Here is a 72089-nt window from a genome sequence, read left to right as displayed (position 1 = left end):
CTTAGAACCCTAAAATCTCCCTCGTTATATTGCCGCACTCTCATTCAAGAATACGTACATATATTCTACCGGGAAGAAAATAGAGAAGGAAAAAGGAAAAGAAACACAAAAAATATATAATTTTCATTCAAAATACATAAAACTGGATTTTTAGGAGAGTAAGTTTTCAAAAATTTTGGGAGCAGGACTCTTGGACCCCCTGCTAAGGCTGATCGGTATTCGATATCCAGAGATCCTCCGGTCGTGAACTGTGAGAGCACCCCTACGGATTTCAAAACCAGTGTTCTTGGGCACAGACATAGAAACATCGAGTCAGTTAAAAGCGCCAGAGTTGGCGTGGGTCAATGAAAACGTGACCCATCGACCCACTGACCCACCACCCATCGTGATCCACGACCCTCTGACCCATGATCCACCACCCACCGTGACCCACTCTGACCCACCACTCACTGTGACCCACTCTGGCCCACCATGACCCACCACCCACCGTGACCCACCACCTACCATGAACCATTATCATCCACTGTGACCTACTCTGACTCACCAAAATCCATCGTCATCAACTCTGAGACATGATCCCGGCCTCTTCTCTACTGAGAGTTTACACTTGTAATAAAACAAGACTGTGAAATTGTCACTAATCTGAGTTTGAATTTCTACGGTCAATCGCTCAAGCACCACTCTGTTACAATAACGGTGGATCTGACCTTTACAATATAAAATGGTAAAGTGTTTGTGAGTGTAAAAATCGAAGCACTTCGAGGTGGGGGGAGGAATTAGTGTGTGCTTAAAGCATATTTGTACTAGGAGAGTGCAGTAAAAGCTCTTTATTCGCGGGGTATATGTTCCATAAATATGCCGCGAATACAGAAACCGTGAATACGGAATGGTAATTTGTATGGGATTATAAGGGATACGTTCATAGGTGACCAAATAAAAAAAAGCAAATACATATATTTAAAAAAATCAATTTACTGTAATTGAAGTTTTTGACCATATTGATTAATTATTATCTTCAGGCTTAGGCAATGGTTTGAAGAATTTTGTAATTTTTTCTTGCTTGCCAGTTTTTAAAAGCTCTTTCAATTCAGACTGATATTCAGCAGTGGCATTAGCAATTTGCCTCTTAAAAATAAGACTTCGTTCCATAGACGGATCAATTTTCATAAAGAAATCACAAAGCTCATTTGCCATTCTTTAACCTTCACTAAGATTTTTCAAATTAAATGTCACGTTTCCAGTGCTTGTTGAAGCCTCTTCTTCAATGGGCTGTGAATTTAACATTTCCTCCAAGTCGGTTTCAGTCAAATCTTCATCTTGCGATTCAAGCAATTCCTGAATGTCACTTAATTCTATCTGTTCGAACCCATCTCGTCCTATTCCATTCGCAATTTCGGCTATGTTTGCAGTCAAAGTTTGAATTTGCACACATTCTTCATCATTTTCCGCAGTCAGAGCAGGCCACAGTTTTTTTCCAGCATGACTTCAATGTGTGTGGCTTCAGTTCTTCCAATGATTCTTTTATGTTTACGATGCATTTTGCTATGTCAAATTTCTTCCAGCATTCCATAACATTCATATCAGGATTACATTCCATATTATCCAATACGATTTTGAAGATTCGTCTAATGTAATAGAGCTTAAAGGCCTGGATTATTCCTTGGTTCATAGGTTGAAGCAAAGCCGTCGTGTTGGGAGGTAAAGCTGTCACTTTTATATTTGGATGCATAGTTTCAAGTTCGCGAGGATGGGCTGGTGCATTGTCAAAAACAAGATCTGCTTTAAAGTCTAAATTCTGTTTTTTTAAATAAGTTTCAACTTCAGAAACAAAACAATTCCGGAACCAGTCACAAAAAATAGCGCTTGTAACCCACGGTTTCTTATTAGCACGCCAAAACACTGTCAGGTCGTCCTTGTTTTGATTTTTTAAAGCCCGAGGATTTAACGATCTGTAAAGCATCTGTAGTTTAATGACACAATCTCCAGATGCATTAGAACATAGCAGCAGTGTAACTCTATCCTTTGCTGCCTTAAATCCAGGAGCAGACTTTTCGCTTTTAGAAATGAATGTTTTGTTTGGCATTATCTTCCAAAACAGTGCAGTTTCGTCTGCATTAAATACTTACTCAGGTTTGTATCCTCCATCAGCTACTAAGTTTGAAAATTATTCCGGATATCATTCTGCTGCAGCAGTGTCTGTAGATGCAGCTTCTCCAACGATTTTAATGTTATGTAATGATCGTCTCACCTAAAATTTATTGAACCAACCTTCCGATGCTTGAAATATTTCATCTGTACATTCACCACTACAACTACCATCAGGTTCTTTAAAATGAGCGTAAAGACACTTTTCCTTCTCCCGGACCATTGGACCACTCATGGGGACCCTTTTTTGATTGCGGTCTTCGATCCATAATGACAACGCCACTTCCATTTTTTCTATTGCTGAATCACGAACAATTTTCGCTGACAGTGAAGTTGAAGGTACAGACGACCTTATTTTATCTTCGAATTTTTTTATCGATCGTACAGTTGATTTGTTGGCATTGAATGAGCGTGATATGGATGCAAACGACTCTCCGTAAACGATCAAGCATTTCTATTTTCACATTAAGCGGTAACATAGATTTTTTTCGTGTCGAAACTCGTTTCTCATTTTTTTTACTTGACATTACTGTATAAATTACGAAGACAGCGGTAGAGACGTGTCACTCGATCACAATTTTTGTAACGAATAGAAAGACGAAACAATAAAACACGCAAAGCGGCTCTTACCAAAGGACGGAACGTCTAATAATGTGGCGGCATTTAAAAATATAATTTATTCATTGAGTAACAAGGTTGCTTTCATTCTGTTTGTTTACATTCTCAAAAACACCGATCGCAGCGAAGATGGCTTATGTCAAAGTCCGAACCAATACAGCGGCGATATCATTTAACAACATATTTAGGCAAAGTTGCAATAAGGTCTATTTTACATTTTATTAGTCCATTTGACGGCGTTTACAAAGGATATTGGGTTGGATACCTATTGGGATCCTTTTTATTATTACGTATGTATGTACGTACTGATTAGATCCGCGAATTAGGAAATCTTTAGACGCGAATATAGGAATTGGGTCGCATTTTTCTAATCCGCGAATAGTGAAAACGCGAATGAAGGAAGCGCAAATAAGGAGCTTTTACTGTATTCTTGCAAGTGTTAATTTCTCAACGCATTCTAAAAGAAACTTCTATTCGCAGGAAAATACCCCTGTACAATATGAAAAAGGTTATGATTTCTTAGTTCACAGTATTTTTCTAACAAAGATATGAAAAATCAGTTTTTCATGGCGTGTAAAGGTGCTCGGGTACCCTATGTGAGAGCATCTCCACAAAGTATGCTCATAATTGTAATTTGTGTAATCACTAAAACACCACGTTAAATTTAAGTTACAAATATGCATAATTGTAATTATTATGGATATTTCTTCAAAGTAGTTTACCTTTAGTTTATAAAAGGCAAAGAAGAGACTTATTAAAAATTAGGTACAAGTTGAATAACACAAATAAGCCATTAGTAATACAGGTATACATTTTCCATAACTCGTAATTTGCCAACTTAAAACAAATCTGAAATCGGGTTTCTTTCCTGTTGGCCTCCAGAACTTTTCCGTGGTAAATCATCCGCAGCGGAATGATGTCCATCCTTCAGCCAAGAAATAACTAGCTTGAGGTTGTCTAGCGGTGGTCCATTAATATTGATGAACAACAAATTAATGTTTGAGCACTTAGTCTGTTTCTAATATCAGTCATCTGTAAATTCATAAGAGGAAATCCCCTTTCGCACTCTGTCGTGGAAATTGATAATACTACTACCCGACGTAGAAATTTCTTCAACTCCTCATCGACAATCTGCTTGTTAGAGTCTGATAACGTTTTTTCTCGGTCAGTTTTGAAATACTCAGCAAGAAGTATTACCTCTCTATCACCATACATCTTTTACATATCGGCCATGTCAGTTGGCAATGTCGACTCATAGAGAACAGAAACTTCATCTACCACACGAATATCGGTAGGGAATCTTGTGCATAAATATATCAATTAAAGCCTGATAAAGTGATGATTTCTTATTTGTTTACAAATTTAATTTTTGTAATTACACATGCAGGTTTGATGGCATTACCAAGTTCCCCCGCCCCCACAAAACAAAAGGGAACGAGGTTCCGGAGAAGTGTTCAATGGTGAATGGGAATTTTCCTCCTTGTTCCCTTTCAATTACCACACTGCTGTTTGTCATGGGCCAAATTACGATGAATTTCAATTAAATTATCATAGTATAATTATTTTTCTTGTTTAAATATCGATACTTTTCAGTGGAAGAAAGGATGAAATTTGAGTCCCAAATCAAGGTAAGCAGACCAACGTAAAGAAAAAAAGTATAAAGTTTTCCATCTAGTTATGCGTACAATCCAAACTTAAAATTTCCGTGTAATTAAGCTTACAGTACAAATTTTATGTCTATTTTTCTCACAACTTTATGGGTTGATTGCCCTGTGATGTAAGCGCTCCACATAATAAACATAACCTTCTTCAATTATTATAGTAGAAAGCAATGGATATATGAAGCGAAGCACTGTAATTTTTGTTTCTGCATTTTTTCTGAACTAATATCGATCGTTTTCGATCATTTGTACAAACCAACTCACTACCAATTTTCCATATATAGAAAGTTGCCCCCCTCCCCATAAACGAGAATTTTACAAAATGCTGGGACACATTCTGTTTATTTTCAATAAAGAGTTAATATACTGAATTTCAGCTCAGTAAATTTAACGGCTTGCGAGATACTAATTTTTTTCCGCAAAAATTCGGAACCTCACTACCTCCTTAGGATATGTATTATAATGAAAGCAATATAACATCCCGGCCTAATTATATACCAAAAATCATTTCATTTGACTTTGCAATTTGGCCGTGATGATCAGGCACACATAGTTACATTCAATTCTTTATATAATAATTTATATATTACAGTGATTCAAAAATGTATTTTTCCAGTAGTTAGCTTCTCTAAAAACTCAGAGCTCGAAAGCCTAATAGTAGTATAAGCCGTATTGTTATTATTACAATTACAAATATTAATATCCAAAAGTGCCTGAAGTTCTTTTTTTTTCACTTAGATATACTCACCTCAGGTAAGTAGACAGAAACAAATGGAAAACGAAGGGAAATGTAGGTCTTAAAAGTGAAACGCAGACAAATTTACCAGTCTTCAGAAGATGCTGTCTACAATGCAGTGAACAGAGTCGGTAGGTCAGACTGAGTCGGTGGGTCGCAGTGGGTCATGGTGGGTGGTGGGTCGCAGTGGGTCACGGTGGGTGGTGGGTGACAGTGGGTCACATCCTGTTGACCCACGACCCACTGACCCACTCAGAAAACTTGACCCACCGACCCACTGACCCACTCCATCTCTAAAAAGCGCCCATGCCATTTAAAGAGACTCGAACCCTCGATGGCTTTGTCAACACCCTAATATCTAAGACCGGTCGACTACATCAGTGGCTTTCAACTTTTGCGAACCTAGACTCCTTAAATAAATGTGATTGTCCTGACGGCCTCCTGTCATGATAGCCTATCCACCTATGCACATTCCACTCACTTGGATGGCTTTTTATTTCTAAATCATTGCTCAGATAAAGAGTGGATAATAATAATAATAATAATAATAATAATAATAATAATAATAATAATAATAATAATAATAATAATAATAATAATAACTTGATTTATAACAAATACAATGAATCGACATAACAATTGCAGATGTAGTGCAAATACGGAAGATTATAGAAGACGATTTGCATGATGTGATCAAGATAAAGAGAAAAAGAAGAAATTTACCAGCAGATACAACAAACATGATTATTATTATTGTGGTTATTTGTTAAAAAGAGACCAAACTTTTGATAATTTGTAAAATGCATAAGTGCCTTCGTCTAAAGAAAAAAGTCTAAGAGATCATGAAATCTCAACACATCCTAAGTAGTCTATCACCCCTTTTTTGTTCCAGCGTCCCTTTTCGAAACAAGAACGCTCTCTGGAGGAGGAAATTAACACCCAAGTTGAGAACCGCTGAACTATATCACACCGACATTACTCAGATACCGTATACTCTGGTCTTCAGAGCATACCTCTCTGACGTGATATTCTACATTCTAATTTTGATTCCATGAATTATATAATAAAGATTTAAAAAAAAAAAGAATGTGTATGTGGAATAATTAGTAATTTCTGTGTTGTGATTGTAAGCCTTTGATGCTTTGTCAACTTCAGATTATAATTTCTTTTTTTATCATGAAAAGAAAAAGAAATGAGATGTCAAGGATAAAGAAAAGACCTTTTGTAAGAGCTACTCTTGCTGTATGAAAGCTAGAGAAAGATTAGATATAAAAGAAACAGGGAGTAGTGGTGGTGGTAGTAGTAGTAGTAGTAGTAGTAGTAGTAGTAGTAGTAGTAGGCTGTGCTAAATGAAGATCTTCTAATGGATTTACCTACAAACACAAGTGAAAGCATGAACAAAAGAGGATGTCGAAAATAGAGCTACCTGAAAACGTCCCTTTCAAAGGCAGCAACGAAAGCGAGAAGGGATATCTTCGTTTTTCAGTAAATGGAATAAGGAGAAACCAAGTGCCTCATGAAAAGGAAAACTCCAAGTCTATTTTATTTTTTGTTTTCAGTTTTTAAGAAGGAACAAGAGGTACTCACAAAGAAAGAATATATATGTGTATTTTCTTATTTTCTCTTTTGAACTTAGACTAGCTGTTCTTAAATTTTGTAACGCGAGCTATTTTCTCGTTGAAAACAGTTTATAGCGGGGAGATTTGAAGAACCAAATATGTAAGGTTAAAAATTGTTCAAAATAATATAGGATTCAAAATAATATAAGTACAATCAATTCCTTACTTTTGTCTATGAAACAAGTACAGAAACGTTAAAAAGGAAAATGTAAAATTGCATCTAAAATACGCCAAATTAAACTAAACTGTAAACTTGACATTTCTGACGTAGGCAGAAACACAAGCCACTCAATAGTGTTTCCTTTTTCATTTTCTAAATTGAAACTGTTACCCACTTCTTATTTCAATCTGATTTACTTATTTCCTCTTGGTTCAGATTAGAGATGTCCAATTCCGGAATTTTTACTTTCTGGAATCCGAAAAGTAAAATCGTAACAATTCCGGATTCCGGAAAAATCCGATTTCGGAAAAAATCCGGATTTTTTCGAGTACCGGACTTTTTCCGAATTCCGGAATTTTTCCGAAATCCGGAAAGTGAAATTTCCGATTCTGGAAATGTTTTGGCATCCCTAGTTCAGATGATTTGACGAAAAAATTACACATAAAAGTAGGAAAAAGAATACAAAGATTACGCCGCAACTAACTCTGGAAAAGGAAAGTTTTTTTTTTTAAAAATAAAGTTAGAGAGGATGCAAGATGGCAGATAGTTATCGAATCTGAGATTCATTGACAAATCTGATTGGTAATTAGGAATGTATCAGAGCCAGGGTATAGCGTCTACTTACCAACTGAGTGTCCTGAGTTGGATTCCCCGTAGGAGCGGAAATTATTTATTTATTCCTTATCGAGTATATTCTTTTCAATTTATCATAACAGTATCCTAAGAATATATTAAAGAAAGAAATGTGAATATATGATTTTTATTTATTAAGAAGTAGGTACAGGTCCTTCTTTAATCGGTGCACGTTTGAAAATTATATCAATGCTTTTATTGATCAGATAGATTGGAATACAGTATCAAGAAAGAAGAGAGAGAGAGAGAGAAAAGAAATCTTGTCATCTATATTGTTTCTTGTTCTCGCTCTTTTCAATTGAGACCTTCACAAAGTAAAAGGACGAAGGAACCGAGCTATACAAGAAAACTGCATTCGGTAAGTGAATTACATCGCCACTTTAAGCTTCTCGTACCTGCAACAGCTAATCTTGTTTCTAGTTGGAAATTGGTTTCTTGGGGAAGGAGAAGATATAGTATTTGGGGGAGAGAAGAAGAGAAGAAGGGAGTGAGAGTTGAAAGTGAAAAAGAGAGAGAGATCGCATCAAAGAAGCTTTTCTTAAGTTTTGTAACTTTCGAAATAAGGTCACAAAGTCTTTCAGAGAAAAGCGACCCGCCCAGAATGCGGAACGCCGCAGTGGCAAAGGCTAAAACTTCTTGTACTGTCGCGAACGTGGTGAAGATAAAAACGAAGAAGCATGCTCTGAGGGCTATAAAATGTAGAGGGAGAGACAGAGAGACCGAGAAACACAAAACTTATCAAGCTCAAAATAGAGATAAAGTGTCTATGAAACGTGTGAAAGAAGAAGAACTATTAACTTAATAGCTATTCAGTTTTATATAATGAATTTTTGTTTTATGACAAGAATAGATTGCTTAATTGTTTAATTTTAACCGTACTTACTTTACCTTCATGTTCAAAAGAGATGTATTTTTAACTGTAGTCCACGATCCTTTCAGAAAGTTCAAAGTCTTGCTACTAAGATCTTTATGACATTATAGCGGAAGAAACATTGAGAATAAAGATTTCTTGATCTTTTTTAATATTACTTTAGATTTGTATTCATACGCCGGAAGCTTGAAATGAACATATACTTACAGTTCAGGAAATTATAACTACTTCCCTATGTTAGCTGCGCAGCCCCTGTCTTTGTCACCCATACAGCAACTATTCGACGTGGCGTACGATTAAGATGCACGTATGTCAGAAGGTATGATCAACCAGGCAATGTGTAGTACGACCTTCAATGCAGGCAATGCAATGACATGGCGAGTCTTTCCAGCTGTGGGTACCTTCCCATTAAATTCCACAAATACTCTGTGGAGTCTGAATCAGATTGGTTTGGAGATTATTCAATATAATAAAAGCCAAGAATACGTTTTACTAACCACTACTGACCAAGAATTGCTCTGTTGCAGTTAGAACAAAGAGCATGAATACTCTGTCTATAAGTACATTATAATGATAAGACTCAGTTTTCGTGCATCTACTGTAGCATTTCGAACAGAGCTTCATAAAACTTTTTCCTTTAAGTATGTAATAATAATAATAATAATAATAATAATAATAATAATAATAATAATAATAATAATAATAATAATAATAATAATAATAATAATAATAATAATAATAATAATATAATGGAAATGAAAATCGAGATCGGCAATACGGAATTTACGAAACACAAATATCCATAGAAATTTACACAGACAGAGATAGAACAACAAACTAGTTATCTTGAGTAAAATAATGTTCAGACTATTATATACTAGTTCCAGAAGAAAGATTCATCTTCAATCTAAGCTAGCTACTAAACATTACAAATAAATGTAATCACACAAAAATATTAGCGTAGAATAGATGATTTTCGCATTCAAATTACTTCTATTATGTTAAGCACATACGGACAAAGGTAACATTTTAACATTAATAATTATTATATTTCATTCACTGTGAGATTCACAATAGTGCAAAAAAAATTAGTTTCCCAGTCTTAATATATTACCTATCTTAAAGGTTAATAATAATTTTATTTGTTAACAAATTTATAATAAGAAGATAAATAATTATAGATATTAATATTCTACCTTAAATGGTTTAAGCATATTTAATGTTCCGTCTTCCAACGGCTTTACAAAACTATAACTATTTTATTTATTTCCGCTTTTGTTCGAGTTCAAAAATGTACTTATTTAATTATTTAAAGTATTAGCGAATATTATACACGTTACGTGAATAAATAATATTTGATTAGAATTTAAATGTGTACGTTGACAAAATAAATAATAGAAATGTAGATAAGTAGATTATACCTTACACATTTGCTCAAAATAGAAAATAGTCTATTATAGTTAAGTTGTTGCCCAGAGAAACATTACAACTACATAAAACTTTGCTTATATATTTTAATTCATTCATTCACTACAATTTGCTACAGTGCAAACATGTGCTTATAATTACACAATTTGAACCCATCTTGGTTCCTATTTCTTTTACTTTCCGACTTCATTTTGGTGCTGCTCAAGATTAGACACAACACATTTTGCAAAATTTAAAGTAAAACTCAATACTGTGCATTGAAAAACATATTTATAGGGAACAAGTTTGTGCTGGCAGCAAAGTGAAATAATAAGTTATATAGCTGTATTTTATGCTTACAAATTTAGGGTTTCTAATGTAAAATCATTGCAAGTGCTATACGATGGTTAAAATAGGTGAATACACATGGAAAAATAACTGTATTAGATACTATTTTTCGCCTGTAGAGTGTTTCTGCACAGTGTAAGAATATGGCACTTTATGCTTACAAGTATAACATTACTCATATGTGATAGGATTCGTGCATTTTATTGTCACTAGCACATGTTGGTTTGTGGTATTTGTACTATATGTTTACGATTTATGTCAGAACGCTGTGTTCTACCCAAATTGTGGAAAAAATTGTGATTTTATAACTACTCCTGGTGGCCCCGTTAAATTTCAACTAGCTAATTAGGTATTTGCGTGTCAGCGCAAATCTTCTAGAGGACAATAAGAAGGAAATTAGTGAAAGAATTACAATTTTTGGATAATTGTTTCAAGCGGTCTCTCAACTTGACCTATACGGTCATTTCATTATGTAAAATTTCACGAGATCTGAAATTATACATACATACGTCTCAAAATTCTTGTAATTGATCATGAAAATATATACTATATATGTATGATTATGCCGGGTTACCTTTGTACAGGCACTTTACGAACATGAAAATTGTTTTTGTGAAGACAGCAGCATTGTCATTTCTTTTCCCATAACAAAATAAGAAGTATTAAAATGAGATGAATAAATTAATGTAAGTAAAATTAAAGATAAAATAAAAAAGTTAGTATAAATAAAATAACTAATGAAATGAAGAAAATGATAAACGAAGGATTACATATAAGTATACATATTACATGTGAAATGAATATTATGAATATATACAACCGAATACGAACTGCAATTCTGTCTGTCTATAACCTAACTTGACCTATAATAACCTATTCCAACAGATCTAATAAGCAACCTACATAAGACGATACTTGATGTTCAGTAGCTAAGACTTTCTAGGACGAAAGGGATTACTAAGCTGATATGCTGAAGAATCCTACTGGAACTATCTTAGAGAGGCCGTGGACTTTCTGAATGTACTCTTTGGACCTGCATAGAAAGGAAGAAATTAATGTAAATTTTTGAAATATTATTGTTATTATGTTTATAATCTGCCTTAGTTACGTTTACTTACCTCCTTGTTCACCTCTGGTGCATGGGGTCCTGGGTTCAAACTCTGCTCCCGCCAAGTGAACTTTGTGGTGGACAAACACCATGTGCGTGGGTTTTCTCGGGGATCTCCCGTTTCCTCCCACCTTCTTCATTCCACCATTTCATTCATATCTCATAATTACCGTCTCCTTTAGCCTAACCGGCATAACCGTGGGATGTAAAACTCAAAGATTTCATTTCATTTTTACCTCCTTGTACTTTAACCCTAATTACTAATAGTTTGATTTATTTTAGTGAATACTTAAATATGTAATGTAAATTATGCCAGTTTTGTTTCAATGTTAACTCGAGACCGAGAACTATCTCTTTACAAAACATAGTTTTTCTGTTACCCGTTGAATTATTTTATTTCTTTTGTAAAGCTGGTGCGCTGGTACGGCGACCACTATATAAATAGTTGCTTTGTATAGCTTATTTCCAGACGATGTTTCGCGAGATATTGAGAAAGTTAGTAAATTATTTTTCAGATCATACCCTCTTTACATGGACAGCCGACAGGATTCAACGGTGGATGGCTGACTTCGTTGGATAAATGGACGGCATCATGTGGAATGTGAGAGAATTGGGCACATAGACAAGGCTATTCAGTCCATACAAAATACGAACAGCAACAACTAATTCATATAAATATTCCACCTCATTTCTAGTATAACAGGACTTCTGCACAATACTCTCTTTAGAATCTCCAAACTTTATGTTCATGATTAAGTTTTAATTATGATTGTTTTCACACGTATAAGCGTTTAAATACTAAATATGTTATATAACAATTCAACTGAATAAACTCTACTAAATTTTGTTGTAGATAATGATGCTCGTTCGACATGAGATAGATCATGAAAGATACTTCCGTAAAATATGTTTTATCAAAATGAAGACTTGCAAAAGAGCCTAAAACTCGTTCGTTAGTCATTTTTCCTTGAATAAAGAAGTATAAATGAGATTTTAGAGTTGCCCGCCAATACTTATTCTTTTTTCAAAACTTTACACCTAATAACTTAATATAATTATTGTACAAGAGCTCAAAACAGCAGATATACTTCATCCGATGAAAATTCGCTTCAAAACGATTTTTCTATACGTATCCATAAATATTTTCAGAGCCGAGATCTTTCTAAATCTTTGGTTTGCACTTGAGGACATTTTTACTACTTTTTTTTTTTTTTTTTTTTTTTAATAGCATCATAGTCATTTTCAAGATGAAGTTTAGGTTTCCCAAAAAGATTTCTTATACATAATCCTTAAATAAGATTTTCTAACGTAAAGAGTATTTTTTAATAGCAAACATGTCTCAAAAAATTTAATAAAATTATTGTAACCTTTCTCGAGTTAAAAATTACAGTCAAGTAATCTTGGTTCTAGGTTGAGGCAACATAGAAATGTTGTCCTTGTAAATCTGCAAATGAGATTGTAGTGCGTTCCTATTCTCTCATTGTACCGGCGCATCACATACCATTAGTATGTGCTGTTAGTTTATTTTATTGTAATATATTTCGAGGAAACGGTGGCTCAGTGGTAGTGCATACCTCTGGTGCGTGGGGTCCCTAGTTCGATCACCGGTCAAGTAAGTTTGTGGTGAACAACACTGTGTCCGTGGGTTTTCTCGGGGTATATCCATTTTCTCCTACTTTCTCATTTCACCCATTTTTGCACTATCATTCTCTAGCTTTAATCATCGTCTTCCTTGGCCTAAAGGCCATAATCGTGGGACGTTCAACTGAAATATTTCAAAGATTTTATAATATTTTTCATTATGCATAAAATAAAACCTTAAACCTGCAAAAGCCTATGGAACTATGCGACAATGTTTTGCACTGCATCTTATTTTAGAAGCGAAAGAAGAAAATGTTTTAAAAAATATAAAAATAAATCTAGAAGTTCGTATTTGAAAGTACATTTTTGTTTAGTTTTATGACTTCAGAGAGGTATTCCACCTCCTTAAACTGATTGGAAAATATTTTTGCAGCAGGTAAAGCCTTACTATAAGGAGAATATATAATAAGTTAGTTTTGCGGCAATAGCAATTAAAAAAATATGTAGTTCTAAAGTTAAACTTACACCACGAGAGAGAGAGAGAGAGACTTTCTCTCTCTCTTCAATATTTTGCCACGGTAATAATTTACAACGCTGGTGTGCCTATTGTAGCATATATGGAGATCCCATATTGTTGTGGTATATGTATTATCGGTACCTTATTATGAAAAAGTGGTAACAAGGCATGTTGGCAATCAGCAATATACCAAGTTAATCCTTCCACAAACTAAGGAACCAACAATACAAATAACACAAGGTTATGGGTTCATACATACAAAAATTATCTTTTGAAGTAAATCTTCGTACACGTACATACCCACCGTCACTAACGCGACTTCTCCCTACGCACGTACCCTTTCGCTACCGCTCGGACCCCCCTTCTGCGCTCCTGCCCTGTCTCGGTTAGATAACATTTGTCCTTTTGGTGCAGTTTTACTATATGGATCCACACATTGTAAAATATACAGAAAAATTTGGCAAGTCCTTAATTTGCCCATTTTGTGTCGAGAACAGAACCCAACCAACCCCTTCGGGGTTTCTAACCTGTTCCAACTACTACTACTAAAACGTAGGTCGAGAACAGAACCCAAACAACATCTGCGGGGCTTCTAACCCATTCATACTACTACTACCACTACTACTACTATGCTTATGTCGGGAACAGAACCCAACGAACCCCTGCAGGGCTTCTAACCGTTTCGTACTACTACTACTTATACTTATGTTTAGAACAGATCCCAACCAACCTTGCTGAGCTTTTAACCCGTTTCTGCTACTACTACTACTTACACTTATATCGAGAACTGAACCCAACCAACGTCTGTGTGGCATCTAACCCGTTACTACTACTACTACTACTACTACTACTAAGATTAGGAAACTAAAAGATATCCTCACTCTACTCTATCATACCCTTAAGCAACCTTATCCTGGCAACGAAACTCATTCATTTTTTTAAAAAAGAAAACAGCTTCCTTAGAACAAGATTTACACAATTTCCCCAGTGGAAGCACTCCATGATTTTGTAGTAATTTCAAAGTACCACTTCCTTCTCTGTCTATTTTCACAAGCCTATACTGGCTAGTTTCGCACCCATCACAAACTGGAATACGCATAAGAATCCCAGCTGCCATTTTCGATTTCAATTTATCACTTAATAGTTCTGGAATTTTCTTTTCTACTTAACACGCTTTGGATTAATACACTGATAAGCTCGATCAGTGGCCATATATACATACGATAAGGCCACTCCAAGTACTGAATGCAATTACAGTTTAAAAATCATTTAATGAAATAAGGATCACATACTTCACAACATGAACTACCATTTAATATTTAAAAATTAAACAAAAAATAATCAATGCGTTATAATTTTCTGCATGAAGCAACGAAGAACTTACCAGTTTAAATGTTCCGCCACACTTGAGAAATACAACTTCCGTTACATGCGCGCGTACACATCCACTACAATATAAACAATCAACATGACATCCGTTAGTCGCATATTATTACTCAAGATTTCTAATGACATTTGAATAAAATTTATAGTTACTTATATCTAAGTTACAGACTCCGTTATCAGCAATATTGAATCGATAATATATGCTAATGAAAACCAAGCAAAGAATGCACCTCTAATTGTTTGGCAAGTACCACAGTAGACATGTAATATATTTCCTTTGCCACCATAAATTCATGAAAATTGAGATGTCTAGGATAGAGTAACTAGAAAATTCAATTATAAAACTAACCGGCATATTTTTTGAATGGGGGCCAGATTTATTTGAGGTAAAATTTCTTACTTTCTTGGTATATTTTCTGTATTTTTTATTGGTTCAGGTTAGGTTATATCCAAAACTATCCCGATTAACCAAATCCTAGTTGACAATCAAGTTATTGTAAAGCTTTTTATTGTATTAACATCATGTTAGATTCACTTCTCTTATGTGGTATTATATGAAATCTTGTATTTTGTATACTGTAATCAAATCACTGTTACAATCAATTGAATATACCAAACATATTAACTATTGGAGCATCATTTCACCTCATATTTTCATAAGCTTGAAAGTTGGCTTCCCTGTAATTAGAAACAAATTTTGTTTTAATAATGCAAGAAAAGATAATAAATGGATAATATATAAAGATAGTAAAAACATAACATTTACGAAATGTAATTAAAAAGTAACTTTTATAATAAATATTAGTAGAAAAGTCGTACACTTACTGCTATCTAACATCTTCAAGGAACACATCGTGAATAATTATGTTGATCTGCAAACGAAATGAAAACTTAAAAAATAACGAAATATATGTAATATGATGTTACTCCAAAATATTTCTAAAGTTTACAATAATAATATTCAATTACTAGTCGATATATAAATATAACAAAAGTACCTCACAAACAAACTGGGTTGATTCTAACTTCATTTGTGATTCTTGATGGTTCATACCGGAGGATAAATTGCATGATTGGTTATAGTAACAAAATTATTTAACATACTGACTGTATGGCAAAATTGTTTCATTAGTCCGTGAAGAGGAATGAACCAAAATACGAACAAATTGGAACTTTTGCTGTACAAATGTTATTACACTTTGTTTTGTTATACGTTGTATTATATTTTCGAAGAATATCCAAATTCACCATTCAGCAGATGTAAAATGTTTCGCATTTACTTACATCAGTAGCGTGATTAAGTTGAAAACTTTATTTAAAATTTACGTTAAGGTTACAAAGCTCTACCTTGCGTTGTGATTGTGTGTCCCTCATATCCAACCTCATATCTTACGTACAAATCTTGATTTCCCTTGTGCAGTCGCATACAGGAAGAACGACTCCGTTTGCTGATACAATTGGTTCAGTTTCTCCGCGGAAATTACATCCATTTGGGAGGAATTCGCCATCTTTAATTCAAGCGTTTGTTAATTACCATCTTCTGCATTCATGTATATTGTGTGGTTGATGGATGGATAACTACGGTATACAGAAGAAGAATCCGGCTATCATCATCTAATAGTAAGAGATTGTATTTCATTTTTCGTTACACTTCACATAAAGTCATTAGAGCATTAACATACTCCTATGTTAATATTTAGCTATGTGAGCATGATATCATGTAGATATACAGGGTGCGGCACGTAAAACCGGCCCGTAAAGTGAACGCATAAAATGAAATGTATTAAATATGATTAACTACAACACATAAATGAAATGTAATGTATTGAATATGACTACTCACCTTCACAGCAGCCTTCACAGCAGGTGCTGAAAGTGTCCTCCGCCCACTTCAACGGTGACCGAGGAGGCCACAATCCTTTGCTGATTGTCCTCTCTGGTGTAAACATCTCATGCATAAGGGACAATGATGCAGCTGATGTGTGGCATGTTGCACCGTCCTGCTGAAAGTAACATAACTGACGCTCCTCTTCGGCCAAGTGTGTATAAAACTCCTCCAGGATTCCCATATACACGTCACTGTTCACTGTCGTCTCAAAGAATATAGGCCCAATAACGCGTGTGGCGGAAATGGCACACCAAACACCAATCTTCTCATCATGCAAGGGTACCTGGTGGATTGCGTGTGGATTTTCTGTCGACCAATACCGGTTGTTTTGGGAATTTACGTACCCAGACAGGTGGAACCACGCCTCGTCACTCATGATGAGCATTAGTGGATCCAAGAAGCCACTGGCAACATTGCTCAACTGTCATGAACAGAAATGCACCCTCTTCTGCAGGTCAGGCTCCTTCAGTTCTTGCACAACACTTATCCGGTACGATTTTAACTTCAGTCCCCTTAAAACACGTCTGTAACTTCTCTCACTCGCATGAACCTGTTGACTCAATCTCCTGGTTGACTTTCGAGGACTTCTTGTCATTATCTCCTCCACCTGCATCTTTAATTCAGGTGTGCAGACAGATGGTCGTCTGTTCCTGGGAGCATTTTGAACCGATCCTGTACGCCGCCATTTTTCAATCAATTCCTGAATGTTGTTTTTTGCTGGCACAGAACGTCCTGGAAATTTCTCCCGAAACAAATTCTTTGTTTTCACAAAAGATCCAGTGAGAATGAACCCTTCAACAATGGCAACACGCTCGGGTATCGAATACGGCATTATCACACACTGACACTCACCCGGCTTAACACAACGAGGCCTTTTTCTCAACTGGTTTCGACAAGTTTCACTGGCTGCGGCTGCACGTGACTGCTGCAGGTCACGTAAGTCGACCCGACCTCGACACGCCATCTCTTGGTAGGAAGGTAGATTATTTAAGTGTTGCCAAAAACACAATATACCAGAATATTACGACGGGCCGGTTTTGCGTGCCGCACCCTGTACAAGTACATAGCTTCCAAGAATGATGTACGAGTAACATTCATGGTAGGGAGAAGAAAGGTTATTATAATAAGATTTTAGAAAGTGGGGACCCAGCTAAATATTTTTCTTCTGCCGAAAAGGATTTTCTGCAATTTTAATAAAAAATAATATAGTCGTTCTCAGGATATATATAGTGTAGACGTTCTCAGGATATATATATATATATATATATATATATATATATATATATATATATATATATATATATATATATATATATATATATATATATAGTGTGGAAAATAGTGTAGACCGAGCTGAATTACTTTTTGTACTAAGAAACAAGTTTTCCACAATTTTCATGAACATTATTGCGATTGTTTTCAAGAATTACTTCAAATGCCCCCGAAATAATTTTTTGGGTAATTGCAGACTCCACTAATGATTTTCTCCAAGCCAAGAACGAACTTACCCACTTTGCCGTAACTGAAAATGGGTTTTTATTAAAATTTGTAAAAAAAATTTTAGAAGTCATCCCAAACTTTGGCACCCCTAAATGGATGTTCTTTACAAGAAAAAATACTTTATCTTATTGGAAATAGTGTTTTACCAATTTCAAGGAAATCGTTCGAAGTATTTCCAAGATAAACTTTATAACCGAGAACTGATCATTTTAGAGTATAGTAGGATTTATATACAATTCTAAAAAAAAGTGTTTATTTTTTCTAAACTATCACAATCATTAAACACAAGACAACTGGGACGAAATGCATACTTCTTAAAAACAAAAAATACTAATTATTATGTTGTATAAAGAATTTTGGGTTATGGTGCTGCATGTGTCAAGTCAGAGTTCCTATTAGTTAAGCATACCTTACACCAAGGGTAAAAGTGGATCTGAAAAGATAGGGGGACGGTAGGTAGTGACATGACGCCACGCCGTTCCCCTGCCTATCTTTGCCCATTGTATTTTTTAGGAACTGGGGGAAGGCCGTACATATTTTTTCAAGGTGGGGACTCCGTCCCCCCGCTTTCCTCTCACTTTTATCCCTGCCTTACACTATATATCAACCTCCACCAGCAAGAAAGTATTGGAGCGAGGCATGGTTGACGTGAAATTCGAATACACTTATCCATAGAACCAAGAAAAGCAACAACTCATTATATCAGCAAACTTAAAACATTTTTAAAACTGTCTTCTATTTCTTCTTCTTCTAAATTGGTGGATAATATTAACTACGGTCACGACTTTAAAACTGTATCGACCACAACATTAAAAATTGTTTTATATTAGAATAATTATTTTATATGTTGATTAATTTCAAAATTTTGGTTTGTACTGCAAACACAATGCTGCAGACAGAGCCAAAATCGCTTTTTACACTAATTTTTCCACCAGTGAATAGGTAGTTGCTAAAATACTAGAATTTTAACACTGGATACTATGACCTGAAATTATATATATCAAATAAGCCACTTCAAATATAAATTTCTCAAAAATATACTTCTAAGAGTCGAATTAAAACTTAACGGGTAGAAAGATTCTTTCCTGCGTTAATTAGCTATCATTCAACTTGCATTGCAGGATAGAAAGCGTTAGTTGACTACTTAAATTGAAGATATCCAAAGCTCAACATCTTTGCGTGTCACAAACACAGGGAGGTAATGAGGTGTATACAGTGAGTAACCAGCCTAATATTTTATAGTCCAGCGCATACTCACGTCAAGTTTACGAAAGAACAAGCGTATACAAGATTGGCCATACGCTATATATATATATATATATATATATATATATATATATATATATATATATATATATATATATATATATATATATATATATATATATATATATATATATATATATATATATTTTAAATGGACTAGCATATACCCAACAAAATTTCTGGCATAACCACCTCTAAATTCTAGCAGCCTGAAAACGCATTCCGTCCTGTGAGGTACTTAAAGTGAATTGAGAAAATAACTGGAATACTTACTACATTAAAATTTTCAAAAAGTAGTCAATGATGCGAGTCAATAAATATAAGAATTTCCAGATTTGTTTTAATATCGCATATTAATATTGGCTTGATAGATATCCAAAACATGATAATAATATAGTAAAAGAAATGTCCAAATGTTCGTAAGAGACAAATGTAACTGAGTTTTGAAAGAACACTGCTATGCAGAAAAGAAGTCCAGTGCGTCCCAGCCCACTTTCATTCTTCCTTTTGTAGCTTAAGTTTAATACTAAAGTGAATTGTCAATAATTGCTATACGTTCTTAACTACCTATCATTCAGTTGGGAACTTTCAGAAATATTTCCCGATTTAGCGTACTAAAAAGATGGTACTACAGTGAAACCTGTCTATGTTGGCCACCATCGGTTCCATTGAAAAGTGTTCAACTTAGACAGGTGGCCAACTTACAGAAAATAAGTGTGATTGGTGTATTTTTAGAATAGAATTTCTAGTATTACTTGATTGTAAAATTTTAATAAGCAATGGCACGACAGCTAGTTTTAAATAATGTATATACAATAATCATAACAATATACAGTACTAGAAAAAATTACTACAGTATGTTTAATATATGTACTTTTACCTTCCTAAAAACTAATCTGGTACACTTAGTTATTCAGATTGAAAACACAATAACACAAACAACCATAAAATAGAAACATATGTAGGCAGTTTATTGAAATTGATATTGTAGCACACTAAGGTATTCAGTTTGAAAACAGAAAAGCAAAATTATGAACTGAACAATTTATGTGCAGTTTATATGACTTTTTTCGACAGTAACAAGTATTTTCTGTAGATACCTTTAGAAAAAATAGCAAATCAGCTATTATACAAATTTATTCATGGTGGTTCATTCTAAACGTACTTCTTTTATTCCTTTTGGCACATATGCATATTCTAATTTTGTAGTTAACTACCTCTTGTTAATGAGCTACAAGCGTTTTCCTCAGAGCAAAGTATGGTTTGAGGGAATTCATATCTCAAAACCCCCGCTACCTTTCGACAAGCCGTCAGGTGCCAATAGTTGACAATTGACATGGTTAGCTTTAACCTTGAAAATTTTCCGAAATTACTAAAGCTTCTCATTGAGGAAAGGAGCTGATATAGCTAATGGTTTTACCAAAACAGACAGGGTAAACAAATACGTACCACCATTTCCTGAATTCCTGTACGTGCTTTTTCATATTCACATCTTCCTTCACTACCTCTTCATGAGGGTAGTGTTCTGGTCATTAACCTCCAAGAACAAATCATGCGAATCTATGCTTCTTTGTGTCCAGTCACAAATACGGAACATCTGCCTCTCATATGGGAATACGAAAAAGTTCAGAAAAATAACAAAACGGTATTTTGCGTGGCCAAGAGACGCAGGTAAATTTATCATTATCATCATAGGGTCAACATTGCTTCAATGTAGCCAACTTCCAAGGTAGACAGGTGGCCAACTTACAGAGTAATAAGTAACGAATGTGTTATGGGAAAATGCAGGTTCAAGACGAACTAGGCCAAGGTAAGCACGTGGCCAACTTAGAGAGGTGGCCAAGTTCTCAGGTTTTACTGTATTATATATGTCCTTGTCTGTTATAATCACAAGTGCTTTATAGCTTCATGACAATACTCGTTGGTGTTCCTTCTCCGGGTTTATATGATATTAAGAAATTATGACTGCGATGAAGTCAATGATTGGTGTCGAAGAAAATAGAAGTGTCCTGAAACACTGCGTAGTGAAAGACTATTCATTCTAACACTACCACACGGAAAAACATATTATATTAAACTTTTACGCCCATACCATGGTAGATCCCCCTGGCAGCTTTGGTATTCTTTTGCTCTCCAGAAGTTTACAATACTAGCCTCACTGCTTTTCTTAGTGTCCCTAAACTTTGTCGTCATAGCAACGGAGGAGAATCTTTGTCTTCTGTTGTGTATATTCAATATACGTGTACCTGTTTCTGCGAATGTATATATGAGTGCTTTGTCGAACATCCCTTTATATCCTGTTGATGCGAGGATGTATTTTCTTGTGGCAGAGTGGATATTTATCAACATGGGCTGCACTTCCCATTGGAGTTGAAGAGATCAAATGTTTGACATGTATGGGGATTTCAATTAAGATATCCTGGATATAATGCGATGTCGTTGATAACAATTTGCAGTGAGGATATCATATATTTTATTTCGGATCTCCACCATACCAGAGAAAGAATAAGCCATTTTATTGTTTATCTAATTAAGGAGATTTCACACGACAAAGCTATGTAGCCAGGGAATTCTTCACTCATGGTATTCTGTTTGAAGTGTATTCCTGTTAATTGACCAAATAAGCTAGTGTACACTGAACATGTTTACTCATACGACTAAACAATATTAGTGCTAGACATCCTCATTAAAACACAGATAATGTTTTTCACTCAGTTTTCTTTTTCCTTTTTGTTCTTTAAGAAGGGCTATGCAAAAAGTAATATATTCGGACGAGAGAATGCAGTAGGTATACAGGTACAACATTCTCCGTACTAAAGTGAGCGCGAGGAAGGGCACGTATGAAATAAACAGCGGAGGAAACTGGGTAGAATAATATGTATCTTTCTGTTTATGATGATGATGCTGGTGATTACACGAGCATTCGCCAGCGTTTTAGTGTAGAATGAGGCATTGATAGAGCACATACAAAAAACACCAACAAGCGGTAGTTTTGTTCCTGACGTTTTAATTAAACACGCGTGTTAATTTTCCTTCCTAGAGGGAGTTATTGTTTGCCCTTATGGAATATATATCTGTTAATATGAGTACGGATGTTTGTATGGAAAACGAGAGAAAAGAGTTTCTGGTTATGTTACAAAAGCTACTTAACATTTTTGGTTTTCCCCTTTCTCTCTCTCTCTCTCGCTGTATTACACTCCTCTGGAAAACGTTCATATAGCTACTCTTATCCACTCAGCCGTATGTACTTTCATGTTGTAATTATCTTCAAGTTCAAAGAGATGATGATTTGTTAGCTAGGAAGCTTTCCACCTTGTTTTTTAATGTCTTTTTTTAAAATACAAAATCAAGTGTCACTTTTATTGCAATTAATATGACTCTACAGAGTATTGTACCGTATTTTCTCATTTGTAAGTTGCTTTTCCTCGATGTCATTCAGTAAAGTTGGTATTTGTGTTTTAATATAAAAGAAACTAATGCACACGAGAAATGAATATGTCATCTGAAAAAACAAGTATTTTGGATGAGTACTCTAATTTTTAGGGGTTAACCAGGAAACACTTGCTCTCTCTAACCCTTTGAAGCAATTTACGCAGAACACATGACAAAATCTATACATTTTTCCTGTAGACCTTATTATATATTACATGCATATTTGTCTGTAGTTTCTTACGTTGTGTCCTCATAACTCATTGTTTTGTAGTTTAGAGGTGCCTTCCAAGGGCGCTCATCAGGGGGGGCAAGGTGGGCGCTCGCCCCTAAGAGGAAATTGTACTTGGGAATATCGAAAACCCAATAGAATTTTTACATTAGTTACAGCAAAATTTGAAACTATATTTGAAACGTCGCTTATACTTTCCCCCCTTGTAAACCACAACATGGGCACCCTTGGTGCCTTCTCTAATATAAAATAACAGTAGTTTTATCAGATAGGTTATTTAAAGTCTTGTTATTTATTTATTGAAGTATAAAGCCACTTTTCACTCAAAGGAGACGTGATATGGTGGAATCAGAGCTATGGAACTCTTAGCAGGAATCACACTCGTTACCCCTAATACCAAAGATACTCGCGGTAATTACTTGATTAGCGCACAAAGCCAAGTTCAGTTATAACTCCATTAACTGTTATAATCCCATACGATCGGGCTGAACATGGAATTCACCAACGTCGGGAGTATTAGTTAAAAAAAATCACCATCCCCAAAAACTATGGATTGAATACTAATATCGATCGTTTCTATTATTGTTACATGCCATCCCTTTACACTTTCTTCTTCCCTCGCCGAAAATGTAGAAAACCTAAGATAGGCCAAGTATACTCATGTACCAAAAATAATCAAAATCGACGCAGCTAGATGAAGTTCATGGACAAATATCGTTATATTAATTTTATATAAGATACTCCCTTACCACACCGTAAAACGGGAATTTCAAATATTATAAAACGCTTGTAATATTATTTTAAATAAAGAATTAATATAACAAGTTTCATCTTTCTAAGTTGATAGAATCGTGAGATACTCAACTTTTCAAATAAATTTGGAATACTCCCGCATCCCTTTAGATTACACGTTTTATCAAAGTAACATGATAGAAACCTAACCTAGGCAAGGGTCAAACTAAGTACCAAAAATCATCAAAATTGATCCAGGTCGGTCTAGGCACAGTTGAGCTACAAACATTATTACACTTGTTTTTACTTGCGAGCGACGAAAGGAGAGATGGAAAAATTCAAGATTCCAAAAACCAAATTCTATTTACAAGTTTGATGATCCACACATAGCAAAAAAGTGATTCTTAATATCTATTTGTCTGTTCGCCCGTTCGTCAGTTCTTTCTGATGTATACTTGCCTCGAGGCCTATAATGATGCATTTGTTCAATATATCGAGACCAATTTTTAAACTTTCCCTCATTCACATCAGGCAAATGCCGGGGTGGTACCTAACTTATAGGTTCCAGGCCGTTTCCTCCCTTCCCCAATCCTTTCTTTCTTCCCTTTCCCTGGATCTTTTGCTCGCCGAGGGACGTCATCCCTCAAATCGTGAAGGACTAAATGGCCTTAGATGCCGAAAGCCCAGAAATCTAAATCACCCAAATTTTAAACTTACACGATATGTATATGGTTCTGAACATAAAATCTGGGGTTATGCTATATATGTTCAGAAAGAATCCGCTTGCAAAAGTTCTGTCGGGTCTATTAGTGCATCGGGAAATTTGGATGGTCCTGCCATGCTTCTATTCAACTAGGATGTCAAAGCCAGGTCTGGGTCTCGTCTTGATCAGCTTGTTACTGATCCAAAAGGTGCCCGCGTCACATCGAAACTCCCGAAGGTCCAGATGTCATTCTACATGAAAACACTTCTGGCATGATGACCAAGGCATATTATAAAAATTGGCTGGAACCTTTGGTGACAGAGAGTGGACCAAATATGCTCCTCATGAAAGATAGTGCACGACTCATATCGGATCCAGAGCTCTATGAAATCTATGAGGGGATTGATGTTGAAACTATCACCGAAGGGATGACAGCAAAATTTCAGTTCTACGACTTTTTTATTCATCATCAGGTTAAGTGTACCTCGAAGAGGGTCCACGAGTATATCCGAGACCATGGATTGAGTGAGAGGCTCTACATGACTAATCGTTTCTTTGCTGCTCACATGATTGGCTTGGTACGCTATCAGTTGCAGTCATCAAGATTCAGAAACATGATCACGTACGCGTTCGGAAAGATTGGTTATATCGACTTACCGGATGGATTCATTTTCCAGACAGTGAAAGACTTGTGCTTCTGTTTTGCCAAACCAGTGAGAATATGACGTCTCACAAATCCAGTGACGAGTATTATATGCAGGAAACATTCGTCATGTGCAGCTGTTGTTTTCTACCTCACTGCCTGTATCACTTCTTGTGCAATAATGATTAACCTGGAGCAAACATAGAGCACATCCTGGAGCCTTATTATCATGACGTAGACTGAGTGACTCGGGACGTGTAAGTTACGTGGCCCTCACACTATCCACCAAAGCCACACCCTGGTAAAGACCATCCAGCCAGGTCATTTTCCCTCTTGTGACCCAAGGCTTGTCGTGCCAAGAGAACTTAACCCCTTTTAAGGGTAACAAATAGGGGTGGGATAGATGTCTGGGTTAGGCCCGACGGAACTTCTGCAAGCGGATTCTTTCATCATATGACACGTACTTTCTGTACATACATAGATTGACACCAGATTCCATGTTCAGAACCTTGTACATCACTTGTTAAGCTTTTTGTGTGATTCTCCAAGGGGGCCGAATTTTCTTTCTACCCAAAAATAAGGGTATTTACTGAAGGTTGGAAATCAAAATTTTTGATTTTCTCAAAAAGAGACTAACGATTTTTTTTATAAATGAATTTTCCAATAACAATCTCACACTCTGGTGTAAGTTACAACAGGTACTTTACTCTTGAGGTGAGTTTTTCACGGGCGAATTTCTCAAAAAATAACTCAGTCGATTCTGCTCATATTTTATGAATAAATATTTCATTAAAGACCTGATGATATGGCATAGCTCATTTATACTGAAAAATGTACGAAGAGGTGTTTATTCTTGGGGTAAGATTTATCGAACGATTTTCTTAAAACTGATGACTCAGACGATATTGTTCATATTTATAAATAAATATTTCATTCCTAGCCTGAGAATGTGACATAGCTCATTTATCCTGAAACATGTACGAAGGGTAGCTTATTCTTGAAGTGAACTTTTTTTAGATGACTTTCTCAAAAACAACTAAGACGATTCTTTTAATATTTTATAAATAAATATTTAATTTATTACTTTATAATATTTCGTAGATTACTTCTTACCAATAAATTCACAAAAGGTAGTTTACTCTTGGGGTGAATTTCTTTTCAAACTACTTTTTCAAACACGACTCAGCCTATTTTGTTCATATTTCAAAAATAAATATTTCAGTGATATTTTATTAATAATTCATTATTTTTTAATATTTCATTAATGTTCTTGTATTGTTTCATAAATAAACTCCATTAGAATATCCACAAAGGATAGTTTATTCTTGGGATGATTTTATTTCTCAGTTTTGTGAAATACTTCAGTGATTTCTTTAAAATTTTATATACAAATATTTCATTAATAATTCTAACATACGGCATAAGTCACTTCTTAAGAAAAAATCTTCAAGGAGTATATATGTACGTATATAAATGAATGTAATCTCGTTTGTTATTGTATCACAGTGAAAACTGTCAACAGATTGACATTTTAAACGCAATATCTACCTCGAACTTGACTTTTCTAATGACACTTTCATTAAAATTCGTATAGTAAGTGATATAGTGGGAGTATATAATTTATGTCAGAAACAGAATATTTCACGGCCCAATAATGTATTTATTAATTATTACGAATACATTCAAATATTGTTCGTTTTCATTGTTACACGTCATAAGATATTTCCCACTCTTTCTAACATTAAATTTTAACATAAACCATACAATACAATTGAGATAAGGAACAAATATTAGAAGGAAAACTTATGCAGAGTCGTTTCGACATATGATTATCGTCATACTAAAGGCCTGACTACTGCAGGAAACATATGTTAGTCGAATTCTTTACTGTGGCACTAATCACGCGTCAGAATGACTCTGCAGAAGGCCCAATATGTCTAATAACAGACTAAAAACAACAGAGAAAAAGGAAATCGCGAGAAAGTTGTTAGTTAACGAGAGAAACAAATAAACATTTTTAAAGGTTTAACGACTTACTATTATGCTGAGAGCCTGAGAGAGATGGCTTTGATATCATAATAATGAATGAAATGCTGGAATGAAGAAATGGGAAGAAATGAGAGAACCCGATATAAATCCCACACATTGTGTTTGTCCATCACAAAGCGTGAACATCATTTAGCACTTGGATCCAGTTGAATTCTTACAATTCCATTTGGTTTGAAATATGCGTTCCAAGAAAAGGGAATAAAAGTTCGTATACACCTTTCAAATATTTCCCGGTGGCTCAGTGGTAGAGCGTTCACCTCCGGTGCTTGGGGTCCTTGGTTCGATCCCAGCTCGCGCCGTGTGGACTTTGTGGTGAACAAACACCGTGCTCGTAGGTTTTCTCGGGGTTCTCCCCTTTCCTCCCACTTTCTTCATTCCACCATTTCACTCATTTCTCATTATCACCGTCTCCTTTAGCCTAACCGGCATAACCGTGGGACGTTAAACTTACAGATTTCATTTCATTTCAAATATTTCCCATTAACCTATTTCCAACGTGTTGATGTTAACTATCTCCATAACTTATATGATAGCAAGATCTGTTTAGAAAATGTTGCACAGGTATTTTCGAGAATGTACTTTAATTTGGAGAACATAACATGTTGCATAGATATTTTTGAGAATATACTTTAATTTGGAGAATATAACACAAAAGGTTTTCTACTAAATTAGTTACTAATCAAGTGCTTTTCTGTAAAGACAAAAGAAATAGTAAAGTTAGAATTCGAAGACTTTTGCCATAAAATTACTAAATCGAAGATAGGTTCACTTTTATTTTCTTTCCTTTCCATTCCTTATTTTCTTTTGTCTTTTGGTTCCTCAATTTTGTGTCCTTGTCTTGTCCTTTGAACCAAACAAACATGATCAACATGGCGCTTTGACCATTTTCTTGTATTTTGCTACCTGAACGGAAATAAAACTTAAATGAGAGGAAAACAGTCAGTTCTTGTAGTACAAAGCATGGCAAGGAGAAAAAAAAGTGGAATATTGTGAAAGAAAGGAAGAACTTGCTCAGTTAGTTTACAGTGGTAACTTGAAAGATGTGGCAGAAGAGGTAATGTAATAAAAATGCTCGGGTGACTACCGAAAGAGGAAATAGCAAATTTCCGTTCTTTGACAATATTCTTTCTAAATTGAGGATGATAGACTCCTTTGTCCTCCATGCTACATAGTTTCTCCTGGTCCTTATATATATATATATAAGATCCTATATTTTACTCATCCTGTACCACTTTTGTAAGATTCTTTCTTGTTTTAAACAAGAAAATGGCGAATTCGTTTATTATTTTTTCTTTCCTTCCTTTATCCTTCTTCTTTTTCTTTCTTTACTCTTCATTAATCGGATCCCAATTTTTTTTTTTTTAAAGTATTTAACTGCCTTTTACTTTGATGCTGAACAAACAAATGAATTGGAAACATGTTAACAGAACTTTCTTATGTTGGTACGTTTACTTCAACTTTCAGAACACGATGTTTATTTTATTATTTATTTTAATTTTTCCTCTACAGATAAAGGTGGTGCAAATATTTGTTCCACAGTTTAGTGATTTTATTTTGAGTTTCAACACAGTTTCTGCGTTTTAACACGAGTCAAGCTCCCTGCAACTGAGTTTTGTTTCGAGGGAGACAGCAGATGTTTATCACCTAACCATTTCCCAAACTCAGAATTTTTAAAACTTTTGATCGTTTGATTTTATATATCATAATTCATTCCCCACTCATTTCATATCTTCAATATGTTTTTTTTTTTAATTCTGGGAATCGACTTCTATTCAGAAACATTATAAACAGTATAGTAGTAGCTAAGGCGAATGTGGAATTTATTTACTTCTCTATGATCTGTATTTGAAGCTAAAATAGAGTTGAATTTGGTTATAGCAACATCGGTTTCTGCTACATTTCGCCTATTGCATCTGATATTCAGGGGAACAAACTAATTTCTCCATAAGGCAAGTAATTTTATACCATGCTTAGTACAATATTCACAAAAATGCATCAAACTCGTGTATAACGTATCCCAAACGTCTGTAATATAGGCTTGATCGAATGATCAGATACTTTCAAACCTTCCATGCTTGAAGCTGATATTAAACATTTCTGTTATAATAATATTAATTTATAATGACAGTATTTTTAGGTTCTTTTAGTGTCATTATAACCGTGCTCAGCTGTACTAAATTGTCTTTATTCATAAAATCATAGTCAGCCATTGTCAATCCATTGCTGGATGAAGCCCTATCCAACTCTTCTCCAAAACCATCTATCTTGCTCAATTAACTTGCACATTACTCTGCAGTGTTTCTTAATTTCGTCACACCACTCTGTATGGGGATCTCTTCTTATCTGTTAATATCCAGTCAAGAATTGCTTTGTCCGTTGTCATTTCGTTTTGCAATATGTCCAGCTCATCGCCATTTGAATGCCTTTATTCATAGTGGCATTCACGATAACATTAGCAGTGCTATCATCCTTCTCATCCATGTTATGTTTTTTCTATCTCTGAGTGATACCTAGAGCTAAGACATTGCACCTCTCCATACTTCATTGTGTAGTCTTCAGAGGAAGAACGTCTGATTTTGTTAGTTTGAATGCCTCTGCTCCATATTTCAAAACAGGCAGAATAATTCATTGAAAGTTTTAGGATTTAAACATTGACATTTTTCTTTTCAGTATAAACCTGTCCTTCCGAAGGCACTCTAGAGACTAGTTTGGAACAGCTGATAATTTATTTTTACTTGTGTCATCTATAAACGTATTTTGTCTCAGATAAACGTATTCACTTATTCTAATTGCATATTTCAAATTCAATCTTTGATTTGCTTTCGCAATTGTTGTGCATCATTTCGTTTCCCCCATATTTATTCTTAACCCGAATTCCTTGTTATACAAACTAACGTCTTCTATCATATCTTGCAGTTCTGTTGTTTGCGAAGAAAACGATGTCGTCAGTGGTACGAAGATGGGTGATGCGTTCTTCTTTTCCCATTTACTTCTTTGTTCCCCCAGTTCAGAGATCGAAACACATGTTCAAGTATGTTTGTGAAACGCCTTTGCGAAAGAATAAACTAGTGCTAAATGTGTCTAAACGTAAATCTATATCATTCACAAGGAAGGAAAACTATATTAGCTTTGTCTACACAATAAATGAAACTGCATTGTCTAAATCGAATACTATCAAAGACTTATAAGTTATTTTTGACAGCATAATAACCTTCACTCAACACGTTGACGCAATCAATAATGAGTAGTGCATATAGAAATCTAGGTTTCGTTTAAAGGATAGGAGAAGATTTCTTCAAAGAAGTAATATTCAAAAGACTATATTTCTCGTATGCGAGATAAAAATTAGAATGCTATTTTACTGTTTGTATACTAAACGTCACTGAATTCTTTAAAGAAATAGAAAAGATCCAGTTTGGTAACTTGTGTTATTAATAGACGTTTCATTTGCAAACTCGCATGGAATTTGATACACCAATAGCACATGGCTCTCCATTTTTTCAATTTCTGGTATGTTTTATGCAAGTATTTTTTTGGTAATCAGTATAACTCACTTTTAAAACAGGAAAGATTCAATGGAAAAAACTTACAATATGGTTGACAGGTTCCGGCTTCAACCTCTGACATTATTGATCTGGATTAAATAGAACAAAATTTCCATTCGTGATTAAAGGCAATTGAAAATATTTTCTGTGAGAACAAAGTTGGCATTAGTTTAGTAGATTTTGGTGCCTGAGGAGAAACAATCATTTTTCTTTTAACTAATACAATTTACGTGTATAAGCAGAAGAGAAGCATCTACACACTAGCACTCTCATAGTGAATGACTGAATTATTTTGAAACCCTTGTTTCATCTTAGTATTGCCAAATTGTTTGGTTTTATATTCACCTTTTCCGTAAGTCTATTGTTCACCTATTTACTCAAGGAAAATTGGATTGGATTTCCAGTGTGAGTGCATGTACGTAATTTGTGTGAAGAAGAGTTACAGTTCATGCTTGTAAAGGATGTTAAACATCAATCAACAGTTGATGAATCAAGTTTGAACAAGATTCAGCAATCATAAATACAATTACCAATTATAAATACTGCTTCCAAAGGATGTTAAACATCAATTAACAGTTGATCAATCAAGTTTGAACAAGATTCAGCAACCATAAATACAATTATCAATCACAAAGCTGCTTGTAAAGGATGTCCAACATCAATCAACAGTTAGTCAATCAAGTTTGAACAAGATTCAGCAATAATAAATACGATTATCAATCATAAATACTGCTAACTCCTCGTAGTAAGTTACAAATCTTGTTGACAAGATATGTTGGATTAGTTCAGGTCTCTCCATCAATTTTTTTCTGTTACGAGATGTTTGAAGTCTATTTGCTTATTTTGACACGTAATTAACTTTTACTTAGACTAAAGACAATATACAGAGTATGCAGAGGGCAAAATAGATTTGAGAGCCTCTCCCTGGATATTCGTCGTACACTTGAGAAAGTGCATTTTAAGTAATTTTAAGTCTTTCTAACAAATTACTCTGCGATTTTTTCCTGGGTAAAGTCCTTATGACATTACGTTTTATCTTTTCTTGTATACTGAATGGATCATTTATCTACAAATACATTTGTAACTGTCGTGCCTCTTCTGATTAATAACATGTTTGAGGTGTATTTACAATAGACCCACATTTCCTAAGATGTCCAAAACACACTTACCTTTGAAATTCCAGCAGATATCTTCTGTAATGATCCTTTCGTCATTATTTTAATCACAAAACAAACAAATCCGGTTGCACTACCCGGTCCGAATTACCCCAGGTAAGAGGATCGTCAGCCGTACTCGGCAATGAAGTAACATAGTGTTTTCAGGTCTTAGTAAGTATAACTTGCGCCATGTGTCAATAATTCAAACGTCATGTCTTATTTACACCATGGTGTGACCAGACGTTATAGTACATTAGCAGATGTAACAGTATGGTAATGCATTACTATGAAATACTGAAACATACATATCAAATAAAGGAAGAAATGAAATAATCCCAGAAGACATCGCGTGGTTAAATATATATTTGTATCCAAACTCTAGAAAGCAAATAGATCACTCGACCTGGCGGATCGGCATACAAAATACATCCCCCTGTAATGCTCTATCTAGTATGTTATCAATTGCTACCTGTTTCGTTTCGTACCGCATGCTTGTTGTTGACATAATCAAGGTTAACACATTCCTTTCCATTCATTCAAGCAAAGCAACAGAAAGCAGTTGGAACAGAATAAAACACAATGGTCGCCTTTGAAAGTTGAAATTGGACCACAGTCTTTCCGTGCACCTTTATCTTGAATCGCGGATGACTGACCGATTAGCCCAGTTAATAACGCCGCACGACAGAAACGTCAAGGAAAGTGTAAATTACAAATAGTAGATTCGCGGCAAGATTCAGAAATCCCACACGGAAACATTAAATCACAATGCCACGTATGTAATATATGTGGAACCGGACGTAATAACTTTGTAATCCAGATTACCTAAACAATGAATTTACAGGACACTAAATAGACTTTGCATTAGTTATATGGGTCTATTTTAGTTGTGGCTTTCTGTAGTTTAGACATTTATTTGTATAAATGATTGTATTATTTATAATGTAAGAGGCATGCCAGTTTGTGAGTAATAGTACACAATGAAGCTAATAGATGTCGCTACGTCGGCTACCTGCCTGTCTGATAAGAGTAAATGCCGCTAGTGCGCTTGCAATTTGCAAATTTAATACTATTATTAAGATTTAGTAACAGCTTGAACTCTATTATTTTAATTATTTCAAATTAGGTTAGCATATAATGTGCACTGGCCCGAAGACTTGGGCGCAATCAATCTAATTCACAATACTGATTTTTGTACACTTCTTTTCCAAATACATGTCCCACGGAATATATCCTTTTGGCTTGTCAGTTTAGTTCCAAATTCTTTTTCCGGGGTTATGCGTTTTTGTCGACGGAAATGATTTTCTTGTATACCGATTCTCCTTGACCGCGTCGATCTCACGCTAAAGGTTTGCACGGGCCGGAATTTTTAGACCGGGTCCTGCCCGGCCCTTGAATTTATAATGTGAATCCCAACCCGAGTTCGAAATATGTTTTAGCATATAGGCCCGAGCCCAGCCCGAGCTCGTGTGATAATCAAATAAGCCCGAATTACACAAACTTACTTATTAACGTAAAATTGTATTTTTATTTGCAGCAATTAGAGATTTAATTTTGCAGAACGAACGGTCCAGTAAATATCGCTGTACAGTATATTTACAAAGATAGGCTCGAAAAGGCCCGAGAAATATGACTGTATATTTAAAAATTTACTGCTTAACCCCGGCCCGGGCCCGAAGTTATATATGCTCTATAGGCCCGAGTCCGGGCCGAGGGCCGGGTCGGGCTTAGGCTCGCGGACTTGATTCGAGTTCGTGCAGACCTCTATCTCACGCTGATCATACGGTGAGCGCATGCTTACAAGATAGCCAGGGGAGTAGCATAAGTTCTCCTCGCAAGGACTCTGTTGTGAAGTTGCGGCGTTCACATGCATCTACGTATATTTAAAATCAACATTTCATGAGTATTGAAACTAAAAAATTGGGTCCGGGCTTACTTTCTCGTAAGAAACCCAAACCAAACGAGAATGAGACAAAATCTCAAGTTTTTGGTAGTGTAGAAAAGACAAATATCGTAATGCCTGTTGTCCCATACCTTGTAATTAGAAATAGAGATGTTCATACTTCGAATGCTGAAGCTAACTGTCTGAGCCTAATACTGATATTTCACCTTTCCTCATTAATAAAGTAATTACTTATGATGCCGGACAGTTTAAAGATATCAAGAGACTACGGAATGCACTTTATTGGTGGAAACGGTCGACAAGTATCAAACAGCGAAGCTATTTAAATTGACTAATGTTGCACCTGTGAATGTGTCTATAGAACTCCACGAATGTCTCTCGTGGTGTAATATTGTTGGGACCTCCTAAACGCCACCGAGGAGAAGGTTAAATCCGAAGTAAATATATTTTGGAATTCTCTTGATACTAGCATAAGGCAAATTAGATTTAATCACATATGAAAATATTCAGATTTGAAAATTAACAATATATATATATATATATATATATATATATATATATATATATATATATATATATATATATTTGGTCTAGGAATTAATTCGTGCGGGTGGACAAGAGATGGCGCAACGAACGGAGCGTCCCACAGTTCCGTGTATCCACACATGTGTTGCAAACCCCTGTCATCGCGTATCGTTCGTAGTATAGGGCAGTGGATTAAAGCGTCAACAACACCAGTTTGTAGTTAGGTGAACATGGCGCAATTTGTGCCTGATAAAGTGTTTTTGCGGGGTGTCCTGCTGCATTACTTTAACATGCAGAAAAGTGCGACTGAAAGTCATCGTATTTTGGTGGAAGTGTATGGTGACCATGCTCTAGCTGAGCGAACGTGTCAGAAGTGGTTTGCACGGTTTAGAAGTGGTGATTTCGGCTTGGCAGACCAAGAGCGAGCTGGACAGCCAAAAAAATGTCAACACGAAGAATTGACAGAATTGCTCGAGCAGGATTCGTGTCAAACGAAGGAACAACTTGCAGCAGCATTAGGCGTTGATCAAACAACAGTCTCCAAACGCTTGAAAGCCATGGGAATGATTCAAAAGATGTCACATTGGGTTCCACATGAATTGAAAGACAGAGACGTTGAAAGACGAAAAACCATTTGCGAATTGCTGCTTCAACGACAGAGCAGAAAGGGGTTTCTGCATCGAATTATTACGGGTGATGAGAAGTGGATCCATTACGAGAACCCTAAACGAAAAAAGGCCTGGGTGAAACCAGGTGAACCAGGTCCATCACAACCAAAACGAGATATTCACTGTGCAAAGGTTATGCTGTGCATATGGTGGGATATGAAAGGTGTGGTGTACTATGAGCTGCTGCAACCGGGTGAAACTATGAATGGAGAACGTTATCGACGACAATTAATGCGTTTGAAGCAAGCTCTGGCCAGAACACGACCAGAATGGAAGAACAGACATGATAAACTTATTGTTCAACATGATAACGCTCGCCCACATGTCGCAAAACCGGTCAAAACCTATTTAGAAAATGTCGGATGGGAAGTTTTACCCCACCCGCCGTATTCACCAGACGTTGCTCCTTCGGACTACTACTTGTTTGATTGCATTAACAACGATTTGATTGGACAGCGGTTTACTTCTTCAGAAGATATCGAAACATGGGTCTCTGACTGGATCGCTTCCAAGGATGAGGACTTCTTTCGCCACGGAATCCGTACATTGCCTGACAGATGGGCGAAAGTGGTGGCTAGCGATGGACAATATTTTTCTTAAGGTATTTATGTATTTTGTGTTTGTACTACAGCTTCAATGTGTGCGTACCAACCGCACGAATTAATTCCTAGACCAAATATATATATATATATATATATATATATATATATATATACAGGGTGTTAACTAACTATACCGACAAACTATAAGAGATGATTCCTCACACCAAAATAAGATAGAGTTTATATGAACCTATGGGAGAAAGTGCATAGTTTCAGAGCTAGGGCTGTCCAAAATCGCGAAAAAGCTAAATTTCAACAGCCCCTGTTTCGAATTCGACAAACTATAGATGGTGGTAGTTATCAGCGTACAGGGAGTTATGCATACGCAATCCAAAAATGCATATTTCATCAATGTTCAATGGGTCTGCAGGATGTAATTTCCAGACATACCATCAACCGAATTTTCAGACGCACTCTAACTTTATGCTTGGTCCAAAGTAGGCAAACGATAAGCTTCGACAGTAATGAACACGGAATCCTTTGGCGGGATGTCGAAACTGTTAAGGACGTCAGCAGCATGGACTCTTGTATTCGGGAAAAGGTGTGCTGCGATGTTTCCTTTCGCACTTATAAGTGCAAAAAACGTGAAATATACTGCCATGAATTACATCCCAGCACACGTTATTCCCAACACAAAGAACAGTAAAGCTTCCGGTTCCTAAAATTTCCGACTTCTCTCCGAAGCAATGGGTATCCATTGTTTTCAAGTTTTATATCTTGCCTATTTGGATTCACCTTGTAATTAGGGCACATCTGAAAACACTCTTGATACCATCTCTGAGAATAGCATCCTGTATAGAATACCCTGTACACCCATTAATCATTAAATGAAATATTCATTTTTGGAATGCGTATGCGTGGCTACCCTTACGCTGATAAGGACCACCATCCACAGTTTCTTGAATTCAATATAGGTCCTGTTGAAATTTAGCATTTTTTTTTTTTTTTTTTTGCGATTTTGGACAGCCCTAGCTCTGAAACTATGCACTTTCTCCGATAGGTCCATATGAACTTTTTCTCTTATTTTGATTTAAGGAATTACCTCTTACAGTTGATGGTATAGTTCATTACCACCACACACACACACACACATATCTATCTATCTATCTATCTATCTATCTATATATATATATATATATATATATATATATATATATATATATATATATATATATATATAGATAGATAGATAGATATAGATATAGATATAGATATAGATATGGAATGGCAAAATGTTGGAATACCAAAAGAGAGTATATGTATGGTACTTGAATGCATAATGCGTAACAAGAACCAAATAGAACTGGAATGAACAAACAAAATTAGCGAGAATAAAGCATCAATTGCATCGCTACGTTTGACTCTTTTCTTTTGATAGGTAATTTTAGCAGAATCCAAAAGAGTGAGAGAAACAATTAGTCCAATGGTATCCATTCACTTCAGTTGTCTGTGTTGTACGTCTAATCACGCACTGACGTCAGTAAACGTGAAGCTGTCTGTCATTGCACGCAAGACCACTTCCCAAATTAAATAGACTCACTACCAGTTCCAGTCCACTTCAGAATTCCCGCATTCTATTGGTCAAAGTGACGTTTGACACACACGAAAACAAGAAAGCAGCTTTTATCATCGTCCCTGTGGGACAAACGTTTGAGAAACTATTTCTAGGCTAAAAAGGAAAGAACTTATGTTGTTGTACCAGCAAGTATATTATGCTTTTGTGTTGAAGATCAACTTAACAGAGATTAATCGGTTTGTCTGGAAGTAGATTTTCTTGTTAAACTTCCAAATATGCTATGCTTAAGTATTGAAAATCTTATAGAACGGCTTTGTCCGTCCGTCCCTTCTGTCGACACTATCAGAGCAAAAACGGTAAGAGATCTCAAGATACTGTTTCTTGCAATCGATTCTGTTCTTTCTGCAATCGATTCTGCAATCGGCTCCGACCTGTTGATATCGGAAGTAGTATAAACCTATCTTTATTTGTTACAATAATCCTCTTTATTGCAACCAGAGGTGATAGACATCAATTACCACTTCCGGTTTTAATATTAATAGAGCAAAGGCAGTGACAAATAGCGAGTGATATGAAGTTAGTGTCCGAGGAACAGAATCTGTTTGATCTTATTCCTCCATTAGCCTATCGTAACCAGTAGTTATGGATGTATTACTCCAAGTTTGAGTATTAAAATTCACATAGTTTGGGAGTCTACCGTAGTTTCACACTATGAAACAAAGTTCACTTATTATTATTATTATTATTATTATTATTATTATTATTATTATTATTATTATTATTATTATTATTATTATTATTATTATTATTATTATTGCTGTATCTCTGTTTAAACAATTTCAACTTAGTAATCTGATGGCCGTCTCTGGTAAGTGGAAATTATGGTACTAGTTCTTCCCAAAAGAACGTCCTGTTGATGTAAAAAGTGTCTAGAATCACTGACTTTTGTAAGCTCGTTAGAAGATGATTTGCGTTTATCAGCTCCAGCTGCATCATAGTGAAATTTGAAACAGTGCAAGGGATTAGGAATATAGGGACGCAACTTAAGTCTATAATAACCAGCCTCCACATAATCTGAAACTGTAGGCAAACTGAAAGTAAGGATTAGTGACTGAGTTCACCTGACTTCTTACTTTAGTGCGGGCCACCTTTACAACGTGTTGATCAGCCCGCGCTGATTTAAGAGAATTAACGAACTGATAGGGTAGTGAATTTCAGAAGTATATCATTTACAGCATCATAACAGCTATCGAGAGATTAACATACTGTGCATGAAGTAGCTAAAATAAAACCAGAGCTAGCAAGGGCACCCATCAGGGGGGCAAGGTGGGCGCTAGCCCTCCCCACTAAGAGGAAATTGTACTTGGGAATATCGAAAACCCAATAGAATTTTTACATTAGTTACAACAAAATTTGAAACTATATTTGAAAAGTCGCTTATACTTATCCCCTTGGAAACCACGATATGGGCGCCCTTGACAGCTAGATATTTGATTGACTCTGTTATTAAACTTTATATATTACTCTCACTAACATCATGAGTAAACTCTGCTTCGTCATTAAATGAAATGTTACATATCTCGAAGTTAAATATGAATTGATCGAAATTATTTTCAGTGTTTCTTTATTATGTGATTCTCATATCAGTAGTTAATGCCGCATTATGTAGTCAAAAATGCACAATTAACGGAATTAAGTTACCCTGCAATGCGATGTAAGTTGCTCTTTCCACTTGAATTATTTTTTTTTTCAATCAATTCTCTTAATACAAGTTACTACCAACCTTCCTGATTTCTTTCTTAATTTAAACTGAAAAAGTCAATTTTGAGAAAATCAACCGAAAATAGCTCACGACAAGAATAAATTACTTTTCTTACATTCCTTCAGGACAAATGCTTATACTTTATCGTTAAACTATTAATGGAACATCAACAAAATCAACTGAGATGATTTTGAGAAAATCGTCCAAAACAACTCACGCCAAGAATAAACTATTCCTCGTATATCTTTTTATTACGCAAATTTGTATTGCAATATTATCAGGTTGGTAAAAAATATTTATTTGTAAAATATGATTAAAAAGGCTTAAGCTGTTTCTGAGAAAATTCTAAAGAAACACCCTTAAGTGTTAATAATCCCTTCTCGATTTTTTCCAGAGAAATGACTTATACTACAGTTTGTAGTTGTTGTTGAAAAATTGAATTTGAAATATAAACAAAATCGTTAACTGTTTTCGACTAAAACTCAATACTTAATTTTCACCCTTCAATAGGCTACCATAATTTTAGGGGTAGGAACTAAATTCGAAACCTCCCCATGGTGGATCACATAAAGACCTTAAGTTTAAAATTTGGTTGAGATACGGTGAACGGTATAGCCTTTAGGCGAGTGTACATCAGAACGAACGGGCGAACGGCAAACAGACGGATAGACGTCGAAAAACAAATTTGTCGGTATTATGAACCATGAAACGTTTAAGTCCGTTGAAATCTCGAATTCGATTTTTTTTTCACTATCACCATACTTTCTTCTCTTTTTTCGTCGCTCGAAAGTACAAAAACCATTACTCGCTATCCCTTATTGATTTTGTTCTATGGCGATAAAGGTTGAAACAAAAACTGTTAATTTGAACAAAAGATTAAATCCATTCTTCGGAAGCTAAATCGATTGCTAGAAATCGCATTTCGATATTCTTTACTGTTTTTGCTCCATGGAAATCAGTATATTAAAACCGGAAGTAGTAGTAAATTTCAACCACTTTAGGTTTTGGTTGAGTGTTGCAGGCTGTGATGATATGTTCTCTTGAAATCTCGAATCGATTGCAGGAAACCGTTTTTCGCTATCTATTATTCTTTTGTAGTGATAGATGCTGAAACCATAAATGGTTAATTTAAACCACATTTGTTTTGAATAGAGGGTTAATAGAGGAGACGAAACTTATTCCTGGGAAAGCTGAATCGATTGCAGGAAAATCTCATCTCAATATCTTATACCGTTTTTGCTCTATGGAAGTCAGTATTGAAACTGGATATAATAGTAAATTCGAACTACTTCCGGTTTTGATGGTCTTGTGGATAGTCATGATGTGTTTCCTTGAGATGCAAAATAGGAAAAAAGAAAAAAACACGCTTCTCGTAATGTGATACCGTTTACGTTCTATGGCCATAAACGTTGAAACAGGAAATGGCTAATTTGACCCCTTCCGGGTTGGATAGAAGGTTAAGAGAGGAGATGGTGCCTATTCCTGGGACGCTGAATCGATTGTTAAAAAAAAAAAAAAAAAAAAAAAAACGCTTATCGATATCTCTTACCGTTTTTTCTCTTACACCTGTCGGACAGACGAACCCGTTCTATAAAACTTCCGACATTTACACATACCGGAAGTCTAAAAGCAAATTAGCACGTCGTGATAATGTTGGCATTCAGTAAAGTATGTCGGCATTGAAGAAAGGTTGGAAACCACTGCTTCAAGTATACTCTGATCTGTTGCCAATAGTGTTGGTTTAATTGATGAGAAAACAAACAAATGCGTGTTTGTCAGTTCCCATGAAATGTAACGCCAATTTCTTCGCGTCTTATTTTACTTTGTTGTTGAAATATTTGCAAACAAATCGTGCTGTATTTATAGAGTAAACATATGAATGCTGTAAGCTATTATATACATTTTAAACAGAGGATCTGATTATGTGTGTTCCTGATGGTCATAGATCGAGGGATCTACAATCTTAATTTTTCTATTCGTGGCATCTTCCGGTTATTATACTCAACAAAGAGGTTAAATATATATATTTTCCTTTTTTGTTACAGTAATAATAATAGTACATCCAACCAATTTCTATTTTGGTATTTTAAGTTCCTGAGACAGGAAATTTTGTGCCCCACTTATTTGTTGGTCTTCAATTTTGTGTAAGCCAAAGCAACTCAGAAACCTGTCAAAAGACTTAATATTATAATTTGCCTCTATGACATAAAATAAAAGAAAAAATCTCAAACTAATAAGTAGGCCAAATGGTCTACACAAAACGTCGTATCGAGACCACTCGGTCGTGTTGTAGCACTAACATGGTTTCCAATAAATTTCTCCCTTAAATTTCTCTCTCGAGAAGCTTCTTTTTCCACCTTTTCGCACTTCAGTCTCGATTTTTTAAAATAGGGCAATACCCAAGGTCAGATCCAGGATTTTCTGAAGGGGGACGCACCAATTACTACTACTACATTTGAATTAAATTTGACTTTTCTTAAAGACTTTAGGCATCTGTGATGAAAAAGGAATATTGTTTTGCTTGTAATCCTTTTGCTTCAATCTTCAAAAAATTGATTTAAACTATTGCTTTTGCCAAGCTCTGCTTACTTTTAAGCCCCAAACAGAAAGTGTTGCTATTTTCACTGCTAGCTTCTCATTTTAGATAGTGTATACTTACAACGAAGTGGACGGGGGGGGGGGGTGCACGTGCACCGGCACCCCCTTGCTATGCCGTTTATGGGAATTGACTGTCTTGAGTTTGGGCCTGCGTTTGTTAATTCATTGTTCCTGTTACACCACTGAGACTATATGAGATTAGAACTATAGTTTAAATGTGAAACCTGCATCATATGTGATAAGTTTAATCTCTCGTACTTTAACTAAATTCGGAACCACTTGTACAGTACAAAATACGTATATGATAGCCACTAGGCCAGCAGGGAACACAGTAAAAAATGGTTGTGTTAATTCAACTCAATTTTAACACAAGGCAGTGTTTCCAGCGTGACTACCACTATGCGGTGTTAGTTCAACACATACCCCGCGGTGATGGCGTTTAACACAGGGGGTGTGTTACGTCTTTAACACACAACAGGTGTTGAGTCGTGCCGTAAAAGTTAATGAACCACAAAATTACTCCCCCAAAATATGTTAAATCGCCTATATGCGTATTGTGTTTACATTATGCTGAGTCTAAAAAAAACACTTTAAACAAATAAAAAAAGTACTCCAGTGGCGGGGAGGGCAAGAACCACCAACCTTTCTATTAATAGCCGCGTGCTCTTCCGACTTAGCCACGGATGCGATGAAGAAAATTTCGCTTGTAGAGGGATAAATTGTTGAAGTCTTTTGAATTTGGCTAATCAGAATGTTCCTTTAAGCCGCGTATATTCGACGATAACCGTTCGGTATAAGGTAAAATCTGCTCGCCATGTAATTTTATAATAAAATGACGACTGTGTATTTACTTTATTTTATAGTTCTTCCATATTCACTTTCAAATGATCGGCGACAGTTGCCATCTAATAAAGTTGATGCGTTTGTTGCTTCTAGTACACAATTTCTTAGAAAAAGAAGCAATACATGCATCAACTGTGGGAGATGAAATTTTTCGCATACCTGGATTTATTTAAGTATTTCTTTCTACTGTGATTGTCTGTAACTTCAATTCATAAGCCTTTATAATTAGATGCCCAACACAGTGGTGCCCACCCCTCCCTCATATCCATGACGCACCCCCCCTCAACTGTCTATCCGTAGGTGTTCTTCCATGAAAAAAAAATCTTTTCGATTAAGTTTTACACCCTCTTTAACGTATTTATTTATAGATTTTTACCCCCCCCAATATTTCAATGACGCAGTTTGCGTCATGCCCCCCCCCCTTTGTGGGCACCCCTGCCCAACATATTTGACAATAACGCAGAAAACAACACCGAAGATTCTACACTTGTGTTAATTTAATACACAGGTTGTGTGTCATTTCAACTACCAGATTTTAAAACACACAATTCCAAATGGAGAGTGAGTTGTTCTAGCCACTTGTTTGTGTTATATTTTAACACAATCGTGTTAACACATAGGCATGTCGTTGAAATAACACAACGATTTTTTACAGTGAAGGCTCTGGCTTAAATGAGTTTTATAACTTGCAAAATGACTTTAATAGTTTTACTTAAATACACTAAAACCTAATTTAAATTTATGATTTTTTTTAGCTAGGTCTAGTTTTAGGAAAAAGGCAATTAGGGGCGCATCTTGTTTTTTAATATTTCTGATCACCTAATTCCTTTCATTTCTAAAATTGCGAAAATCCATTTTCAAATGTTAAGAAGTGATTTACATAGCTTGATCTTGACTTGGGGAAAAATCGTTCATACAGTTTAAAGGAAAATCAAAGGCTCAAATTTTTAAAGTAGCTGCATCTATTTTCATAACATTAGAGCATTGCCCTTCATGGGTTCAAGAAAGCTATTTAGTTAGATATATCTCAACCTTGGAAGATGTCTTTTACGTGAGATTTTAGGAAAACTCACTTTGGGGGTGAGTAGCAAATTTTCTTTCATGATATGAGACCTGCTGTTCCTGTCTCTAAGAACTGTTACGAAATAGAGTTGATGTATTGTTTTGGGTGCAAAGAAGATATTCTCGACTTCGCTATTTGGGATCAAACACATACGGGAATAGCTCTGTGAAATTTCGTTGAAAAGCAGGTAAAGATTTATTTATGGGAAAATCGTTCATACAGGTTAAAGGAAAATCAAAGGCTCAAATTTTTAAAGTAGCTGCATCTATTTTCATAACATTAGAGCATTGCCCTTCATGGGTTCAAGAAAGCTATTTAGTTAGGTATATCTCAACCTTGGAAGATGTCTTTTACGTGAGATTTTAGGAAAACATTAGAGTAATATATAGGTTCAGTGCATTTATAGGTTTGGGTGGCTAGAAGTCACTTTAGGTAAGTTTTGAATTGTCGAAGCCAAATTTTGGCAACTGTAGAATGGTGCAACTTAATGTAACAATATTCATGAATATCGTTTCTTTTAAGACCTCTATCAAACTAAATTTGCTCTTCAGATACCTACATTAGATGGAAATTTTATCTAGAAAATAACCTTTTTTGAGTATTTCAAATATATAGCTTATAAAGCTAGAATTTTGATACTTAATTTTTAAGTTAACGTCTCTTTTAATATCGAGGCTATATGAGATATAAACCTAAAGTGAGATATATCCCGTGGGTTGAGAACTAGACAAATACCCACGAGATACTGAACCCATGAATAGGAGCTGAAGGTGAGCTGAAGTAAGCTGAAGGAAGGAACTGTGGAATTCGACATTTGTAAATTACACTAGTTAACAAAGGTTTTGTTACATAAAAGGAAATACCTGTTCTTTAAGGAACTTTTTGCGCTGAATTCGAATATGCACTCGGTTTTTCTCCATCACGTACGATTCTCCCGTAACCGAGGGATTTTCGGGAAAATCCCTCAAAATTTTCCCTTTTCGTTTATTTTACACCCCAACATCTTGTCCCCTTGCATATACTAACATAGAAATTACACCTAAGTATACTTTGATTCATATTTATTTGGTCTAGGAATTAATTCGTGCGGGTGGACAAGAGATGGCGCAACGAACGGAGCGTCCCACAGTTCCGTGTATCCACACATGTGTTGCAAACCCCTGTCATCGCGTATCGTTCGTAGTATAGGGCAGTGGATTAAAGCGTCAACAACACCAGTTTGTAGTTAAGTGAACATGGCGCAATTTGTGCCTGATAAAGTGTTTTTGCGGGGTGTCCTGCTGCATTACTTTAACATGCAGAAAAGTGCGACTGAAAGTCATCGTATTTTGGTGGAAGTGTATGGTGACCATGCTCTAGCTGAGCGAACGTGTCAGAAGTGGTTTGCACGGTTTAGAAGTGGTAATTTCGGCTTGGCAGACCAAGAGCGAGCTGGACAGCCAAAAAAATGTCAACACGAAGAATTGACAGAATTGCTCGAGCAGGATTCGTGTCAAACGAAGGAACAACTTGCAGCAGCATTAGGCGTTGATCAAACAACAGTCTCCAAACGCTTGAAAGCCATGGGAATGATTCAAAAGATGTCACATTGGGTTCCACATGAATTGAAAGACAGAGACGTTGAAAGACGAAAAACCATTTGCGAATTGCTGCTTCAACGACAGAGCAGAAAGGGGTTTCTGCATCGAATTATTACGGGTGATGAGAAGTGGATCCATTACGAGAACCCTAAACGAAAAAAGGCCTGGGTGAAACCAGGTGAACCAGGTCCATCACAACCAAAACGAGATATTCACTGTGCAAAGGTTATGCTGTGCATATGGTGGGATATGAAAGGTGTGGTGTACTATGAGCTGCTGCAACCGGGTGAAACTATGAATGGAGAACGTTATCGACGACAATTAATGCGTTTGAAGCAAGCTCTGGCCAGAACACGACCAGAATGGGAGAACAGACATGATAAACTTATTATTCAACATGATAACGCTCGCCCACATGTCGCAAAACCGGTCAAAACCTATTTAGAAAATGTCGGATGGGAAGTATTCACCAGACGTTGCTCCTTCGGACTACTACTTGTTCGATTGCATGAACAACGATTTGATTGGACAGCGGTTTACTTCTTCAGAAGATATCGAAACATGGGTCTCTGACTGGATCGCTTCCAAGGATGAGGACTTCTTTCGCCACGGAATCCGTACATTGCCTGGCAGATGGGCGAAAGTGGTGGCTAGCGATGGACAATATTTTTCTTAAGGTATTTATGTATTTTGTGTTTGTACTACAGCCTCAATGTGTGGGTACCAACCGCACGAATTAATTCCTAGACCAAATAACAAACCCTCCAAGTTTCGTAATAATCGCTTTATTCTTTCTAGAGAAATAAATATGTTTGTATGTATACTGTGTGTACTGTTTATTGCACATTATAGTAATGCTTTCAGATCTCTTAAGTTGAGGTAAAACGTTTTGCTTTATTACCACAAACACATATATAAAATATAATACAATATAATTTACAAGTGTGACAATTTACAATAAACAATAATACAAATGTAGCAAAAGGTCATGAAAAGACAATCAAAACTATCACAATATATGAAACTTCCATTGGGTTACAAAAACGTACACTACTTCCTTCTTTTGTAAGAAATGTTGCATTCTCTAACAAGACCCCAACAATAGTCCCCCATCATTGAAGGATCCCATCGTCCCTGATACCTTTTCTCCATTGCCATTATATCTTGGTGGAATCTTTCCCCCTGTTCGTCGCTGAGAGCACCTTGGTTATCAGGAAAGAAGCTGAGGTGGGAGTGCAAAAAGTGGATTTTTAAAGACATCCTACAACCCAACTCTTTGTATTTCTGTATCATGTCCTGTACGATTTCTGTGTAACTCTCAGCTTTGTTATTGCCCAGAAAGTTGCGCACAACACACTTAAATGCTGTTCAGGCAGCTAGCTCAGCACTGTTTAACTTGCTGTCAAAGCTATCATCAAGCATTAATTTCCTAATTTGGGGACCAATAAACACTCCCGCTGAAATCTTGGCATCACTCAGGTTAGGGAACTTATCTCGCAAATACTTGAAACCTTCACCAGATGTGTCCATGGCTTTGACAAAGTTTTTCTTGATATGAAGTGGCGGTAGTAATATCTTATTAGGATCTACCAAAGGAGCGTATTTGACGTTGCATTCTCCAGGTACGTAATTCACTCTAGGTTCCCATTCCTTCACTTCATAATGTTTGTCATCAGCTCGGCTATCCCATAAACATTGGTACTTCGTTTAACCGCACTGCAGTCCTAATAAAATACCAACTACCTTGAGATCACAACATATTTGCCAACAATGGTCCTTGTAATTTATAAGATTTAGCAAAGTTGACATGGTGTCATAGGATTCCTTAATCTTCACTGAGTGCGCAAGTGGTATAGAAGGTTTTTTTTATTTCCATTATGTAAAAGGACAGCTTTAAGGCTGACCTTTGACGCGTCGATAAATAACCTCCATTCTTCTGGAACGTAAGGAATTCCTAGCTCCGCCATCAACCCATTTATATCCGTACATACGCACACATTATCTTGCATTGAGAAATAGCTTGAAAATTGAACATGCCTTTTCCTGTACACTGATATGTTCGTTTCTGCATCCAATAAGTTCCACTGCTGGAGCCTTGATCCCAGAAGTTCCGCCTCTTGTTTTGTCAGGTGCAAATCACGGACTAGGTCATTAAGTTCACATTGCCGGATGAAATGTGGCTCGCGAACACAGTCAGGGATGAACGTTGGATGTTGATGTCGATGGTTCATCAAGGTCATCATCATCATCAGAGTCTTTTGGCCATATCTCTTCCCAGTTGGTAGGGGGCTCGGGAAGTGGAAGTTCATCTCCGTGCGGAATAGGTCTAATTGCAGATTTAACGTTGGGATAACTTATTGTGTATTTGCTTTTTTTAGAATGTCCCTTAACTACTGTGAGACAAAAATAACAATCATCCAGATGGTTGGTGGGCTCTCTCCACACCATTGGTACAGCAAATTTCATGAACCCCCGTTTCCCTTTGGCCCATGCAAGTAAAGTGACGTAGCACGACGCAAAAATTATGTTGGGTGCCCAAGTTTTGTCCTGATCTCCCACACGACATCCGAAATATATATAATATGCTAGTTTCACCGATGGCGTAATGGATCTACACTGTCCTTTAACTACAAACTGGCCACACACATAACAAAAACTATTTGGTGAGTTAACACACGAACGCCGTCCTCTTGACGCCATTGTACTGATCACAAACTAAATTTCTGGTCTTAGTTGGGTATAATGCCGTTAAGATCAAACATGAAAGCACTCTTAGCAGCAAAGACAACTTTGAAAGTGAAGTAGTGTTAAACCACAAGTCAATATAAAAATGTACAAAACTCCCTCACCAGGTGTCAAGAACACAAGAAAGAAAGAAATGCGCGGGGGGAGGGGGGAAACGATACCGTAGTGGAAAATTCAGACTGCATTAGTTCATTGTTGTCAACAATGAGTCTGTATTCCATTCTTTCTTTCTTTTGCATTCTGTTACATTTGATAACAAATATTGATAACCATTTCATGAACAAAACGAAAAAACTTGGAGAATTGTATATATATGTATTAAGATATACATATACTGTACGTTTAAAAAAAATATACGTTGGAAGTACATTCTATTTTTATACACGTTTCTAATTTACAGAGAGCAATACAAGTGTGTTGTTGACTATTGTAAATATTCATTTTTATATCTGTGTTTGTAGTAATAAAGCAAATCGTTTTTACCCCAACTCAGGAGATCTGAAAGCATTACTATCATGTGCAATAAACAGTGCACACAGTATACATACAAATATATTTATTTCTCTAGAAAGAACAAAGCGATTTTTACGAAAGTTTTAGGGTTTATTAAATATAAATCAAGGTATACTTAGGTATAATTTCTATGTTACTATATGTAAGGGGACAGGAGCTAAGGGAATAAAATATCTGAAAAAGGGAAATTTTTGAGGGAATTTTCCGAAAATCCCTCTGTTACGGGAAAACTGTACGTGATGGAGAGAAACCGAGTGCATATTCGAATTCAGCGCAAAAAGTTCCTTTAAGATCAGGTGATTTTTTTCATGTAACAAACAAAAAGTTTAAATTTGTTAACTAGTGTTATGAGTATTCACTAATCATCCGTTAGTATAACAACTAGGCACGCACCCAGATTTTGTTGGGAGAGGTCCATAGTTGGGGGTCCAACACTACTTGACACTAAGTCTATGTAGCGATGAATTATTGTTCTACACCAGAAAAGACGATAAGTGATTAATAGGTACTGCATCTACACTGTTAGCAAAAACAAAAGAAAAGAAAGAACACAGATAAGGTTTAAGACCAAATCTTTATGCTTATTTTAATATACATGAATCATGTCTCTAATAAACAAGTATAATGTCATTAAGTAAGGGTACAATTGTATGTCGAAATACAAAGTTTAGGGGGTCCAGACCCGGTGTGTACGTACCTGAGAACAACTGACAACCTTACATATAGTTGCAACCAAAAATTTAGTATACAATCAAGTACAGTAGTTATTTTAAAATTTAATTTGCGATATAAATTTTGTATACTTTCAAAATATACACGCTATTGTTGACTTCCCGACGCAAATATTTGCAATTAAATTCGCCATACCAGTGTATAAATTAGGATATTTGTTTATGTAAACAATGCTTGATTCATATATAAAATATTATCATCAGCTGCAATACATGCATATACATTATAGTAACAAAAGAAATGCGTATTCGCTTATATAACTGTTACACTTCCCATGACTACTGATTTTATTATCGACATAGCAATTTGTCAGCGGTCACGGCCCTCTTCTTTAACAAGGGAATTCAAAATCACAGCTATTTGTTCGCTTCATTAAATCTCATTTTTTTCCTAGCTACTACTGAACGTTGCTATATACTAACCCTTCCCTTTTGTCCCTCTCTCCGCCCTCTTCATCCTTCTGTGCATTATACTGCTGTTCGAAGCGTAGCCGGAGGAGATAAACAAAATAAGCGATGAAAGAAGAACAGCAATAACAAATATGGAAGTTTTGCGCATTTCGTTTGAATGTGTGATAGATACTTGAACAAAACCAAAAGATTTTATGAAAAATAAAATGTTTAACTAAATCTGTTTTTAAATGCGTTGAGTTGAGGTGAGTTGATTTTGAGTTTAACGTCCCTTTTCAGCAGTGAGGCTATATGAGACGTGGACCTACTGATTAACGTGGAATCCGAACCACATGAGCTCCCACCGGAAATCGAACCCGGGCCTCCCACGCCTGCATTTAAATGCGTTGTGAACAGGGGAAGGACTTGCGTAGTCAGTGCTAAAGCCTCACCATTAGTGCAAGGTTACGGTGGCTCAGTGGTAGAGCGTTCACTTCTGGTGCATGGGATCCCTGGTTCGATTCCAGCTCGCGCCAAGTTAACCTTGTGGTGGACAAACACCATGTGCGTGGATTCTGTCGGGCTTCTCCTGTATCCTCGCACTTTCTTCACTCCACAATTTTTATTCATTTCTCATTATCACCTTCTCCTTTAGCCTAGCCGGCATAAGCGTGGGACGAAAAACCCAAAGATTTCATTTCACCATTAGTGCAAGGGGTCCCTAGTTCAATTACAGCTCATTTGATTTTAAGACTGACATCTTCTTCGTGGGCTTCTTTGAGGTTCTCCCGCTTCTATGTACACTCTAATTCCATGTTTTTTTTTTTTAAACATAATCTGTTGGGGTATTCCCTAAATCATGGCATTCTTAAGAGAAACATTTTTGGCATTATTTCTCTCAAATAAGCCTTTGACACATACCGTACACGTGTCAGCATTGTTTACACCACAACCCTTTACTCTTTTCTGATCGAGAGAATATTTATGATGCGTTGGGAAGTTTACAAACTAATTTTCAACATTCTTTTAACACTTTCAGAGTCCAGGAATACTTTAGGATACCGTGTTTGTAAATCTCTTGCTCACTCAGAACTGGATTCCCTTATGCTCATGTTGGCATTCTTAAAAAAGTAAGAATAAATTACAACGGGATTGTACAAAAATCAGACACTCGTCATATGCTCATCATTCAGTTATACAATTATTATTCTCACTGGTCTGTACGGGCAGTCATTTATCAAATTGCATTCGAATCTTGGACAGAAAGTTTTATCTTGTCGTTAACTATCGATAAAGCGTCTATTTCTTAATCTCCATCTTATTCTCGCTCCCAAAAATCTTCAAAATGACTCATAATGTGTATGAATTATGTTCATTAACTTCATTCGTTTAGTTAGTTGTGTATTAACTGTATATACTCTACCATAAATTAGCATAAGTCTCTATCACTAAGTTATAAGCTACGTACATTTACTAGAAACCAAGCATTGAACTTCTAGTTTACAATATGATGGTTTAGTGTATAATGAATTCTTCTTTCTTTAATCTTAAGTCTTCTTTGGCCTAAAGGGTATAATCGTGAGACTTTAAATTAAAAACAAAACAATAGACTACGCTGTGGCTTCAGTAGTGTTGTTAGAATCTACGTACAAGGAGGAGGATTGAAAAGGAAATATTTCTTCTACATTTATCAAATTTACAGATAATTATCAACATAATAGAAATATCTCGTTAAAAAATGCAACTTAGTAAATTAATATGGTTTTGGACTACCTTTTGCCCTCAGGACAGTTCTGATGTGACGTGGAATGGAGTCATAGAAATCGTGAATAGTTACAAATGGAATATTGTAAAATTCTGTCTGCAGTGCGTCACTAAGTTCAGTAAGAAAGAATGGAGGCGAAAATTCTCGTAATCTCGAGAAGGTTGTATTTAGTGAGCATACGTAAGGTCTTTCGTAGAGTACTCACCTCTGGTACTAGGGCTCCCTGGTTTGGTCCCCAGGAATAAAAGTTTCTGGTTGACAACATTGTGACTTTGGGTTTTCTCGGGATCCTCCCGTTTCCTCCCACGTTCTCATTTCCCAAATTATTTCATAGTCTATCAGTTTTATCAATCACACATCTTCTCTAGGCGAAAGGCGTAATCGTTGGACGTGAAATTTCTAATTTCATTTTTGATTTTTCATTTCTTAATTCTAAAAGTACGTGAAGGTTTGTTTTCACATAAATCCAGGAACAGTATCTAGTTTCAGCCGATCATGTAATGAAGAATAATTTAAACTGAACTGTTTCATAACGTTTAATAATTTTTAAGGATTTCAGGAATGAATATTCGGAAATTTCGGATGGACCATTAAGTACCGGTAACTCAAATTAATGCTCCATCCAAAATTTTAGTTATGAAACAGTTCAATATGATGCAAGAATCTTGGAAGCAACGCATTCGTAGGTCTGGTCAGGACTCACCAGTAGTAAGTCGCAAACCATAGATTGAGATTCACTAATTTTTCTATTAATTTCTCGTTTAATTACAAGTATGGGCCATTCCATATGAAATCAACAAATCAAAGTGGCTCATGTGTTTTAGATTTTCTTCAAATTTTGTACAAATATTATGGTATCAAAATATATTTATTTATTTATTTATTTATTTATTGAACAAATTCCCAGATACAGCATAATTGTGCCATTTTACACAGGGAAATATCAACAAGCGGGAAATATCAACAAGCGGGAAAAAAGAAAAAGAATTAAAAAATAAACAACAACAGTAATATCAACAGTATAACAAAGAGTGGACAAGTAATATTATTTAGCCAGCACGCGTTTTATTGCTCTTTCAAATACCGGGTAGCTCGAAAAAATGTCCACCTCACTAGTTAGATTATTATAATAGTTTGGTAGTCGGTGAAAAAGAGACCTCTGTATAATTGTCAACCTAGGGCGTGCAAGATGGAATAGGTGGGTATTCCGGGTTTTTCGGGAAGGGACATGCAAAGATAGTTGTTGAATTAGGGTTTCTGATCTTAGGTTCCCATTTACAATCTTATGGAGAAACTTCAAATCAGAGTTATTTCTGCGTACTTCCGGCGTCTGGATATTAAGATATCGCAAAATTTCCTCCTTAGGTAATATTCGAAGTGCGGGAACACGAGAACGTACTATTGCAATAAAGAAATTGAGAACAGACTCAAGTCTAGAGAGATGTGTAGGTGCGGCCATGGCCCATATGGGAGAGCAGTATTCGATCTTGGGTGCTATAAGAGTTTTATAGAATGTTGTTAATGATGCCACAGTACGTAGTTCAGTGAATCGGTAAAGAAGCCCCAGCATACGCATTGACTTCTTAACTATTGAGGAGATGTGCTCTGAGAACGAGAGTTTCGAATCAAAGATGACACCAAGATCATTATGACTGGCAGAATGTGTTATAGGGGAATCGTTAATATGGTATTTGGAGGGAACAGGAGACTTTTTCAGAGTAATTGTAATACCGTCACATTTCTTACTGTTAAGTTTCAATTGCCACATTTCACACCAGTCTACAAGATAATTTATGTCTTCCTGTAGGGCAATTGTGTCATGGAAACATGATATTTCTCTATATAATTTGCAATCGTCAGCAAAAAGCAAAAGGCCACTAGGATTAACTGATAGGTGAGAATAGAGATCGTCCATATACAGGACAAATAGCAGGGGCCCTAGTACGCTTCCCTGAGGCACCCCCGAGATCACAGGTTGGGGGTTAGAAGTCGCCCCTGAAAGAACAACTTTCTGTTTACGGCCCTTTAGATAGCTGGTGATTAAAGAGAGAAATTTACCATGTACATTAAACCTATTGGAAAGCTTGTGGAGAAGAAGAATGTGACTGACAGAATCAAAGGCCTTTGAGAGATCAAAATAAATGACATCTAATTGAGTATTGTTATTTATACATTGAACTGCACAGGAAAGAAGAGTACTTAAGTTTGTGAGACTTGAGCTTTTCGGTAGAAAGCCATGCTGAGAAGTGTGAATGTAAGGCGACGTGAATTTGAGAAGCCTGTCTTTGATTATTTTTTCGCAGATAATAGATATTACAGAAAGAAGAGATATTGGCCTATAGGAGGATACTTGATCTTTAAGTCCTGATTTATATATTGGGGTCACATGAGCTAATTTCCAGCTGGTGGGATAATATCCTTCTCTGAAGCATCTATTGAATAGGATGGATAAAGGAACTGAAATAGCTGAGGCAGTTTTGTTAAGATAGAGAGAGCCAATGTTGTCAGGCCCAAGAGATCTATGTGGAGAAAGCGACTGCAAGAGAACCAAAACCTCACCCGGGGTGGTAGAGAGATCTGATAAGGTGTTAGTACAAATGGGAAGGAGGGGGGGAAGATGGGTTGTAGGGGGGAAGGCGGTAAATGTTTTACAGAAGTAGTTATTAAAAAGATCGGGTCTCTGACCATCACTAGCTTCAAAATTCTCGTCATGAACTGTTGCTGGTATGCCGGGAGATTTCGATCGAGATTTAATTACAGTCCAAAATAGTTTAGGGTTGCTAACAGTAAAATCACCAATTGAGTCCATGTATTCAAAGTACTTACGTCGCTGTACCTTCTTCGTAAAGCTTCTAATTTTAGCGAATTGTTTGTATGTGTAGTCACTCGGATGTGACTTCCATAGATTCCAGGCAGCCTTTTTGTTTTTAAGAAGATCACGCAGCTCATTGTCGAACCAGACCGGAAACTTCTTCGATTTTGATGTTTTTACAGGGACAAAATCCTTTATAGTTGAGTGGACAACAGATGTGAATAGGTCCACCGCCTCGTCGACAGATCCTGCCTCCAACAAACACCAAGGAAAGAGTTCAATAGCCCGACAGATGTCGCCCCAGGGGGCTTTCTTCCAAAGAAGTTGTGACCTACTTTTAAGGGGATGGTTTGTAGTACTGGAGGGGGAGAAATTGAATGAAACATCCAAGGAATCGTGGTCCGAGGGAAAGAGATTTCTGCATGGAACAATGCGACGAGGTTTTAAGTTGGAGAGGACATAATCCAGATTGCTATTTTTGCGGGTATTATGCATATTGTGCTGACCCAGTCCAAGTCCATGAATAAAATTGTCCATGAAATAATTGTCATTTCCGTCTTTAGCGATGCCATGCTTACTGTCCTGCCACGTGATGGAGAGGTTGAAATCACCCAATAGGATGACGTCACCGAGTGATAATGCTTGTAACAGTGAGTCATGGCAAGCTTCTAAGATGTACTGAGGAGTGTTCTTATGCGGTCTATAGAAGCACCCAATAAACACAGAACTACACTTTGAAATAAACACTTCGACCCAAATAAGTTCACAATTCCGTTCAAGTTCCAATCTTCTCTTGCTCTTCCACTTATTATTAATACAAATCATCACTCCACCTCCACGAGTTATGCGGTCTTTACGAAAGATGGAGAAATTATTTGAGAACTTAAGTTCACTGTCGTTCACAGATTCATTGAGCCACGATTCAGTCACTGCAAGGCAATCCAGTTCCATTATCTCGCCTAGGTTGATTGAGCATTCGAGTAATTTGTTTTTAATACTACGAACATTCTGGTAATAAATATTAAAAGCACTGGTGGCGTCCGGACCAGGATTTATGTGAATATCACCACAAAGCAAGAGAAGATAAAAGAGAATGAGATACTGTTTCTTTGTTTTTGAATCATACCTTGTCACACAGTCACTGGTAGTTCCTCTGTCACTTTCAGTAGAAGCTAAGAAAGCACATGGCGGTCTCCTTGGTATGCAAGCAGCAGCAATGAAATGGAAGGATCTTTCACTACACTTCAGTCCATGTTTCATTGGCAACACTACACTTGGGAAAGTCACAGCATCGAAGAAACATGACGACACCAGAACACGCACCCAAACACCACACACAACCACCAAAAAAAGGTAAAAAATAAGAGCACCACTTTGCATCGACCTAGAGCCTGACGCCATCTTGGTATCTTTTTTGATATAGCACACCTGTCAAATTTTAAAGCTCTACCTCAAAGAGGACCGCAGCAGGAGCAATTCAAAATTTGGGGGTTTTGTATAAAAAACACCTAAGTCTGCCTTTGACTTAAAGTACTGAAACTTCTATATCTCTAGAGATATTGAAGCTATTTGAAAATGGTTTTCACTAAAACAGTCTTAGAGTCTGTAGCATTTAAAACACTGTATTAATGAACTGCCCAAATCGGGTTAAGCATATAAATTTCACCATCAAAGAGAAAAAAGAAGAAAAATAATGTCAAAATTAGGCAACTATTTCTGATAAAGGCCCACCTAACACCAACCTCAAATTTTCAAAGTAAGTAGCTCTATATTCCTCTTTAACATATAAAAAATTAGGAGGGTGTTTTTTGGTATGTTCAAGAAAAACAAATTACGACAATGTAAGTTGAGGGCAGATTTAGGCACTTTTTGCACAAATCCGCCAAATTTCCAATGTCTGTTTCCAATTTTCCGTGTTGAAAATGTTTATAATTGTCAAGACTGAGCTGATTGTGTAATTGAATTGTGCCAGAAATCTGAAACTTCAAGTACCAGTGCTGAGGGGACTCTTGATTCTGTCATTCGTTCCAAAATCATGGACGATTATGAACACTGTTGAAACATTTCAAAAAACAGAGTATCTCTTTCGTGCGTTAAAAGAACTGGCTCACTCATAAGATATAAGTACAAACAATGGATTCAAACTGACAGAACCCAAATCGAGACCATGATTAAAGATACAGACGACTTCATTTAGATTTTGGTTGGAATAAAATGACAAATTAGCGCAGCATCACTTCATAGCCAAAGCTCAGAGCAATTATTTCAAATACACACAATAGAGACTTTAGATGACAAATCAAGCTTAATTATAGTTGATTTTGCTGAAAACTACTCCTGTATTATTCAATATGAAGTTTAAGAGTAGCACTGAACCAACATTTTACTCAACTGTGCAATATTCTAATCTTTTTAAATGCAACATCTTAAGAGATCCTGTAACTTCTGTTATCAAGTGTTTCATTATGTTTGTCAGTGATATGTCAAAGCACGATACAGTTACATTTTACGTTTTCCAAGTTATTCTTTTGAAGCATGTTAACGATATTTTTCCTTGGAGATGGGTCAGCAGCCCGATATAAAGACTATACAAAAAAAAAAAAAAAAAAAAGAACTTGGTCAATTTATGCCTGCATGAGTGAGTTTGGACTCACTTGTGAGTGGAACTATTTTGCCACAAGTCACGGCAAAAGTGTTTGCGATGACATAGTTGAGACGCTGAAATGTCTAGCGAGACATGCTAGTTTACAGAGGCCACTGGATGACCGGATTGTTACTGTTGTCGATTTCTTTGAATTTTCTCAAACTACAACCAACGTCTAACTATAACCAACTATAACCAAACGCTTTCTTATGCTGGAATATGTTGGAAACCTTTGTCCAATGCTTCAAAAAAGACTGGAAAAGCCATAACGTTGCAAGGGACGAGTGAAATTCGTAATTATGAACACATCTCCTGTTGAAACTTGAAGTCTGTCGTGTATCATCTTCAAAGACAACATTTACTCTAAATGCTTGAGCAGAATCGAAAGACATTAATCTTTTCATGTGAGCAATTTATTGCGTGTATTTCTGAAGAGAAATGGTGGATCGAAAAAATAGTTGAGAATTCACAGGACCATCGTGACTAGTGTGAATTTCCTTCATCCCCATGGACCCACGAAAATGTTTTTCTGGCCAAAAGCACCTGACACATGCTGGATTCCATACTAAAACTCATCATTAATATTGGAGTACCCACTATTTCAACTGGTACTGGCAGAAATTACAGCATTTCTGAAGAAATTCAAACCACGAAAATTGGTGAGAAAAGATCTTAGGCTCAATATTTCAAATTGCTTACAATCAACCAAACATGTAAATGCTATTTGTGTATTATATAACGATAGTTCACTATTGTTCAGTGTTTATTTTATTAAATCAAACAGCACTATATAGGCTGCGTAATAGGCACATTGTTTTAAAATAGCTTTATAAATTACATTTAAGGAAGAGTTTCTACTTGTTTTTATTATTATTATTATTATTATTATTATTATTATTATTATTATTATTATTATTATTATTATTATTTTATAACTATCATCAACCATGTAAGGGAACATAGCCATGCAAGTCGTAGTACTAGAAAATTAAATAATATGAGACTTGAATTTTTTTTTTTTTTTTTTTTTTTTACCTTCAATATATCAAAAAACACCCTCCTATTTTTTATATGATAAACAGGAATACGAGGGCTCCTTGTTTTGAAAGTTTAAGGTTGATGTTATGTGAGCCTTTTCAGAAATAATTGAAAAATTTTGACATTATTTTTTCTTCTTTTTTCTCTTTAATGGTGAAAATTCATACGCTTACTGACACTCAATCCAGCATTTCAGGACACTTAATCATTGTTGTAAAATTATGTTACTAAATTAAAGGTGTTTGCAGGAATACTATATATATTTTTAGAACCAGGTTTGGCTAAAATATAATGCTCCTTTCTTATCTTCTGGGCTTTACGAACGAGATGCTCGGTTGTTTGAAATGTTTCAACAGTTTTCATAGTAGTCCATGAATTTAGAACTAATGACAGAATCTGAGGCCTTTCAGCAATAGTACTTGAAGTTTCAGATTTCTGGCACAATTCATTTATTCAGTCACCTCAATCTTGAAAATTATAAACATTTTCAACACGGAAATTTGGAAACAGTCATTGTAAGTTGGAAGTTTTGTGCAAAAAGTGCCTAAATCTGCTCTTAATTTACATTGTCATAATGTTTTTCTTGAACATAAAAAAACACCCTCCTAATTTTTACAATACCAGAAGAGGAATACCAGAGCTACTTATTTTGAAAATTTGAGGTTGGTGTTAGGTGGGCCTTTTTCAGAATTAGTTGCCAAGCTTTGACATTATTATTATTTTTTTCTCTTTGATGGTGAAATTCATATGCTTAACTCCACTTTTGAAGTTCAGTACTACAATGTTTTAATTGCTACAAATTCTAAGATTGTTTTAGTGAAAACCATTTTCAAATAGCTTTAATATCTCCAAAGATTTAGAGGATTCAGTATTTTAAGTCAAAGGCGAACTTAGTTTTTTTTTTTCACAAAACCCCAAATTTGAATGGCTCCTACAGCAGTTCTCTTTGAGGCAAAGTAGTAACATTTTACAGGTGTGTCATGTTTGAGTACCACAACACGTGTACAAAATTTGAATAACATTTAAAACATATGAGCCACATTTTAGTTTCAAATTTGGAATGACCCGTATATATTACAAGTTCTCTACACCAGCGTAAGGAAGTAAGTGTCTGTCAAGGAAATGCGTGTATCCAATTGCAATTTAAAACTACACACTTGCCTTCCTCTTATATCAAATCATTTCACTACCAACACATAGGAGTATATAATGCATTTATTCAGCATTCTCTCGAACGACATCCCTGCGGAAAAATGACCGTACCGTTTACTCTGACTCGGAAGGGACACACTCAGAGTGTTGAACAATACCTGTTTTAATAGGGTAAAATGCAATAAGATTAGTATGCCTCGAGTAAATGACAATTTCAGTGATACAGTAATGCTTAGAATTAAACTGAGAACACTGATTTTCGAGTTCAAATGCAAATAGCTTGGTAATGATCCAAACTACAGAATTGCGGAACCTACGAAGTTGAGAGTTGGATATGAAAATTAAATATTTCAGTTTAATATCTTAGATTATACCCTTTAGGCTAAGAGAGACGGATGATTAAAGCAAGTGAATGATGATGGAAGAATTGGTAAAAGAAAATGTGGGAGGAAAGGGAATACCTCGTGAAAACCCACGAACACAATGTTGTCCACCACAAACTTACTTGGCTGGGATTAAACCAGGAACTCTACGCACCAGAGGTAAGAGCTTTACCACTGTGCTACTGCTCCCCCAAGTTGAGAGTTCAGTTACAAGTTATACAGAAGGGATTCTTCAAAAGGAGAGAACTCCCGAATAATTTGAAAGTAAAGTTAAATCGAATTAAGCGTAAATCGAACGGCTTCTCTGCTGAAAAGGGGACAGCACTGCTTTCTCTGGATCGGAAGAGACGCACTGAGCAACATTTTCGTACATATACTTTCTGGCTTCTTTCCATCTGTAGATTCACTCTTCAAACATCGTAAACGGGATTTTGCAACAACCTGTACATAGCTTCATAGCTTCTATTATTGTTTTCTCATATGATATTTCAAAGTAGAATATGCCTCAAGTTTAAAATTCAGACAGGGTCTGTTTTGTCTGCTTTGTAAATGCAGGCTCTGCTGATCACTCCTTTGATCGTTCAGTTTATGAACATTATTAATGAATATTATAGCCATAATTAGATTGTTGAGTTTCTAATGATACAGTAATTAAAAACAGTGCTGTTATTATATTGAATTTGATATTTTTCAAAATTAGTTACTATATCTGCCCTATAATGCGATTACTAATTATATAAATTGGTTTTATAGTTACACTAATATATGCTGTGTTTAGTTTTCGATTAATTACTTCTCGCCAAAGTGTGTGAATTTTGGCACATGATCAAATTTGTATATGCTTTTATTGTAAGCATATACAGTACAGTATAAAGGGTTGCAGGTTCACGCATGAGAGATTTCTCTGCGATTAATAGTGTTTACCTGTAGAATATACACTAATATATGCTTTGGTGTACATATATGTACTCGCTCATTAGTGCCTAATTGCGATTTCTGATGCGTAGTTACATTGGAACATATTTGTGTTTGATATTGAAACGGCAGTGTGTATGCGGTTGCGGAGAACTTTTATATATTCTTTTTTTTTTTATTTGTAATTAATTTCCTGAAAACAAGATTCTCTCCTTAGGTTTCTACGATTGCAAATAATTTCGTCATTTAGACATTGATGATATGATGTTTACTGTTTGATAGAAGTTGTGCCAAATAACGCTAAACATTTACAGAAGTTTCTGTAGATTTTCAGGTAGATTACTTATGTTTAATTATACATGTTGCAATTCCTACTATGTTTAAACTACATCCATTCTAACTACCTTTAGAAATATACTCATTTCCAACAAGGAATAAATACTCTCTCTGTAGTTACTGAAGTCTTACTTACCTGTATGTATTAGCTATACATTGAATTCATGTTACAAAATAGAAAGGAAGCTAAAAGACAAAGGAAGAAATAAAATATGTATGGGTCGGACCCCAAAATCTAAATATGCAAATAAATTTAAATCTTTCAGTTTAACGTCCCACGATTATACCCTTTATACTAACGAGGAAGGTCCATAAATCGTGAGAGTTGAATTTTGATGAAAATTTGTGACAAGATTCAGTTCGAGTTGCTAAGTAGCGTAGTAATTGTCACTCGATGCGCAAATGCTTCGTTGAGCTGCTACACCGACGCCATCTTGAAATCCTGTAGGCAATGTCCAAGAATACCCTTTTAGCACAAAAATGAAAAAGCTTTTGATATATCTGACTTCAGTATTGTAAACCAAGGTAGATTATCTATATGCGAGAGTACTTCCAGTACATGACCACCATCTTGAAAGGCGCCATATTGAATCGCCGTCAAATATGATAAATAGCAAGGGGGTCATGTGGGGTATCAAATAGCACTGGAATGTATTCCTGAATTCATTTCCGTAACCAAAATTTAGATATCTGTTTTCACTTCAGAGTTAAGAACCCTCTTACCCACAGGAACATATAAAAACTGGGCGTGTTAAACTTGTGTCATAAAACACGGTCGTGCGAGCACTTGCATGATTTTAACTAATGCAGTAGTTAATGCAGTACAATAGCAACTATACCAATCAGATCTTGAGACTAGTAAGAGAAATCGTTAATTAAATTGAAATTTCTGTAGTGAAAAATGGAATATCAGAGTAGTAGTCCCCGACGTATGGCTCGCCGAGTCAGCAAAAATTTCTCGATTCTGATTGGCTGAGAGAGGTCACGTGACGTTAGGCCCCGCCCACGCGGGAAATTCAAATTTTCAGGTCACGTGGTATGATGACCCGCGGGGAAATCCCTCATTCTCTTTTATGACCGGGATTTTTGAAATTTGTTCCCTTTTACGGGTAAGATGTGTGATTCTGATTGGTTGATAGCTGTCACGTGATTTTAGACCCTGCGATATTTGAAATTCGTTCCCTTTTACGGGTAAGATGAGTGTTTATGATTGGCTGATAGAGGTCACGTGATCTTAGGCCCTGGGATTTTTAAAATTCGTTCCCTTTTATGGGTAAGATGAGTGGTTTGGTACCTTGAATTTGATTGGTTGATAGCGGTCACATGATCTTAGACCCTGGGTTTTGAAATTTGGGTATCCTCTTTGATGAGTGCTTTGGTACCTCGATTCTGATTGGCCGACAGAGGTTACATGATCTTAGACCCGCCACACGGTGAACAGGTCACATGGTATGACGTCATGTTTTACCCTTGCGGGGAAATCCATCACTAATTCGTTTCCTTTTACGGGTAAGATAAGTGCTTTGGTACCTTGATTCTGATTGGATGATAGAGATCACGTGATTTTAGGTCCTAGGATTTTTGAAATTAGGGTGTCCTTTCTGATGTATACTTTGGTACCTCGATTCTGATTGGCCGACAGAGGTCACATGATTTTAGACCCGCCACACGATGAACAGATTACATGGGAAAACCCCTTACTTATTTGTTTTATTTTATGTGTAAGATGCGTGTTTTGGTACCTCAATTTTGATTGGTGGATAGAAGTCACATGATCTTAGCCCCCACCCCCAATGCTAGACATTCAGAGTGCTATGACGGCGATCCATCCTAGACCGGGATCTTAGAATTTAGTTCCCTTTTTATGGTTATGCGTAAAGTTCCCATGAAGGGTTCAACCTCCTCCTTAAATAACCCTTTTTTGGTATCATGATATTGTACTGAAGTTTACATTAAATATTATCGTTCTCTTTGGCAGATAAGATGATTACCAGCTTTCTTACCTTGATGGAGATTCTGTCCTTGAATTAGTAGCCTATGTCTCTGGAAGTAACAATGGTGAAAGAGGGTTGTCGCTTGTAGATTTCTTATAACACATTGTTGTGAGTTTAAGCGATTTTTTAAACGCTCAGTAAGCGCTTCAATTATGGAAACAGTGTTGCCAGATTTTTTTTTACCGAAACTGCTCCGATTCTTTTCGAAACGGTTCCGCAGAGTGCAAGAAATTTTAAACTAAAAATTTTTTCGAACTAAAAAAAATTGTAACTAAAAAATTTTCAAACAAAAAATTTTCGAACTAAAAATTTTGAAACAAAAAAGTTTCAAACAAAAAATTTTCGAACCCAAAAAAAATTTCGAACTAAAAAAATTGAAACAAAATTTTGTCGAACTAAAACATTTTTTAAAACAAAAGTTTCGAACTAAAGATGTAAATCACATCTAAAAATTTTCAAATCAAACTTTTTATCGAACTAAACTTTTAAAATTTTCGAACTAGAAATTTAAACCAAGTTTTAGAAAAATCCTAAGAAATGTTTCTCCAGGAATCGAACTCAGGTCTTTCAAACCAAAGATGTGTATGCTAACCGCTTAAATGAATTCGGTTTTAATCGATCTTGGTGGGTTTCGAACCATGGTCCTTGAAAAGGATACACATATACTTTAAGAAAATAAATCTGACAGTGTAACGCTTCTCAAATCAAACTTTTTATCGAACTAAACTTTTAAAATTTTCGAACTAGAAATTTAAACCAAGTTTTAGAAAAATCCTAAGAAATGTTTCTCCAGGAATCGAACTCAGGTCTTTCAAACCAAAGATGTGTATGCTAACCGCTTAAATGAATTCGGTTTTAATCGATCTTGGTGGGTTTCGAACCATGGTCCTTGAAAAGGATACACATATACTTTAAGAAAATAAATCTGACAGTGTAACGCTTCTCAAATCAAACTTTTTATCGAACTAAACTTTTAAAATTTTCGAACTAGAAATTTAAACCAAGTTTTAGAAAAATCCTAAGAAATGTTTCTCCAGGAATCGAACTCAGGTCTTTCAAACCAAAGATGTGTATCCTAACCGCTTAGCTATGAATGAATTCGGATTTAATCATGCTTGGTGGGTTTCGAACCATGGTCCTTGAAAAGGATACACATATACTTTAAGAAAATAAATCTGACAGTGTAACGCTTCTCAAATCAAACTTTTTATCGAACTAAACTTTTAAAATTTTCGAACTAGAAATTGAAACCAAGTTTAGAAAAATCCTAAGAAATGTTTCTCCAGGAATCGAACTCAGGTCTTTCAAACCAAAGATGTGTATCCTAACCGCTTAGCTATGAATGAATTCGGATTTAATTATGCTTGGTGGGTTTCGAACCATGGTCCTTGAAAAGGATACACATACACTTTAAGAAAATAAATCTGACAGTGTAACGCTTTCGTTCGTGGATTAAAATAAAATGCTGATAGACTTCTTTGTGTGACGACATAGAAGCACATATGATTGAAAAAATGCAAACGTCAGCGGATCGCATTACTTTTTGTTTTACTACGAACGTGTCAGCATGATTCATGGAAAAAAAGCAAACATTGACATTCTCGTATGGAATATGAGGAAAATGAAATGTCGTCACAGTTACGACAAGTAGTGACATGATCCTGGCAGAAGGGAATTGGCATCGGAATTGCGATACTAGATGTTGTAACTATTGAGAAACGTGAATGACGTCACGATCGATTGTTACACATCGTTTTGGTTCGTGATTCATGACAAAAGCAGCGAGCGTTTTGATTGGTTCGTTGTGATGTCATTTTATAAATTTCCTCGTTTCTGATTGGCTGACGGTGACATCGTTTTCGCAGCGACCTAAATAAAAATCTAAATTTCATTTTTCAAATCCTACATCGCTCTCAACTATCGTGTGAGAAGGTTTGTTCTTGAAAAGTGTCTTTATTTAAGAAGCTTTACTGCACCGACTTTGTGTTCATTGAATTTGAGGTAAGTTCAGTGAGATTTTATTTTTCACACAAGATTCGAAAATCATTTTTATTTTATATTTGTGGGCGGATCACGAATACACTGTTTTACTTTTAGTACGAAATATTTAGACTATGAAGAAATTAGTGGAATGGGAAAGTGGGAGTACGAATCAGGAACCTCCACACATTAAAAGTAAGCACGATAAACGATATGGTTTAGCGTCCCTTCAGCGAGCACCCGTCGGGAATTGAACCATGGCCAGAAAAATGTGTGCGCTTAGTTTTGAAAAGAATGCATTACAAAATTTCAGAAACTATGTCTGAGAATAATATGGTTCGATTCCCTTTAAAAGCATTAGCGGCCCCTTCAGCTTAACGTGATATTCGAGCAATCACCTGGGATTGAACCAAGGCCAGAGGCGTGTACGTCAACCATTTAGCTTAGTTTTGAAAGAATGTATGATAACGCATGAGAATATTAAATTTCAGAAAAGACTTGACAGCGATCCGATGTGAAAAGCAAACCTCACCGCAGATTGAACCAGGACCTTCCATGTTAGAAGCATGTACGCTAACCGCTTAAATAAAAAAGAGTGCATGAATATTTGGTTAAAAGATTTACGCTATACAGATTTTGTTTTGACAATTACGTATGTATAACGTTAATGGTTGGTGAATCTCTTCAATTTGCAAACGCATCATCTAAAGGTCGTTGTGAGTAGAAAAAATGCTGACGCGTACTTTGTCACATCTCAGTACTGTTGAAACATTCATTCATGCATTCTTTTTTTATCACTATAGAATGGTAGGTCAGTTACATGCTGATGTAATGCTCTCGAGTTTGACAGCAATAAAACACACATTTCAGTAACATAATTATTTTTTAAAAAACTTTGATTTTTAGTACACGTGCTTTCATAATGAGATTCTGAACGTCACCGCCAGGAATCAAACTCAGGACCTTTACATGAATTGCTTAGTTAAGAATTTATCATGAATGTTATGATTTCCCGAACTAAGCGGTTAGCATACGTACCTTTGGCGTGGGAGACCAGGGTTTGATTCCCGGCGGGAGCTCATGTGGTTCGGATTCCACGTTAATCAGTAGGTCCACGTCTCATATAGCCTCGCTACTGAAAGGGACGCTAAACTAAAAATCAAAAAATCAACTCAAATTCACGCTGCTCAATTCCTTTTTTCCCATTACATATTTGTTTTACCGTACCTGTTTGTTTGTTTTCATTTTTAATCATGGTCCAATCGGGTTTTACTGTTCGCAATGAAATCACTCGTCATTATAGACGATTTATGTACGTTTATGTATTATGAGGTGTGCACGTCAACCATTTAGCTTAGTTTTGAAAAGAATATATGATAACGCGTGAGAATATTAAATTACAGAAAAGGCTTGACATGCCCCGACGTGGAAAGCAAACCCACCGAGGCTTGAACCAGGACCTTCCACGTCCGAACCATGTACGCTAACCGCTTAGTCACAATAATAATAAAAAAAATACGCTATACAGATTTTGTTTCGACAATTACGTATGTGTATCGTTAATGTTCGATGAGTCTCTTCAACTTGCAAACGCATCATTTAAAGGTCGTTGTGAGTAGAAAAAATGCTTACGCGTACTTTATCACATCTCAGCACTGATGAAACATTCATTCATTTCATGCATTCTTTTTATCACTATAGAATGGTAGGTCAGTTACATGCTGATGTAATGCTCTCGAGTTTGACAGCAATAAAACACTCATTTCAGTAACATAATTATTTTAAAAAAAAACTTTGATTTCTAGTACATATGCTTTCATAATGAGATTCTGAACGTCACCGACAGGGAATCAAACTCAGGACCTTTACATGAATTGCTTAGTTAAGAATTTATCATGAATGTTATGATTTCCTGTTTATCAGGTGATTAAGATTTTTCTTTCTTCTTTCTTTTGTAGTAAATTCACGCTGCTCAATTCCTTTTTTCCCATTACATATTTGTTTTACCGTACCTGTTTGTTTGTTTTCTCCTTTTATTAACCATGGCCGAATCGGGTTTTACTGTGCGCAATGAAATCACTCGTCATTATAGACGATTTAACATTGAGGGCAGAATGCTCGAAATTCAATTCAACGCACCGCCCGTAGGAACCGATATCATACAGTATGTACATAACAGTTTCCAAGCAATGCTGGACCATTTGTTAGCCAATGTCGACGATGAGGCGATGGTTGGTTTATCAGTAATATCACAACGCAACACAAATAAACCGTTTTGGGTGAGTTTTCGCCAAGCACGAAACTTGACACTGGAAACGATGTGGGCCTCATTCGAAAGAGTGTTACAAAGTAACAATGCATTTCTCCTGCACGAACCATTCACCGTGCATTTTCATCGTGTGGATATTCCACGTGGCTATGGCGGTTTGCGGCAAGGAGTACTTCAAAACGAAGAATTATTACGTTGCAAGCGAGGGATTGTACGTGTAAGAAATCAAGATTCAAGGTGCCTGGCGTACGCCCTTGTTATTGCTATTGGCCTGAAAAAATACAAGAATGTAGATGTGAAACGACATAAGCAGTATAAAAATCAGAGAAAATGTGTTGTGGACGATGAAGTGGATGTGTTATGTGCAAATGCAGGAGTGAATTTGGATCATGGTGCCAGTGTAAATGAAATACGACAATTCCAGGCATACCTCAAAGAATATAAAATTACAGTGTATACCAGTTTCACAGGCCATGACATCATGTACGAGGGGCCCAACGACGAAAATCGCACTCCCATAAATTTGATTTGTTTGGCTGGTCATTTTGACATCATCCAATCCTTAACTGCTTGTTTTGCAACCAATTTCTACTGTGAGGCGTGCCATAAAAAGTATAGTAAACGCAATGAACATGTGAAAAATTGTCCTGTAACGTGCTCCAAATGTCTACAGAGACCACTATGCGACAAGAACCAAACGCTGATATTATGCAAAGACTGCAATCGTCAATTTTACGGCGAACAATGTTTTAACAATCATCGTAATATTGTATATCATCAAGGGGAACCTGTATGCAAAATGGTGAAGCAATGTACTAGATGTTACAGAGTATATTCTTTTGTGCATACCGGACAACGACTTCATGATTGTAATGAGATCTTTTGCAATGTTTGTAAGAAGATTGTTCCGGGATCCCATCAATGTTTTATGCTTCCCGATCGACAATGCTTGAAACCTGGTGTTCCTTCACTCATGCACGCAAAGAAAGCCTTGTTGATATTCTATGATATAGAATCTATGCAGGACACGAATATTGGCGATAATACGTATGTACACATTCCAAATTTATTGGTTGCACAACAAGTATGTTATGCATGTGTTGAAAACAATAATATCCAGCAGTCTTGCAGTACGTGTGGTCAGCGCCAGCATATTTTCCAAGGAGAGGATCCAGTTTATAATTTTCTCCAGTACTTGCGGGAACGTCGTCCCAATATAAATAGGATTTTCTGTGTCGCGCACAATGCTAAGGGATACGATGGACATTTTATCCTAAAGACCATGGTAGAACAATGTCAATGGAGACCTGACGTCATATTAAATGGGACCAAGATACTGAGTTTAACGTTGAATAATCTGACGTTCATTGACTCGTTGAACTTCCTACCTATGGCATTAAGTAAATTGTCAAAAGCGTTCAATTTACCCGCAACCAAAGGCTACTTCCCGCATTTCTTCAACACCAAGGAGAATCAATCGTATATTGGACCACTTCCAGAAACGAAGTATTATGGTGCAGATGAAATGGCCGTCGAAGACAGGAACAAGTTCATGCAGTGGTACAACGATCATCGTAATGATACGTTTGATTTCCAGAAAGAAATTCTCAAGTATTGTATTCAAGATGTCAATGTACTGCGACAAGCATGCGTTTCGTTTATGACGTCATTTGAAACAGAAACCAAAGTGAATCCCTTCTTGGAGACGATCACGATTGCAAGTGCCTCCAATTTAGTATTCCGCCGGAATTTCCTTAAACCCAACACCATTGGAATTCTACCGGCACATGGATATCGATGGAGAAGTACCCAATCGATCGCTGCAATGCAATGGCTGGCCTACATTGAAAAAACCGAAGAAAAACAAATCTTACATGCGGCCCGACAAAAAGAAGTGTTTATTGCGGGATTCCATGTTGATGGCTACTACCAAGATCCTGAGACGTTAGAGGAGCACGTCTACGAGCATGCCGGCTGCTTTTATCACGGGTGTAAAGTATGTTTTACTACAGGCCGTAATCAGCCCATCTACAGCAATCCAGAAGACACCATGGAATTCCGTTATGAACGAACGCAACGCAAAAATGCAAGACTGCGTGAATTGGGGTACATTGTACATGAAATGTGGGAGTGCGAATTTAATCAGTTCTTAAAACAAAATCCTGCAATGGCGACGTATCTGAAGAATCACCCGTACATGAACCGCAGACCATTAAATCCAAGAGATAGTTTTTTTGGAGGAAGGACCAATTGCGTGAAATTGTACCACCAAGTCGATGAAAAAGCGGGGGAAGTAATAAAATATTTCGATATTGTCTCGCTTTATCCTTACATAAATAAGTGTGCTAAATACCCTGTAGGCCATCCACGAATTTATCTACAGGGTGATGAAAATATACCACCAATAAATAAAGTCAATGGTCTAATCAAAATGACGATATTACCAAGTCAACATCTTTATCATGGTCTCCTGCCTTACCGATGTAACAAGAAACTACTCTTTCCACTGTGTGCTGCGTGTGCCGAAGAAATGAACCCAGACCCTACAGCAACGTGTACACACAACGATCAGGAGCGATGCCTCACTGGAACATGGGTATCATATGAAATCCAGAAAGCAGTAGAATTAGGATATCAACCAGTGGAAATTTTTGAAATTTGGGATTATGACATTGAACAATATGATCCCATCACGAAAACAGGTGGCTTGTTCACGGAATATATCAATACATTTTTAAAATCAAAAATGGAAGCGTCTGGCTGGCCTAGTTCCTGTGTCACCGAAGAAGACAAATCAAAATTCATACAAACCGTCCTGGAGCGTGAAGGTATTGCATTGGATCCGTCCAAAATTGAAAATAATCCTGCACGAAGAAGTTTATCTAAGCTTTGTGGGAACTCTCTATGGGGAAAGCTTTGCCAAAGATCAAACTTTAGCCAGACCACAATTATTGATCGGCCGGAAGAATTTTATGAAAAACTCACTTCCCCCGACATTAAACTCCATCAAATTGTACCCATCAATGATACGATGTTGTATGCGTTCTGGGAGTACAATGAACATGTGCCTGTTCAAAACCGAAACACCAATGTCGTGTTAGGTGCATTTACAACATGTCAGGCACGCCTGGAACTGTACAAGTACCTGGAAATGTTGCAGGAACGTGTTTTATATTTCGACACTGATTCTGTGATATTTACGGAGAAGCCCGGGGAGCCAACCATTGAACCTTCAACGTACTTGGGATGCTTATCGAATGAGATGGAATCTTACGGACCACGAGCATACATCAAGACATTTGTCAGTGGAGGACCAAAAAATTACAGCCTAGAAATATACAATCCGGATACCAACGTCACCAGTTACATATGCAAAATTAGAGGATTTACATTAAATTACAATGCAGGACAACAATTAAATTTCAATACGCTAAAAGAAATGATTACAAATCAATGCCGTGGACAAGTCACCATCACTATCCCCCATAAGATATGCAGGACCAAAGACCATACCATCGTCACACGCAAAGAAGAAAAAATGTACAGTATCCAGTACACAAAACGTCGATTTAAAGAATTCAATTCCTATGATACGGTTCCGTATGGGTACGTTAAAAAACAGAAGATGGAACTGGAAAAAGAAGATGAAGAAGAAAAAACTGTAAACACCCAATAAGGCCGCCATTTCTTTTTTCCTTTTCCTTTTCTTCTTTCCCTTCCTTAACCACAAAGCAGCAACACCAAGAAGAAAATGAAGTACCCACAAGAGTTCATAAATCATCAACATCACCATCAGTGGAAGAAATGCAGTCATCTCGTACCGAAGGAGGAACCTTGACCATAAAGCAGCAACACCAAGAAAAATGCAGTACCCAGAAAAAGTTCGTAAACATCCATCAGTGGATGAAATGGTGTTATCTCGTACCCGAGGAGGAAGATGAGCCTAAACAGATCCATCATTTACGAGTAAGTTTTATTTCTCTCTTATCAATATTGACTCATTTTTATTGTTTCAGAAAAAAGAAATTCTTAAAGTAATCCGTCGTTTCTTCTTTTTCTTTACAGGATACGTCTACAACATTCGAAGATGATGACACGTCCAACATATTCATTAAACTAAATCCTGTATTTATTATGTTAATAAACTTGTATGAGAAGAGCACATACCTTTCGTTAAAATACAACAAGTTGAAAAAAAAATATGTTTTATTATTTCTTGAAACCCTGAACACTTGTTTTCAAATAAATGGTAATCTTGAAAATTTAAGGTGGAAAATATATCCAAGATTTGGTTTACATGATTTTGTTCGAAAAAATAATTAAAGAATTTTTTAGTGTCCAAAATTTGGTTTTTAATTTAGTTCGAAAAAAATTTGGATTTGAAAATGTTCAAATGTGGTTTACAACTTTAGTACGAAACTTGTTTTTAAAAATTGGTTCGAAATTTTTTGTTTAAATTTTTAGTTCGAAAAATTTTGATTTGAAAATTTAGTTCGAAAGTTTTTAGTTTAAAATATTTTTCGAAAAATTTTTAATTTTTTTAGTTCGAATTTTTTTTGGGTTCGAAAATTTTTTGTTCGAAAATTTTTTGATTTGAAAATTTAGTTCGAAAGTTTTTAGTTTAAATTTTTTAGTTCGATTTTTTTGAAATTTTTGTTTCAAAATTTTTAGTTCGAAAATTTTTTTTGTTTGAAAATTTTTGTTTAAAATTTTTTTAGTTTTGAAATTTTTTTAGTTCGAAAAAATTTTTAGTTTAAAATTTCTTGTACTCTGCGGAACCGTTTCGAAAAGAATCGGAGCAGTTTCGGTAAAAAAAAAATCTGGCAACACTGTTTCCATAATTGAAGCGCTTACTGAGCGTTTAAAAAATCGCTTAAACTCACAACAATGTGTTATAAGAAATCTACAAGCGACAACCCTCTTTCACCATTGTTACTTCCAGAGACATAGGCTACTAATTCAAGGACAGAATCTCCATCAAGGTAAGAAAGCTGGTAATCATCTTATCTGCCAAAGAGAACGATAATATTTAATGTAAACTTCAGTACAATATCATGATACCAAAAAAGGGTTATTTAAGGAGGAGGTTGAACCCTTCATGGGAACTTTACGCATAACCATAAAAAGGGAACTAAATTCTAAGATCCCGGTCTAGGATGGATCGCCGTCATAGCACTCTGAATGTCTAGCATTGGGGGTGGGGGCTAAGATCATGTGACTTCTATCCACCAATCAAAATTGAGGTACCAAAACACGCATCTTACACATAAAATAAAACAAATAAGTAAGGGGTTTTCCCATGTAATCTGTTCATCGTGTGGCGGGTCTAAAATCATGTGACCTCTGTCGGCCAATCAGAATCGAGGTACCAAAGTATACATCAGAAAGGACACCCTAATTTCAAAAATCCTAGGACCTAAAATCACGTGAT

Source organism: Thermobia domestica, chromosome 2 (assembly GCF_964235325.1).
Source record: "Thermobia domestica chromosome 2, izTheDome1.hap1.1, whole genome shotgun sequence".
NCBI classification, from domain to species: Eukaryota; Metazoa; Arthropoda; class Insecta; order Zygentoma; family Lepismatidae; genus Thermobia; species Thermobia domestica.
The sequence above is the reverse complement of the archived record's forward strand: the minus strand, read 5'-3'. Positions refer to the sequence as shown.